This window comes from Saccostrea echinata, unplaced genomic scaffold (genome assembly GCF_033153115.1).
Source record: "Saccostrea echinata isolate AGI-Se365-2 ecotype Australia unplaced genomic scaffold, CSIRO_AGI_Sech_v1 ptg000003l, whole genome shotgun sequence".
Classification (NCBI taxonomy): Eukaryota; Metazoa; Mollusca; class Bivalvia; order Ostreida; family Ostreidae; genus Saccostrea; species Saccostrea echinata.
This window is the reverse complement of record NW_026889752.1, coordinates 9,642,770-9,703,717: the sequence shown is the minus strand read 5'-3', so window position 1 is coordinate 9,703,717 and position 60,948 is coordinate 9,642,770. Positions and strand designations below refer to the sequence as shown.

General features: G+C 33.5%; 3 protein-coding genes and 1 pseudogene across 3 annotated transcripts; 2 read left to right on the top strand and 2 right to left on the bottom strand.

Annotated features, from left to right (window-relative positions):
* The first annotated feature begins 14,688 nt into the window (after nt 1–14,688).
* On the top strand, nt 14,689–17,439 carry LOC133178444 (toll-like receptor 13). The gene has a single exon (XM_061313142.1). It carries the CDS (start codon nt 14,689–14,691, stop codon nt 17,371–17,373), a length of 2,685 nt encoding a protein of 894 aa, XP_061169126.1. The 3' UTR covers nt 17,374–17,439.
* Nucleotides 17,440–19,288: 1,849 nt separating this feature from the next.
* LOC133178443 (complement C1q tumor necrosis factor-related protein 3-like) lies at nt 19,289–21,025 on the bottom strand (annotated as a pseudogene).
* A 10,035-nt stretch (nt 21,026–31,060) lies between these two features.
* On the bottom strand, nt 31,061–31,888 carry LOC133178855 (complement C1q tumor necrosis factor-related protein 3-like). The gene is made up of 2 exons (XM_061313529.1): nt 31,716–31,888; nt 31,061–31,482 (listed from the first exon to the last, which is right to left on the bottom strand). The coding sequence occupies exons 1-2, from the start codon at nt 31,867–31,869 to the stop codon at nt 31,097–31,099; spliced, it is 540 nt and encodes a 179-aa protein (XP_061169513.1). The 5' UTR covers nt 31,870–31,888; the 3' UTR covers nt 31,061–31,096.
* A 4,304-nt stretch (nt 31,889–36,192) lies between these two features.
* On the top strand, nt 36,193–42,201 carry LOC133178854 (protein FAM221A-like). Its single transcript, XM_061313528.1, has 8 exons — nt 36,193–36,329; nt 36,825–36,903; nt 37,779–37,873; nt 38,209–38,399; nt 38,887–39,096; nt 40,756–40,881; nt 41,377–41,474; nt 41,823–42,201. The coding sequence occupies exons 1-8, from the start codon at nt 36,253–36,255 to the stop codon at nt 41,919–41,921; spliced, it is 975 nt and encodes a 324-aa protein (XP_061169512.1). The 5' UTR covers nt 36,193–36,252; the 3' UTR covers nt 41,922–42,201.
* The last annotated feature ends 18,747 nt before the right edge of the window (nt 42,202–60,948 follow it).

Here is a 60,948-nt window from a genome sequence, read left to right as displayed (position 1 = left end):
CGTCATCCAATTTTTTGACTATTATGGGAATACCGCCATTTGGTTTGGGGTAAAATACCAAGACCAAATTTACCTAACTCTAGGAAAGTTTTGTTTATAGATTTTCTGTTTTGTATCCTTAACTTTTTTTTACAGAAGTACGGCCTAAATCGTTTCCACCACAATGCAGAAGGATGGCACTCGGTTATGGACCAAATCTATTTAAGTATTTTAATTTATTTATAACTTGCATGAATATTAGACCACATTAGACCTGCCACCAGAATGCTACATTTACCCTATCAAGATTGAAACTGAAACCACCAGGCCTATATATAGCTTTTGTTTTTACCCACTTTATGATTGAGGAGCCCTTCAACCAAATGATTTCCTTATCTACTTAATAAATGATCTTTGAACAAATTAAAACTTTGGTAAAGGAATACATAATTTGTTATAGCAGGATCTCCATCTTACCGGCTTTTGAATGACATCAGAAGAAAACCCTTAAAAACTAGCTCCTATTCGAAGGGAATGAGTTTTGTATTGCTTTGTATGTTGTTTGTTTTTGACAAAATAGCAGTAAATTGGTATCTAGTCAAGGAATATGAACCAAAATGACAGAAAAGTGAACCAGAACAACTGGAATTGGGAGGGACACTAAGAAAAACATCCATGTGACAAAATGGGCATTTGACGTCCCCCACCCTACAAATGTTGCCCATCTGGTCAGTCTTGGAATATGTAATGGTTTTGTTTATTGAGTCCTGTGCTCTGCCTTATTTATTATCATCCCTTTGAATAACCCTTGCTGGTAAATTTGGGTGGATAACTCACTTGCCTACTCTCAACAGCCCATGAAAAGCTAATGAAAATGTAGATGAAAACAAAGCCAGCTTAAAAGCATTTCTACAAATACTCGGCAAATCGGGAATATTTTTGTTAAAATGTATTTTGTTTTTGGTAGCCTTCCTGTCTGCAGTATGCTTTACATGTTTTATGCCCAGTGAAAGTTTGACGGTCAAAAATTCAGAGGTAGTGTCATGAAGACCCTGCAATTTGCATTGATATGATAATGCAGATGATTGGACATGTAGTGGAATAGGCCAAACCTATGATAGATAAATGTAAAAATAAACTGAACTATTATAGCTAGATTTCGTTGCCAGTTTTGATTGAGGTGGTTTATAGTACAAAATGTGTATTCTGTGAAACTGAAGCATCTAATAACTTGTTAAATTCAAACTGGAGATGGGGTTGTAAAGGAAGAAGACCCTAGCAGTGGTACTGGATTTGCCTCTGGCGCTTCCCGATAAAGTCTGTCCCACCGTTGGCGAGAAATGGCATCAGCTTTTATATTTAGTTTTCTTTTGGAATATATACTGTGCGGAATAAGATGTTATATTTTATACATTTAAAAAACAAATGGACGAACCAAGGACATAACCAACTATGATATTGAGGATTGCTTATTCAATATCGCTACAAGGGCTCGATAATCTTTATGAAGTATGATCTTTTTATTCGCGAGCTTGTTATCCCATAATAGAGTACAAATACTACTGTTACCAGTTCTAAAAATGTCATGTCACCTAATGTGTCCTCAAATCATAATTAAGGCGTTTTCATCTGAACACCAACAGTCCATGCCTGTGTCTTTTATCTTTCATCTCCATGATCTAGTGTTCTATGAGGCTCTTGATTAATATCAAGGATTAAAAACGGTTTAATAATTTATTTAATTTAATTAATTTATTCATTTAATTAATAATTGAAATTTTTGTAGACAGTATTTTTTTACGTAAGGACCTACATAAGAAGTTTAAAATTCTAATTTACCTACATAGTTTTCATATCACCACGCTTTGATAACACAATGTTTTTGAAACTTTCTTTATATTAAATGTCTTCAATGTCACTATTTACCTTTCCTTACCAAAAATCGGTTCATCGTAACAGTGTTTTTTTTTTAATCTTCAATATTTTGTTTCAATGGCCTTGTCAGCAAATACAGTCTATTATTACGTCGAAAAATTGATTTTTTCATACAAAATGTTATTATTTTCACTAAATTGTCTACGGATTTTTTCGTTCGTCCAATCATGACCGTGTTTGCTCTGCTTCAAATCTGTATTGTTACAATGGACATTTGAGATTTACTACTGTACGTTATTTTCATACATGTATTTTATTCCACATTTTGAGATGAATAATTGGTTTGTGTTTTACGAAATTAGTATTTTCCATGCCAGACTCCATTAGAATGGGAATACACTATTTTTTACTTTTTACATCCAGAAAATTGTGTTTTGAATGTAAATATCAATAACGCAATGTTGAGAAAAAAGGGAAAATGGGAATATTTTCTTATAGAAATTACATGTATCTTAAATGTAATGAAGCAGGGGAAAGTAGATTTAAATTCAATGAAAGAGGAGTGATGCATATAAAATTTGATATGGATAATGAAGCAATCATAAGATTCTTTAAATTTCCCTATTTAAAGAGGAAGAATATTATAATTTTAAGTCGAAAATCAATACTATTATTTGGAAATATTCATGAAGTACTCATACGAAATTAAAAACAATATTTTTTATTAATTGCAAACAATTGTTAGTTCGAGGAAAAGGGAAGTTGTGTAATAAGTATGTTAAAGTTTTTGTCAACAGAGTAATTTAATTTCAAAGAGACAGAAATGACCAAATAAACCAGAACATGATGTTCTATTAGTCTTAGCTTTATACTGTGTGATTTGTTTTATTATTTCGATTAAGCTAAAAAGTAATATAAAGAAAGAAGGAGACATAGTTCATTGACATATACTTGAAAGATAGGCTTTAAAAATTCTCCCAACATTTTCTTTACGAAGTAAAAATCTGAATCTGAACGAGTCTATAGAATGTATTGGTTATCAGATAATTCAGGTGACCGTCAAGGCCTATGGACCTCTTGTTTTATGTAGCCTTCGGGTTTCACAGTTCTGTGCCATAATATGAAATCTCACTGAAAGCCCGAAGTTTGCGAACTGTTTGTTTCTGATATCATATATGTTTTACAGACAGTCTGTTTCAAAGAAATCTTATTTTCAGTGCAAGGCTATCTGATATGTGACGTTATATATATTACAAGTATGATTTTAAATTTTGGACAAAGACGTATTTCTTCGATTTTTTTTTTTTTTTAATAAATATAGTACTATCAGATGTATAAGTACAATGCCACACAGTTCAATGTTGGAGATTTCAATAATTTATTTCTTTTTAGATAAAAACGTCGACACAAGTATTCACCAAAAATGATTTTTTTTATATTGTATGACGCTCTAAATGCATATTTACTTCCTTTTCATTTTTGATTGACGAGCATGTGTTCCTAAGAACTGAACCTAAGTCAAGTAGTATGAAGTATGTTATGCATAAGGAAGTCAAATTTAAATTATGAAGTAAGGATGCAAACTACAACTGTCTCTATTCTAATAAAGACGATTATATCAATCAGCGCAACAAACCTTATTTTATACAAGGTAAATATGAAATGAATTATGCATTTTCTTCTTTTTTTTCATGTAAATTAAATTATTTAAAAAAAAATACCTATTATAAGCATTTCATTGGTATTTGTCACCTACTTAAAGATTATAAAACATCAAGTTTGGTATTATCAAATTGGAATTTGAACAATTAATGAGAATAAGACTTACAAATTATTTAGTTTGTTTGTTTGTTTGTTGTTTAACGTCCCTCTCGAGAATTTTTCACTCATATGGAGACGCCAACACTTGCCGGTGGTAAATTTTTTAGAGATGAAATTTATATCCTCGACTTTTGCTAAGTGCATCTCATGTCAAAACCGGCAATTCAGCAGGTTTTTAAATATCAAGAAAGTAGGCATACAGTCCCTGAAACGTTCTACTTTCCCACTTGAACGGTGAGCGAAAGCTGAACGAACGGTGAACAAACGCTGAACGAACGCAGAGCGAACTGTGAGTGAACGATATGTGAACGCTGAACGCAACTTGGTGAACGATGTGTGAACGCTGAAAGGTGAGCGAACGCAGAACGCGAACGGAGCGCAAACGCGAACGCAAAGTGAACGCTGAACGAACAGTGAACGCAAGATGAACGATTTATTCGGAATGCCTCTGATCTTTTCCTTGCATTGGAACTATTCTATTGAATTCTAATATCAAATGCCAAAAAAATAAATAAATAAATGAATAGATAAATAAATAAATTGTTTCCAAACTATGTAGAATGAATGATAACATTATTTTAGTTGAAAAATAAATATGTTTATTCTTATTGATATATAAAAAAACCCATTACAGATAAGAGGAAACTTCTGACTTATAGATCTATAACTACATGTAATTACAACGGTTGTAACATCCATTCATATATTTTCGTACCAAGGTGATTCCGTGTAAAATAATGAAAACAAAAATTAACAACGTTAATTTATGTGTCATTTCTATTTTTTTAATGATGATTTATTGAGCAGACTTCTACATGTACCTGTAGACATTTCCCCGTGATTATACTCGGACAAGATAATACAAAGAGGCATATCCATATTATTTGTTTAATATAGATTAAAATTTCAGAACTTGACAGTAAAGTAATATGCTGTCTTGTTTTTTATCAAACAGACAATTGAGAGAGAGAGAGAGATTCCGTTTTAGCCCCCCCCCCCCTTTCAGGCTTCACCAAATGTTTGTGCTTATTTCTAAAAATATCAGGCAATGAAAAGTAACTTCTTTTTTTTATCAACAAATCCATTTGTTTGACAGTCATACTCGGTTTTTTTTTTGTTTTTTTTGTTTTGTTTTTTGTTTTTTTTGTTTTGTTTTGTTTTCCTGCTTCAAGTTTACATGAAGTCCACATGCTTGTCCTGTCAATCAAAATCATTCGACACTGTGCAGGTGTGAAAATCTCGTCACAACGAAGACGAAGTGCTAGTATTTCCAACAAGTTTTAACATTTTTTTTATCATTTCTAGATTTGATTCCAACGCTTATAAAATAAATAGATAAATAAAATACATTGGGCATTAACACTTTAATTTGAAACATACTTTCTGCCAATTTAAAATACCATCGCCGACACGTGTATATTTTGAACTACTAATGTTTAATGACTTTTTTAGATGCATGTTTGTTTTGAGACGGAATTTTTTTGTGCTAAAAAACACATTAACTTCCTTTGAAATGTTAATTAAAATGTACTGGAAATACTGATTAGGTAACCGATGTAGGGGGAAAAGGGGGGGGGGGGGGCTCTTTACCATGTCGAATGGCAAACATATAATGTTACGGTGTTTTTTTTTTCTTTATAACTATAGATTTTACATATTTAAAGCTGAACACGCTTCGTAAAAAGAATGTGTCCGCCATTTTCGATCGGACTCTCGCTATATCTCAGGTCCCCTATATAAAGGGCCTGACTTAGTCACTGTTCAGTGTAATCGGTCGACACAGGTGTAGACAGACGTATACTATACAGCACTCGGTAGCGACAAAAATAACTAATACTTCGTCTAATGCAGGAAAGTAAGATGCCAAAGAAACTTACAATAGTTGTACAGGTCAGTGCAGGATACAAACAAACACAGATACATGTAACTGCAATAAAATGTAAACAAAAGTATTGCAAGATAACTAGCACGAACATGGGTCGCCATTCCACGCCGATACCCGTGACAATAAAGCAGTCAGGTGTAACGAATACGAAGAGTATACCTTGGTGTTGATATCGTAGATAATAATATCAAAAATGGCGTATGTCTATTTACGAGTCGTGTTCAGCTTTAAGTTGAGAAAATTCTGTAGTGTATTACATTGTAAATAAATATTTTTAACCACACTATCAATTAATTCGCTCCAAAGATATCCAATTAACAGGATATCCGCAGTACTATGTATCATTCTCAGAACTAGTTATATCATGTATTTCTGTAGTAATCAAAACAAAAGGTGTTAGAAATAAATATTTTTTATAATTTTGTTGCAGTTTGTAAATAAACTGACTTGGATAATTATCTCTCCATTAACGATTTATCGTCTTTAACATAACAACAAATGTTGCAGTGCTTGAAGTATCTATATATTGCCCGTACTTAAATTTAATTTTTGAGCATCGTTCTGCATACATTGTAGGTACATAATTACAAAAGCATTTATTTTCTAAAGTAAATTAATAAATAACCTTATAGGTAAGTAAGAATAATTAAAAAAATAATAATTTAGAATATTGTGGACAACATTTTTTTCCCATGAGATAATAATTCTTTAAACACGATATGTTAATTATTAAATTTAAAAAAAAAAAAAAAAAAAAAAACCTGTGAATCCTTACTTACAAAAAGATTAAGTCCTTTCACATCGGAGTTCCGAATGACACTCAATACTGAACGATAAGTGAACGCTGAACGCAAGGTGAACGCAAAGTGAACGAACGGAGAGCGAACGCTGAACGCTTTGTGAACGGTGAACGCGAGCGCACGGTGAACGCTGAACGCAAAACTGTAAACGGAGAGCGAACGCTGAACGTACGGTGAACGAACAGTGAACGCACGCTGAACGAACGGTGAGCGAACGGAAAAATGGGAAAGTAGAACGTTTCAGGGACTGTATTACCTTTTTATTTATCTTACACTTCCCTTTGATTTTAAAGATAACATTCAGTTTCAGATAGATTTAGTTTGTATTTAAATACACAAAACTCAAACCTATTTTAAAGCAATTACATTTAGAGTCTACATGTTGTTGCCGTCGGCAATGTGTTTTAAGTCAGTTTGTAGAAAATTTTCTAAATTGAGAAGATCGTCGTAAGCTCATCCTAACTTCAGGAGAACATAAATATTGTCTTAAGTACATTCGAAGTTTATAAAATGCCTTTTCGGGCGAGAAAATTGGGGGGAGGGGGTTGTGCCCAATAAATTTGCCAAAATATGCTACACAAAAGCTAACAAACAAGACTTACGATTTTGCTCCCGAATGATAACGCTGTTGACACATTTTCTTCTTGATATGTATTTTTGCTTTCTTTTGGTATTACTAGTATATTGCCAACAACCAAAATGAATTTGAATTACCATTTCTATATTTCATAAAAATCCTTACAAACAAAGATACATAGCGGGTTCCAGTAAATTTTCTACCAAGCCTCTTTCTTTACTCCTCACTAAGATATTAACAGTAGTGAAGGAGAAACTTCAAGGGTACTGTGCAACAATATATTCGAGAAGTGGTGTCAATCAGATGTGGATAGTAAAAATTCCAAGGAATTTTTGGAACATTTGAAATCACAAAATTTTACCAATATCAACAACATAAACACTTACGACCTCTCAACTTTAAATACACCTATTCACCACGATAAATTGAAGTCCAGGCTCTTTGAAATCATAGACAGCTGCTTTGTGCAATAAAAATGGAACTGGAAAATTAACTGGTAAATTACCTTGTCATTGGTCATTTGCAAAATTCTTTTGTTAAAAACATTCTGAGTGTGCAGACAAGTACTTTGAAGTTGATATTAAAAAGATGCTTGAGTTTCTGATTGACAATTTCTAATGTGGTTTTTGGAAGCCAGGTCTTCCAACAATCTGTTGGAATTTCCATGGGTACCAATTACAATCCGTTGTTAGCAGACCTATTTTGGTGTTCATATGAAGCAGAATTTATTCAAAATCTTATACATGAGAAAAAGAAATTTCTTGCTGTGGCCTTCAACTCACCATTTAGATATATCCACGACGTATTATCAATTAACAATAGTTATTTTCATTCAAATGTCAACACGACATGTCCCAGTGAGCTTGAAATAAAAGATTCCACAGAGTCTAAAACATCTGTTTCATATTTGGATTTTTTTGCTAGAAAAATACGTTAATGCGTAATCTAACAACAAAGCTTTATGATAAACGTGATGACTTTAACTTTTCAATCGTCAACTTCCCTTACTTATGCAGCATGTATCCTTATCACCTGCATATGGGGTGTATATCTCTCAGTTGATTCACTACGCAAGAGCATGTTCTACGTATAAACAATAAACAATAAGTCATTAACCTAAAAATTGATGAAACAAGAATATCAACAGACTCGTTTAAAGTCATAATTCCTAAGTTCTATATATGGTCGATACAATGACCTTGTCAGCAAATACAGTCTATCATTAAGTTAGATGCTGACTGACGTTTTTCATACTATTTGTTAGGCTATTATTTACACGCTGAATTGTCGACGGATTTTTCCGTTATTTACCGGTGACAAGGAGCACATGGCGGGTGTGACCGGTCGGCAGGGGATGCTTACTCTTCCATGGCACCTGATCCCACTTTTGATGTTTTTGGAGTCCGTGTTTGTTCTGCTCCCGATTTGTATTGTTTTAATGGACTTTGAGATTGAATACTGTTCGTTATCTTCATATTTCATTGTGCATGCATAGGTAAATGTGAAGAAACTTTGATTTTCTTATAAATTAGTATGTCGTTTATTAAGATATTCATAAGCTACAATATGAGATATGTCCTAATATTAGTTGATCTAAGGATCTTTCTCACTTTTTAGGAACATTCTTACGTCAACTTATATTAGAAATGTTTCATGAGCATGCGTACTGGTTTGTGCACCCCTGTTAAACAATCGATTTAGGATTCGTGGAGATCATCAAAATAACTAAGCTCTGACGTTTAACGCAGATACTAGCATGACAAGGAAGCGACTTGATGGAAAACTTTTGACTTGATGTTATTCATAACTTCATGTAGTGTGTAAAAACATTCTAATTTATAATAAATTAATTATAGATCATGCTAAGTTATATTTTTAATGTAAAGTTCGATTGACAGGATACTCGAAATTTATGGATTGTAAACATATCTTACATGTAGATCTCTTTTATGCTTCATAACAATTTGAAAAGAACCAACCCTCTTTGAAAAATGCCGTGCATCTAAATATAATTCTGTTAATAAAAAGAAGAATTTAGTCAGAAAAGAAAAAAAAAAAACACTTGCTGTGGCCTTCAACTCGACAATCAGGTATATAAATGACGTTTTATCAATTAATAATAGCCATTCACATGTCGACACAATATATCCCAGTAAATTTCAAATAGAAGAAACCACAGAGTCTGACATATCTGTTTCATGAATATCTGGATGTGAAATTGACCATAGATTATCTGGACCTATTGACAGTTATACCTATGACAAACCAGATAACTTCACTTTTTATGCCCCCGGATCGAAAGATCCCGGGGGTATATTGTTTTTGTCCTGTCTGTCTGTTTGTCTGTTTGTTTGTCTGTTTGTCTGTTTGTCTGTCTGTCTGTTGTCAACTTTAACCTTGCCCATAACTTTTGATTGGTTGGAGCTATGACTTTCATATTTCACATGTGTATTCCTTGTGACAAGACCTTTCTTTGGGTACCATATCATATTTGACCTTTGACCTTGACCTTGGAGTTTGACCCACTTTTGCAAAATTTTATGAGACTTTAACCTTGGCCATAACTTCTGAACAGTTGGAGTTTGGGGTTTCAAACTTCACATGTGTATTCTTTGTGACAAGGCCTTTTTTTGGATACCAACCACATTGACCTTTTGACCTTGACCTTGGACTTTGACCTACTTTTGAAAAACTTTAACCTTGGCCATAACTTTTGAACAGTTGGTGCTTAGGGTTTCAAACTTCATATGTGTATTCCTTGTGACAAGACCTTCCTCTGGATATCAACCACTTTGACCCTTTTGACCTTGACCTAGGAGTTTGACCTACTTTTGAAAAACTTTAACCTTGGCCATAACTTTTGAATGGTTGGAGCTAGGACTTTCATATTTCACATATGTAATCCTTGTGACAAGACCTTCCTTTAAATACCAACCACTTTGACCTTTTGACCTTGACCTAGGAGTTTGACCTACTTTTGAAAAACTTTAACCTTGGCCATAACTTTTGAATGGTTGATGCTAGGGCTTTCATACTTCACATATGTAATCCTTGTGACAAGACCTTCCTTTGGATACCAACCACTTTGACCCTTTGACCTTGAACTAGGAGTTTGACCTATTTTTGAAAAACTTTAACCTTGGCCATAACTTTTGAATGGTTGGTGCTAGGGCTTTCATACTTCACGTATGTAATCCTTGTGACGAGATCTTCCTTTGGATACCAACCACTTTGACCTTGACCTTGACGTTTGACTTTTATTTAAAAAAACTTTAACCTTCACCAAAACTTTTGAACAGTTGTATCTAGGTCTTTCAAATTCCACAGGTGTTTTCCTCGAGACAAGATTTTTCTTTGGGTATCAACATTTTTTATCTTTTGGCCTGGATTTTGACTTGCATTTGAGAAACTTTAACCTTCGACATAAGCTGCCATACAGGGGCATAGTGTTTCACAAACACATCTTGTTATTCATGTAGTAATATTCGGCTTTCATCTGCATATGGTGTTTACGTCTCCCAACTTACTCGATACTCAAGAGCATTCTCAGTCGCCCGCGTGGCGCAGTGGTTAGAGCGTCTGCTCTAGAGTCGCGGCGTAAGGAGTTTATCCTTACGTCGCGGGTGCGAATCCCACTGTGGGACGTGGAGACCGGTCCTTCGGATGAGACCGTATAAACCGAGGTCCCGTGTGGCAGTAGGTGCTGGCACGAAAAAGATCCCTCACTGCTCAATGGCCGTAAGTGCCGAGTATAGGACAATATTTGCAGCTCTCCACCGGCAAGTGGTGGTGTCTCCATATGAGGGAAAAATTCTCCAGAGGGACGTTAAACAATATACAAGCAAGCAAAAACAAGAGCATTCTCTGAGAACGGTCAAATTTTAAACTGGGGCAAGCTACTGACAGATAGGTTGATGTTACGGGATTTCAACAACCTCCTTTAAAGTCAGAATTCATAAAGTCTATGGTCGTTATATTGACCTTGTTAGCAAAAATAACTTACAGAATCTTTTCAGACTTTTTGGACTATATTGAAGATGGTCTCTAAATCGAAGCAAGAGAATACCATCTTTAAATAAAGCATTTTCTTTCCAATAAAAATGAATGCGTAATATAAAAGTTTAAGATAACGAGCAGCGATTAATCTCACAAATCCAAAAAAGAATAGAAATCCTGAACAAGACAAAATCACAGATCCTGGAAACATCAGAGGTATGGTCATATACATGGGAGGAATAAGCATCCTCTGTCGACTAGTCACACCCGCCACGAGCCAACGACAACCCAGCTATAGGTTATAGTTGCAAACACAACCAATATAACGACTGTAGAATTTTGGAAAAGCTTACCTTCAACGATGTTATTTAAAATGCGTGTAATATCAACTTATTTGCCAGTAGGTTGCCTCGGATTTACAACTGATCGTCCTCAGAGCAAGCTTTTGCGTTTCAAATGAATAACCTCCCCTAATTATGTCAAGTAGCACTGATATTTAAAACAATCCACGTATGTAGTTAAATCTTGTATGCTTAAATTAGAATTAGTTAACACTTATAAACAAACCTAAACGTAAAAATATGCTGAAATCTCGAAATACAGAGATAATTTATCCATTGACATTTCTTCACTTCTATTTTAAAACTGTCTTGCAATGAAATAAGTTCATTTTTCGAGTATTTACAGTGTATTATCTCTCCCTGGTTTCGAGAGATACGCGGATTACACGACCATTGGTATAATGTCGGTGTAAAGACACAAGAATGACCCATGTAGAAAGATGACCCCAACAGTCGTTTAGGAAAATGCAATTTTTTGTACAATAAAGGGTCCTAAGGACATGTTTTTTCGATGTGCACCCATAAGGAGGATTCTTCTCATATTTCTTATGTTTAAAAATTAATGAAATTTTCATAGATTCAAGAAGACTTTATTATTAAGTGATGGTATCAATTAGATTAAATTTGACCGTTTTATTTTAAAAGCAAGGTCAGGTCAAGGTCATGATCTTTTTCCTTGACTTTAAGAATAAAAAATATTGCCAATCATGCCATGCCTACTTCTATTTCAAAAGAATAAATGTTTGTCTTTTTGCCTTAAAAGATATTAACATATAGGGTCTTTTAGATGATACTACCAAACTGACATAAATAATTTAACTAAAATAGATATTGGATAATCCGAGTTTATTTCGTTTTTCCTAGATTTTTAGGACATATTAGTTATTTTTATATGCTTCGTGTATTTTTCTTATTTTCACATATGGTAAAGTAATCATATAAAGATACAAATTGATATAAAAGCAAAAATCATATGTAATTGATATATTTTAAAACTTCAGTCCATTATTATTAATTTTACTTACATTTGAAATTTTCTAAAAGTCTGATTGTTTAAAATTTTTAAGTAAATTCATTGTTCTATAGTAATTTTGAGAAGCAGAAAAGAAGATATTTTCATACGCCACCGTTCCGCCAAAAATATAGTCCCTGCTAGATTTCAAACTCAGTTTATCAATTCTATTTAAAGTTGTACAATTGCGATGAGGAAAGAAAAATATGATATTTTAAATCCCTTACACCTAAATATATAAGACATACAAGCAAATATACTTTGAATATTTCCTTTAGTCAGAAACCAGAGAAGAATCCCTCCTTAAGAAAAATTATCCCAAATGAAAAAAGGACCCCTTTCCAACAAAGTGATACCGAGTTCGACAGGTGATTGGGTCTCAAAGACTTAAGGTCATTCTTCTTTAGGGGTCATTATTCGTCTTTCCACCAGCCCTCGGGGCACTCTCATCTGTAAAAATAAGCCTCTCTTTCACCCCTGATTTACCAACTTGTAAAAACTCTTGACTTTAAAACCCACAATCACGAAAGGAAAACAGTGGTGTACATGTGGTATATATACAAGGGATAGCAATTCGATACATTCAAGAAATAAAAACAATGGCTGTGTAAAAACTGTTTTTTCATACAAATGAAAAGACTCAAATAAAAAGTGAAAAGGCTTACAATAAATAAAATTAAAGCATGGATAGTATTAGAATACTACTCAAAATTATCTGTACATGTTGGTCAGATGCAGTCTAAACATGCATAAAAATAAATTCGTTTTATACCACTGACTTTTTTCTAATTGATTCGGTTTTAATTTCCTTATTTGCACTCTTCTACATGCCAATGGACATTTGAAGGGGATTTCAACTACGCAAAAGTGCATCCTTATTAATTTACAATCATGATCATGAGACCATTCTTATTTCAATATTCAATTTAAAATTACAAAAAAGTTCATCTCGGTAATGTATATATTTCTAAAATTCATATTAAATTTTCTAGCGTCCACTTTTTGTTTATGTTGAATTAAAAAATCAATAGTTACCATACTTTAAATAATAAATAAATATTTGCCTGAGTAAGTAGAATTAATTTGGAACTTTCTTTTTTCAAAATAATATCTTATATCTTTTAAACCATTTTTAAGGATTTTGATAATTTAAAGAAAAAATGAACAATTTTACATATGATTCTGTTTATCTCTCTCTAGCATTTTAAAAAGTACAACCTACACATTTTTTGTTATTATTGATTATTTCCTGGTATATTCAGTAGATAGTGATGCAGTTTTTCAGATTTAAACTTTGATATTGTGAGTGTGGTAACACCTTAATTTTTAAGAGTTCACTCTCAAACCTGCCTTGGAAAAAAAAGTGATCTTTTCCATTTACTAGTACTGCTATGATCTGGTGAATATAAAGGTTCAGATATTCACACTTAATCTTAAAAAAAAAAACGAGGTTTTCATATTTTCAAAGTGCAAATACACAGAGATAAAAATCTGTTTGTCCCTGAGTAAGGCGCTTATTTTACTTTAAAAAAAAAAAAAAAAAAAAAAAAAAGGTGGTACATTGTATGTTAGTTTGACTAAAAATGTGTAATTTTTCTACATATTTTTCTAATCCTATTCATTGAACGAAACTAGCCTAGAAAAATCGCCTTACTTTGAAAGGAGAATTTTGATTAATGTACTTCTCATAATAGATAAACTTTGCTTGAACTATCCATCCATTTTCAAATTGAACAGACCGGACACGGTTGCCTAGTGGTAGGACGCTCGCTTCGTGATCAGGAAGCCTGGGTTTGATTCTCGTCCTCCGCTACCCTTCAAATCCCAGATGTAAACATAGGTAGTGGCTGTTCCTTCGCCAAGTGGCCGTCATAAGAAGTGAAAGTCAAGGGGCTCTATGATATGACCTTAACAACGTAGGTCTCGTGTCATGGTAGGCATTGGAACGATAAAGAACCCTCACTGCTCAATGCAGTAAGTGCCGATTAAAGGTCTAAATTTGAAGCCCTTCACAGGTATACTGTGACGTCTCTGTATGAGTGAAAATGTCCTAAATGGGAAGTTATGCAAAATACTATTAATAAGTCGATCATATTGAAAAAAAAAATTGGAAAAGAATCATAGAAATAATATTTCATAGCATGATTTGCTCAGTTATGCTTAAATTGATACAAAATGATATAAACCTATAATTCAGGTCTTTATAAATACCAAAAATACATCTTTATTCTTTTAAGTTATATATTTTTAGAATTGATACTTTATTTTTTTTTTCGATTCAAAATTAAGAACTGATAATGATTAAGTGCTTTTTTCAGGTAGGACAAATTAACATATTTATTTTGGATAATTAAAATCCATGATACACAAAAATAAATCTTTTTTCAGTGAATTTTGGAAAAATGAGATTGAGGATGTTTTTCATGTTTCTTCCCATATACCTACACCTTTTCAAACCAGTATCACCAACTGTCACTTCTTGTGGCCTTGGAATGTGTTTGTGTGATGATAAAACGAACTCATCTTTATGCAAACCACCAAAAAAGAAGCAACCATTGCGTTTCTTCCCTAAACTTCCAGACTACATATCAGATGTATCTTTCAGGTATTTTACACGTCACAGATTATCAACAGACGATCTTGAAAATCTGACAAGTCTCCCTTTACAAGCATTACGGCTTCAACATTTGAATTTAGAAAAGATGGAGTCAGGACTTTTCCGGAATTTCAAGTCTCTGGCTACAATAGAAATAGCTCACAATAAAAAACTTTCACCTCGAGTTCTACGAGATTCGTTCAAAAATATGACATCATCATTACAGATTCTCCTTCTGACCTCTAATAATTGGAAGAAAATCGAACCTGACTTATTTAGATATGTTTCACACACAAGCCTGAGAACATTAGTTTTAGCCCGAAATCAGCTGTTGAACTTCACCTCTGCAGTAATTCGAGGCCTTAATTTGACGACTTTAGATTTATCATTTTCCAGCTTCAAAGACTTGAGAATTTTTTGCCAGAATGAAACAAATGGGTTCCCAAATTTAAAACGCCTACAGCTGCAGTCAACAAAACTGAGGAATATTCCAAATTTCACGTTTGACTGTCTACCGGACCTTCAAATATTTAATGTACAAAACAATAAACTTGACAAATTTCCGACGTTTTGCTTAGACACTCAAAATGTTACCAACAGACTGGAGGAATTATATCTTGAAAACACTGGTATTATAGGAAATATACAGGAAGAACTTTTCCAATGCCTAAAAAATCTTAAAAAGTTGTACATAAGCAGGAATAAAATTACTAATATTCCGAATTTTTGCAATCCAGATGGAGAAAGCAACGTTCCAGGTCTTGAAGATTTTCGACTTCAATTTTCGTTTTTATCAAGACTACGCAATAACTCTTTTAAGTGTCTTCCAGCTCTTCGCATCCTAGATCTTAGGAATAATATTATGAGAGATATTCCAAACTTTTGTGGAGTAAAACACCACAGTTTTACCCCAAATTTAGCGAATCTCTATCTCTCTAATACAAGCATAATAACACTAAGGGGCTATCGATTTCAATGTTTACCACGTCTGAAAAAATTAGACCTCCGTTTCAACTACTTTACAGAAATGCCATTGTTTTGCAATGAATCAAGGCAAAGTCTACATCCAAATTTGAGGGAGTTGGACCTGTCAAATACAAAATTGAAATACCTATTTAAACACAGCTTTGCTTGTCTCCAAACTCTTCAAATCTTGGATCTTAGTAATACTGAAATATATCAACTTTCGGATAACATATTTAGTCCACTTAAATCTCTAAAGTGGTTTCAAATAGGATACGCAAAAAGTCTGAAAAGAATTTCCAAGTATGCATTTAACATATCCAGCCTTCTTACTATGAAGTTTATCTATAATGATTTTGATTTCGAGGGTAACAAAAAATACTCTCCGACGGATATGTTCAAATGGTGCCCAAATGTGACGACACTATATCTTACTGGAAACCATTTTCCAACAGGGCCACTAGGAAACACGTTACTTAAGCCTTTACATAAATTAGTAACTTTGTCCCTGGAAGAGAATAGAATGGACACCATTCATGAAGACACCTTCAAATCTATGAAATCCTTGAAAAGAATTTCCTTAAAGCAAAACAAACTCATTGGATGGAAAGACACCGTTTTTGAAAACCTCACAAACTTAATTCGGTTAAATCTTGAATTGAACAGGATTGCTGTATTTAACAAAACATCAGTACCTCCATACATTATGAATAATCTAGAGGCTTTTAGTCTTGCATTCAATCCTTTTGACTGTGGTTGTGACATGATTTGGTTTAGGGATTGGTTACGGAATACAAATGTAACCCTTCTGAATTTCCCACAGAGATACACATGTCAAACACCCGGTAACATGCTTCGTAAGTCAATATTATCACTTACTCTTACAGAAGAAGATTGCAAAGAGAAAAAGCCATGGCTTATTCCACTGATATCAATGTCAGTTTTTGCTTTTGTTTTAGTGTCGAGTTCCATTATTATTGCCGTGCAGTTGCCAAGTATAAAAAATCTAGTTTATTATTATCGTTTAAAACGAATGGGTTACGTCAAGCTTCTGAATGAACAGGAATTCAAGTATGATGCTTTTGTCGTATACTGTGAAGCTGATGAAAGCTGGGTTTTCCAAAAACTGGTTCCAAAACTAGAATCTGAGGAGATTAGATTGTGCATCCCTGATAGAGAATTCGAAGTTGGGGCTGATAGGTGCGGCCAAATAGAGGATGCGTTTAAAAATAGTAGGAAAGTACTGGTAGTTTTGTCAAATGAGTTTGCTAAGAATGAGTGGTGTCTTTGGCAGGTTAATCTTGTGGAGGAAAGGCTGAGGCAAAAAGGCGAGACTTCAGTCGTGTTTTTGCTTTATAAAAGCATTAATAGCAACAATATGATTTCATCTCTTCATCGAACACTTAAAAAGCGATCAGTTGTTACCTGGTACGAAGGTGGTGCCCGTGAAACAGTATTTTGGAAGGTTGTAGTCCTAGCGTTGGAGTCACCACTGGGGGAACCACCAGTATCAGTTGTTAATGGGTAAAACAAACCAAAAATGCAATCTGCAACCTTCCTAAAACATATAATGAGAAACATTAAACTTGTTCATCGTAATTGTATATAGTATTGTCTAGAAAAAAATCATATGATGCGCTAAAATGTGTTCTTTGTCACGTGTATAAAAACAGAAAAAATATGCATGACCTTTTGCTGAATGTTTGTGAATTAAACTCTAAGCTAAATCACGCGACATTTTAAGATCAATTATCTAATGAAAACGAATTCACTTAAAAGAATTAGATGATTTGGATGATTGTTTTCCAACAGTATTCATAAAACAAGACACACTGAAAAAAAAAAGTCAGAGCTCTTAGTATCAAAATTGCAACTGACGATGCCATGTGTATAAAAACAGAAAAAGATCATGATTATTGCAGCCGTTGAAATAATATTGCATTCCATAATAAATAATTGTGAGACGACATTGTATTATATATTGTATATTGAGTGCTTTGTTATTATGATGTCAGTATTTTTACGATATAATTTCGTATTTATTTGTTGTGGAAGACTCATCAATGCATTTTTTTTGTTTCATTTGAAAGCATGTGTCATAAAAAATGAATTAAGATTTATAGAGGTTTCTTATTTTACGTCTGAAAACTAGCATATTCACTCTATTGAATGCGTAATGTTTTAAGCGCATCTGAATAAATGAACAAATAAATTTCATGGTTAAATAATAACCTGAAATAGCCTGATGTAGCATAAAATGTCTTTTGTAAAACTTTTTGCTCTGCAAATTTCGTATAATAGTACAAAATTTCTAATTCTTTTATCAGGAGGAGGTATACTTTCAAGGAACAAATACTGAAAGAGTAGTAGAAATAATATTTAATACAGATTTTAGATATTTTTCCCCCTCGGCTACTGCAATAGATATGAAAACAAAGTATAAGCAGTATAACTAAAATTACAAAAGGCACAAATTAAGCTAGATATAAAAGAGCTAGGTCGGGGATCCAGCCACACAAACAACTGAAATTCAATGCACTATATATGACTTTTGCTGAATGTTTGTGAATTAAAAATCTAAGCTGAATCACACGTCATTTCAAGATCCAAAGAAAATGAATTCACTTAAAATTAAGAATTAGATGATTTGGATGATTGCTTTCCAACAATATTCATAAAACAAGACATATTGAAAAAAAAAATGTCAGAGCTTTTGGTATCCAAATTGCAAATGACAATGAAAACATGTGAGGTTCAATACTGCAACTGTAAATATATTTTTGTCAAATAAAGTACATTGTAACTCATTACTTTACGTTCAGATGATTTTTTTTAATGATATCAGTCAATTAATGCTCATGGAGAATATATGCGCTATTGAATGCTATGTGTGACTTTGTAAATTGAGCCCTAATGAATTTGGAATGTTTATCGTTTAACAGTTTGAGTTTTAAGTTATTTTTCTGTTTATAAATCAGTCCACAAGACTTAATTTCATAACGATATGCACTTGTTTATGTTATTTTATACAATTTGTTAAAATTCAATAAATGATTCTAAACTATTTTGAGTAGTATTATTAGCTCATGGTCTGGCAAATAAAGAATAACGATTGTGACCTCCCTATCTATAAGCTGGTGGCATGTCAATAATATAGACTGCCGATTATGATTGTAAATAAATATAATAATACCGATGTTAGTTGGTCTATTAATCCAAATCCTAGTAAAATTTAGCTACTGACAAGAAGAGCGAGACGGTTTTAATTAAAACAATATAAAAAGGTTGTTACAGTTTGACCTATAAAAAAAATTACCATATTTGCCATTATTTGAGGCAAATATAAAAGAACAACAAAAGATTGACGTTAAATTGATTTTTTATTTTGAGAAAAGCTATATAAGTAAGAAAAAATGTTTAATTTTGAAAGCAATCACCTCTATTTTTACTGCAAACCTGAAAATTATTTACATCTAGTTGTTTAAAATTACTTAATCACAGAATCTATAAAAAGGAATTCAATTAAATTTTCATTTAAGTGATGATGCAATAAATAGTGATGTCGTGTAAAACGTTAAAGTCTGAATCCAGCAAAGGATGAGCTTTTATAATCATCAATAGCAGAGTCGTCTTGGACACATTCGATCCAGACTTTTTCGCCGACCGCCAGTTTTACGACAGTCGTACGTGTACAGGAGTCATTATTTGCCTTCTTGGAATTACATTCGTTAATAGCTCTTTTCTTTCCATTAACAATTAAAGCCGTAGAGGAAAAACGTGTTTCTGTTGACACTATACTCCAAACGAAAACGTAAACTCCACTTCCGGGAGCAGTGAAGACACCACTGCTTGCATCATATCCATTGCCATTGTTTTCACCCAAAGTGGAGAAAATTACTCTTTCACCACTGTTCATATTTCTCAGTGAAGAGTTCAGGCTGGCTTCGAATGCAATTATTTCTAGAAAAGAAAATGCATGTTGAATATTTAGCTAATTACTATAGTATCCTATACACAAGGCTAGAATAACATTCCATTTTAGTGAATAGAATTTATTGTACTATCGCAGTTTTGGACCATTTGTTAATATACATTTATAGCATGATAGTGAGTGAGATATGAAGATTTCTTCACCCAAGGAGAATATTGTTTTTCATTGGTGAATAAATCTTCATATCTTCCTCACTATCATTCGACATATTGTTTATTACATATATATCGAATCAAGCAAAATCAAAATATCAATTTAATAAAATGGTCGTTTGATAAAAGCAATAAATATTAAGCGAAATATAGTGCGTTTCATGAAACATATCCTACGTGAAAATACAAAATACAGTGTGATTTACACACAAATAACATTCTCAAAAAAAATTACATTTTTTAAAAATATTTAAATGCACTACTTATGTAGCCTCTTTGTGACGCACAATAGAATGAGTTCTTCCGTAAAACACTAAATCTGAAGGGGATGGACACGAAGGTCGCGTGATCTTCTCAGTCATTCAGATTCTGGTTTACTAATGATTATTTATTCAAAGTTATGTCTATAAAAATGTTTTATTTCTTATAAAGAAATTAATCAAATTGTAGATTGCTTGTTTTCCTTGTATATGTTTTCAGTACATGCATTGAATTACCAATTAAAGGTCAGACGATACGTTTCTCAAATATCTGTTTTGTATATCTTCGAATTATGTGGAAAATATTCAAAATTTTAATTACCTTCTGATTTATAAACTGGTTTCTAATTGTCTTTTAAAAAATGAAACACCAAAAAATGTGATATTGGCTAATTAAGTTTTTTCCAAAAGGATTTTATAGGAAAAACATCCTCTGGTATCTTGCACAAATGACTGGTAAGGTACCTCAATTTTTTGCGAGTAAACATGTTAAAGTATCAATACTTCAATGACAAAATCTTAGAAAAAATTATATATTATTGAGGAACGTATCGTCTGTCCTTAAATTGAAGGACTACATTTTGCAAAAACTACCTTTTTCTGTCAACGTGTTTCCCTTCTGCTCTTTGAAAAATCCTAGTGTGAAGCAAGTCTGAATCGCTGAGAGGTAATAATCTTGTAAGTATTCCAGTTATTTGTTCTTTGTATTACACTGTCTCCGACAGCTTCCTGTGTCCCCAGCAACATCAGTAATAAAGCAATTGGAATTATATGCATCCTACAAAAACCAAGTTGACCATAACATGTACTCACTATGAATACTTATATGGATTTTTTTTTGTTTCCCGCTTTCACTGAAAGTGGGGGATTTTTTAAAAATTGGGTTTGTCTATCGGTACATCGGTCTGTCAGTCCGTCTGTCCTTCTGTAAATATGTAACACTTCCGTTTCCGGACGATATCTCAAAACGTTCTTGTGCTCCTAGAAACGGAATTTTATATCAAAATTCCCTGTGGCATAAATTAATCCTCATTGATTTTGAGGTCAGACGTGTAAAGGTCAAGGTCAGAAAGTTATACAAAAGGAAACATAGTTTCCAGATGACGTTTAGTTTTCTTCGAGGGTTTTTTTTTTTTCAATGAAATTTGACATCATAACTATCAATGTTTTAAAGAAAACCCCCTTGATCTGAGGTCAAAAGATCAATGGTCATGGTCAGAAATTTATACATTCCCTCTGTGTGTTACATTTTCGTTCCCGGACGATATCTCGAAAATCTTTTCTGATAAAATTGTATTTTACATGTACAACTCCCTTTGGCCAAATTAAAGAAGACTCATATTGATTCTAAGGTCAATAGGTCAAAGGTTAAGGTCAGAAACTCATATTATGCAAATAATAACTTCCAGGTGATCAATTTAGTTCTCTAATCTTTTTCCATGAAATTTAACTTCATTATTCCCTTTGACTAAAAGAAGAACCCTTTTGGTATTAAGGTTAAAACATAAGCGTCAAAATTTCACATCTTGCATAAAATGGTTTCTTGATGATCACTTGAGTTCTCTTTAAGGTTTTGCAATGACATTTTATACTACTAGTAAACATGACTTAAAGAAGATCCCTATAGATTTTGATGTCAAAAGGTATATCGCATACATAGGTTTCAGATAATAACTTTAGTTCTTTATTAGCTTTTGCAATAAAACACGTCAGGCCTCTGAGTGACATCTAAAAAATTAGGCGCCAGCTGACCCCTTATAAAAAAAAAATAGTCGTCAATGCAAATGTTAAGTCGCCAAGCAATTTTTTCTTAGGCGCCAATTTTAAAAGCTAGTATTAATCAATATACGGACTCATGGGGGTAGTAAAGGGTATAGTGGGATATCCAGTGCCCCTTCCACTTTTGAAAGTGGAGGGAGAAGATTATCTTAAGGTCATGCATTTCTTCGACTTAAAAAAGACCTCTACTGACTTAAGTCCAAAACTCATGGTCGACCTTTTTCTTTTCCTTCTGAATTTCTTTCAAGTTTTCCGCCCTTTTCTTTTTTCCTTAAGCGGGGAGACAAATTTCCCTAAATTAGCTTGTTTCTAGTACCTACTAGTATCAAGTACGATAATCTTAAAGTGTCATATTAAAATTCTGTTTCAGTTGTCTATCAGTTTATAAGATATCCATACTTGTGAAAATGCTTGTCATTTGACATCATGAATATAACAAAATTTCTTCGTAAGATATTCCCTGAAAATAAAGTACACATACAGCTTTTTTTATTGATTAAGGAAATCAATGACCTCAGTTTGAGATTATGATTATAACTGTACATGTCTAAGCAAAGTTAATTGAAAACAATTAATTGCATTTTTATCACTCCGAGAATTTTTTTTAAACAGAACACAGTATTCGACCTCTTCCCAGTTTGTACTCAAATGTGTCAGTTTTGGAACATTATGGCTAAAACAAAAATTCAACAAAGGAAAAAAAATTAGGTTTTATAATTTGAGATAACATTCAATTTTACAATTCTTGCAGCACGCCGTTCAACTTACTTTGGAATTTCTTTTCTTAAGTTTCCATAGTTTGAATACACCTGCCTGTTACATTCTCTGAATTCCAAAGAAAAACTTTGTTGCCCTTGAATCAAGCATAAATGCAGACCAGACAATTATAGTTTTCTGCCCAAGCACGAAACACGTGATCCAAGCAGTCACGTGACATGCTCCGTAGTGAACGATTCACAGCAGCCCAAAGACTTTCCCGGGTCTTATATTTATTACTATGCAGGTTATTTTTTATAACCAGATTAGTCCATTTGTCACAAATTGCCAAATCTCGGCATTTGGATGGGTGTGTTGTGTATCCAGTATGGATCTTGTATGGATTGGATTCTCTATTATATCATATCTGATCTGTTAATAGTCCAAAGTATCTGAAAATTTAAGGGATTAAGAATTAACTTATTGTTGAAATGTACGACTATTTTTTCTAACTCTTTCATTACTAATTGCTCAAATAAGGACACGTCTCATTCCCAACTTACTTTCACTGGGTACTCAGAGAGAACATAAGTTTTAACCATTTTCCTTCCTTCACTCAAACAATTAATCAAATCACTAATTAAACTTTTGGCAAGTCCTTTGTCTTCAGAAACCTTGTACAAATTATTACATATTATTGCAAAGTATTTTCCAATATTCACTTAAAACTTTACAGCCGTTTCTTGCTCGAATAGGACTGAGTTAACCATTTTTTTCATAGGCCATGTATATATTGACATCGTTTTCACATTGTTGCATCTTAAACATGAAGTGAAATATTTTGTGACACGTACGCACTATTTACAGATCATGTTTATTACTATAAATATTCCAAATTTGATGCTGATCTGAATTGTGGTTATGCAGACACAGAGATAGTTCGCGAATTTTCTGGTCACCTTTCGGACACGTATCTCAACTTGATTTCTTTGAGTTACCTTTAGTAACCTTTTCATGCTATAGATGTTAATTGTAGGGTTTTGAAAATCAATATCCTGTAGAATCATTTTTAATTCGTGGGCGTTCGATGTTCGTGGGTAAGCACACTTTTGCTGGTGTTATTTCGTAGGTAACTCGTGTGTACAGAGAATTCAGTGAACGAAGGTGTTGACGAAAGTTTGGTTCGTGAGGATGTACATGTACATTCGTGGGAATGGTTGCCCATGAAATCCACGAACATTAGTCCCCCATAAACAATGATGTTTCGACAATAATGAATTTTGCAACAATTTTTTACATCACATTCTTTATTTAACTGCTTTACACCCATTTAAATGGTATATGGTAAAATAATCCGAAATTCAATATATATTCATATTCAGTTATTCATGTACAGGTCAAATTGCAAAATATATTCAATATGTGTTTGTTATAAAAGCAAGCAACAAATACATTGGATTACATGGGGATACCTGTAAACTTAGAAAAGAAAAGAAACGAAAGAAAAACAAAAGCAGAAGAAAAACAAGAAGAAAAGAAAAAGAAAAGAAAAGAGAAAATAGAGAGAAGGAAACGAACCGAAACGATAAGAGAACAGTAGTGTACAGGTTGCATGTCAATGATAAAAAGATGTTACAACTTTACGTTTATGAGAAATTACTTAATTTTGGGAGCAGATCTTGAAAATTATCAATCTATATAAGAAGATAAGAACCGATGAACTCTCCGCATACCGCAACCCTGAAATTACTCGTCGTTGAAAATTATTTAATTGATAAATGAAGCTACATGTAACATCTCATGGAAAAAAAGAATTCAAATTTTCTTTTGACAATTTACTGATTATACAAAACATTTGGATACTTCTTTAAGATATTAAAGCCTGAATCCGGCAAAGGAAGAGCTTTTATAATCATCCATAGCAGAGTCGTCTTGGACACATTCGATCCAGACTTTTTCGCCGACCGCCAGTTTTACGACAGTCGTACGTGTACAGGAGTCATTATTTGCCTTCTTGGAATTACATTCGTTAATAGCTCTTTTCTTTCCATTAACAATTAAAGCCGTAGAGGAAAAACGTGTTTCTTTGACACTATACTCCAAACGAAAACGTAAACTCCACTTCCGGGAGCAGTGAAGACACCACTGCTTGCATCATATCCGTTGCCATTGTTTTCACCCAAAGTGGAGAAAATTACTTTTTCACCACTGTTCATATTTCTCAGTGAAGAGTTCAGGCTGGCTTCGAATGCAATTATTTCTAGAAAAGAAAATGCATGTTGAATATTTAGCTAATTACTATAGTATCCTATACACAAGGCTAGAATAACATTCCATTTTAGTGAATAGAATTTATTGTACTATCGCAGTTTTGGACCATTTGTTAATATACATTTATAGCATGATAGTGAGTGAGATATGAAGATTTCTTCACCCAAGGAGAATATTGTTTTTCATTGGTGAATAAATCTTCATATCTTCCTCACTATCATTCGACATATTGTTTATTACATATATATCGAATCAAGCTAAAATCAAAATATCAATTTAATAAAATGGTCGTTTGATGAAAGCAATAAATATTAAGCGAAATATAGTGCGTTTCATGAAACATATCCTACGTGAAAATACAAAATACAGTGTGATTTACACACAAATAACATTCTCCAACAAAAAAAAAATTACATTTTTTTTTAAATATTTAAATGCACTGCTTATGTAGCCTCTTTGTGACGCACAATAGAGTGAGTTCTTCCGTAAAACACTAAATCTGAAGGGGATGGACACGAAGGTCGCGTGATCTTCTCAGTCATTCAGATTCTGGTTTACTAATGATTATTTATTCAAAGTCATGTCTACAAAAATGTTTTATTTCTTATAAAGAAATTAATCAAATTGTAGATTGCTTGTTTTCCTTGTATATGTTTTCAGTACATGCATTGAATTACCAATTTAATTTGAAGGACTACATTTTGCAAAAACTACCTTTTTCTGTCAAAGTGTTTCCCTTCTGCTCTTTGAAAAATCCTAGTATGAAACAAGTCTGAATCTCTGAGAGGTAATCATCCTGAAAGTATTCCATTTACTTGTTCTTTGTATTACACTGTCTCCGACAGCTTCCTGTGTCCCCAGCAACATCAGTATTAAAGCAATTGGAATTATATGCATCCTACAAAAACCAAGTTGACCATAACATGTACTCAATATGAATACTTATATGGATTTTTTTGTTTCCCGCTTTCACTGAAAGTTGGAGATATTTTAAAAATTGGGTCTATCCATCTGTACATCGGTCTCTCAGTCCGTCTGTCCTTCTGTCTATATGTAACACTTCCGTTTCCGGACGATATCTCAAAACGTTCTTGTGCTCTTAAAAATGGAATTTTATATCAAAACTCCCTGTGGCATAAATTAACCCTCATTGATTTTGAGGTCAGTAGTGTAAGGGTCAAGGTCAGAAATATATACATAAGGAAACATAGTTTCCAGATGACGTTTAGTTTTCTTCGAGTTTTTTAATGAAATTTTGACATCATAACTATCAATGATTTAAAGAAAACCCCCATTGATTTGAGGTCAAAAGATCAATGGTCATGGTCAGAAATTATACATTCCCTCAGTGTGTTACACTTTCGTTTTCGGACATCTCAAAAATTTTCGAGCTTTTCCGATAAAATTGTATTTTACATGTACAACTCCCTTTGGCCAAATTAAAGAAGACTCATATTGATTCTGAGGTCAATAAGTCAAAGGTTAAGGTCAGAAACTCATGTTCTGCAAATAATGACTTCCAGGTGATCAATTTAGCTCTCTAATCTTTTTCCATGAAATCTAACTTCATTATTTCCTATGACTAAAAGAAGAACCCTTTTGGTATTAAGGTTAAAACGTAAGGGCAAATTTTCACATCTTGCATAAAATGGTTTCTTGATGATCACTTGAGTTCTCTTAAGGTTTTGCAATGTTATTTTATACTACTAGTAAACATGACTTAAAGAAGATCCCTATAGATTTTGAGGTCAAAAGGAATATCGCATACAAAGCTTTCAGATAATAACTTTAGTTCTTTATTATCTTTTGCAATAAAACATGTCAGACCTCTGAGTGACCTCTTAAAATTTAGGCGCCAGCTGCCCCCTAATAAAAAAAATAGTCGTCAATGCAATGTTAAGTCGCCAGGCAAATTTTCTTTGGTGCCAATTTTAAAAGCTAGTATTAGTCAATATACGGACACGTGGGGGTTGTAAAGGGTATAGTGGGATATTCAGTGCCCCTTCCACTTTTGAAAGTGGAGCGACAAGATTATCTTAAGGTCAGGCATTTCTTTGACTTAAAAAAAACCTCTATTGACTTAAGACCAAACTCAAGGTCGACCTTTTTTTCTTCTCCTTCTGAATTTCTTTCAGGTTTTCCACCATTTCTTTTTTTCCTTAAGCGGGGAGACAAATTTTACTAAATTAGCTTGTTTCTAGTACCTACTAGTATCAAGTACGATAATCAAAAGGTGTCAAATTAATATTTGGTTTCAGTTGTCTATCGGTTTATAAAATATCCATAATTGCGAAAAATGCTTGTCAATTAACATCATGAATATAACAAAATTGCTTTCTTCGGAAGTTATTCCCTGAAAATAATGTACACATATAGCTTTTTAATTGGTTAAGGAAATCAATGACCTCAGTTTGAGAATATAATTACAACTGTACATGTCTAAGCAAAGTTAATTGAAATCAATTAATTGCATTTTTATCACTCCAAGAATTTTTTTTTAAACAGAACACAGTATTCGACCTCTTCCCAGTTTGTACTCAAATGTGTCAGTTTTGGAACACTATGGCTAAAACAAAAATTCAACAAAGGAAAAAAAATTACAGGTTTTATAATTTGAGATAACATTCAATTCTACAATTCTTGCAGCACGCCGTTCAACTTACTTTGGAAATTCTTTCTTAAGTTTGAATACACCTGCCTGTTACATTCTCTGAATTCCAGACAAAAACTTTGTTCAAAACACACTTTGCCCTTGGATCAAGCATACATGCAGACAAGACAACTAGTTTTGAAATAAGCAAAGTTAATCTTCCACAGCGTAATTTACTATTACTTTGAATCAAGAAAACATTATAAGTTGATACATTCTTTCATGGAAACAATAAAGACTAGGACAGCTAAAAGTGTTGTTCTAGCGGTTTTATACTTTTCAGCTTCAAAAAATATCACAGATTCGTAATATTAAGAATCATTTCTGATTTCAATAGAAACATTTACTCTCTTCCCAGAGAATTTTTTGAAACAATTACAAGCACTCCTGATTAAAAACTCTTGTCATATAACAATATATGAATTAAGTCCAGACGTCCTGTTTTGAAAACATTTTGATATTTAAATAAGCTTCACTTACCTGAAAAACAACAAATTACTCTGTCTTTTGCAGGGTAATGGACGTGTATGTTGATTCACGTAACACAATTATCAAGTTGATAATTTTTATTAATATATTATATACATATGTACTCACTAATTGTTTGTTGTGGTTTTGTAGAGTTCTGATTCATGCACACATGATATCATACTTACAGCAGGGTGACACTGGTTTGAACATATTTTATTGTCATGATGTTACAACAACAAGATGGAAAAACAAGTTCTTAAGCCTCAGATGAAATATATGGAGACAACGAACAGTATTCAAGCTCAAAAGTCCATTAAACAATACAAAATAGGAGCAGAGCAAACACGGACCTCCAAAACATCAGAGGTGGGATCAGGTGCCATGGAGGAGTGAGCATCCCCAGCCGACCGGTCATCCTCTCCATTGTGACTATTGATGACACAAAATAATTTCAAAACTTTAGGACAATGAAATATATGAAGATAACGAACAGTATTAAGGCTCAAAAGTCCAATGAAATGGTCAATAAGATGATCTTCCTCCTCAAAGCAGTCACATATCAGTAAACAAAAAAAATATGCATGTGCAAAAATATGATTTGATGTAATGTGTACAAATAAATCGAGATAAGTTATAAACTCGAAATTTAAAAGACTAGATCTGTTTATGAACAATTGCTTGCACAATAAAAATACAACCTTTCATTATTCATTTATTTATTTATTTTTATTTTATTTTATTTTATTTTATTTTATTTGTAATACATTTAAGAGTCAAAATGTGAGTGTCTTCTACATGTAAATTACCTATTCTTAAAATAGCATTAAATATATTATTTTTGGAGAAGTGTTTTCTCACGAGAAAAAAGTACTCGTCTTCTCTTTTTCACAAGAGCACAAAAGACAGTCAGTTACATTACAACTAAATATATCTTAATTCAAGAAATTGCAAAAACATATAATGGTTAACTATAGTTTACCATAGATAAATGTAGTTTACTGGCTGTAGTATCAGAGTTTTTACTTCAGTTAATTAAAGTTTTTACTATGGTTAATTATTATTAAAGTTAACAATAGTTAACTCGAGTTAACTATAATAAGTTTTTGCTAGGGAAAGTCAGAAAGTCAGGGAAAAAAATGATATTTGCCTTCAAGTTGATGCTACATACGAGGGGTTATCAAAAAGTTCGTAAACTAATTGAATTACGTCAATAAATGAAATCAAAATGAGTGTCAGTGCTTATTATTTTTTAACGTAGGCCCACATACGCACATACGCCAGCCTTCTGCCCAAGCACGAAACACGTGATCCAGGCAGTCACGTGACATACTCCGTAGTGAACGGTTCACAGCAGCGCAAAGACTGGGGTCTTATATTTCTTACTATGCAGGTTGTTTTTTATAACAAGAACAGCCCTTTGTCACAAATTGGGAAAATCTCGGCATTTGGATAGGTGTGTTGTATAGCCAGTATGGATCTTGTATGGATTGGATTCTCTATTATATCATATCTGATCTGTTAATAGTCCAAAGTAACTGAAAATTTAAGGGATTAAGAATTAACTTATTGTTGAAATGTACGACTATTTTTTCTAACTCTGTCGTTACTAATTGCTCAAATAAGGACACGTCTCATTCCAAACTTACTTTCACTGGGCACCCAGAGCGAACATAATTTTTAACCATCTTCCTTCCTTCACTCAAACACAATGAATCAAATTACTAATTAAACTTTTGGCAAGTCCTTTGTCTTCAGAAACCTTGTACAAATTATTATATATTATTGCAAAGGATTTTCCAATATTCACTTAAAACTATACAGCCGTTTCTTGCTCGAATAGGACTGAGTCAACCATTTTTGTCACAGGCCATGTACATATTGACATCGTTTTCACATTGTTACGTCTTAAACATGAAGTGAAATATTTTGTGACACGTACGCACTATTTACAGATCATGTTTATTACTATAAATATTCCAAATTTGATGCTGATCTGAATTGTGGTTATGCAGACACAGAGATAGTTCGCGAATTTTCTGATCACCTTTCGGACACGTATCTCAACTTGATTTCTTTGAGTTACCTTTTCATGCTATAGATGTTAATTGTAGGGTTTTGAAAATCAGTATCCTGTGGAATCATTTTTAATTCGTTGGCGTTCGATGTTCGTGGGTAAGCACACTTTTGCTGGTGTTATTTCGTAGGTAACTGGTGTGTACAAAGAATTCAGTGAACCAATGTGTTGACAAAAGTTTGGTTCGTGGGGATGTACATGTACATTCGTGGGAATGGTTGCCCATGAAATCCACGAACATTAGTCCCCCATAAACAATGATGTGTCGACAATAATGAATTATATATGCAACAATTTTTTTTTTACATTGCATTCTGCATTTAACTGATTGATACCCATTAAATGGTTAATGATGAAGCTATCCGAAATTCAATATATATTCATATTCAATTATTCATATACAGGTCAAATTGCAAAATATATTCAATATATGTTTGTTATAAAAGCAAGCAACAAATACATTGGATTACATGGGGGTACCTGTAAACTGGGAAAAGAAAAGAAACGAAAGGAAAACAAAAGCAGAAGAAAAAAGAGAAGAAAAAAAGAAACGAGAAAAGAGAAAAAAAGAAACGAACCGAAACGAAAGGAAAACTGTACTTTACAGGTTGCATGTCAATGGTAAAAAGATGTTACAACTTTACTTTTATAAGAAATTACCTAATTTTGGGAGCAAATCTTGAGAATAATCATGATAACGTTAACGTCTGACCTTCAATTTGATAAAATCTATATAAGAAAAGAAGCGATGAACTCTCCGCATACCGCAACCCTGAAATTGCTAGTCGTTGAAAATTATTTAATTGATAAATGAAGCTACTTGTAACATCTCATGGAAAAAAAGAATTCAAATTTTCTTTTGACAATTTACTGATTATACAAAACATCTGGATACTTCTTTAAAACATTAAAGCCTAAATCCGGCAAAAGATGAGCTTTTATAATCATCAATAGCAGAGCCGTCTTGGACACATTCGATCCAGACTTTTTCGCCGACCGCCAGTTTTACGACAGTCGTACGTGTACAGGAGTCATTATTTGCCTTCTTGGAATTACACTGGTTAACAGCCCTTTGCTTTCCATTAACAATTAAAGCCGTAGATGAAAAACGTGTTTCTGTTGACACTATACTCCAAACGAAAATATATACACCACTTCCGGGAGCAGTGAAGACACCAGAGCTTGCGTCATATCCGTTGCCATTGTTTTCACCCAAAGTGGAGAAAACTACTCTCTGGCCACTTTTCATGTTCCTCAGTGAAGAACTAAGGCTGGCTTCGAATGCAACTGTTTCTAGAAAAGAGAAACATGTATAATATTATGTTAATAATCCTATACAAAAGGTTCCACTTTTTCCATTTTTTTTTTAACTTCTAAAAAGGAATTGGGTAATAGCAGTTCTGGACCATGCGTTATCATTTTTATTTTTTAGCAAAACATAATTCGAATTTACGATTGCTTTCCATGTACATGCTTTCAGTACAAGCAAATAAACAAATTTGATACTCAAAATGTTCGAAAACTACCTTTCGCTTTCAATGTGTCTGGCCTTTGCTCTTTGACAAATCCTAGTGTGAAGCAAGTCTGAATCGCTGACAGGTAATCATCTCTGAACAGGTTCCAGTTACTGTTTCTTTGAACTGCATTGTTTCCTTCAACTTCCGGTATCCCCAGCAACATCAGCAATAAAGCAATGGCAATCATTCTACTAAAACCAATTTTATATGGGATATAGCTTACCCTTTCGTTAAAAAGGACGCTTTCAGAAGAATCAACGGATACTTTTTGATAAATTTCCATAAGAAAATGAAGTCATGGTGGAAAAGGGCGCTCATGCAGGGAGAGGGAAGATTAGTGTATTTAATACTGCTTCCATCAGAATATCAGTGATATTAATATACCTAAGGTAAATGTTCATCTTCATGCATTTGTTATTTTAGATCATAAAATGTTTCAATTTTATCGTGCAGACGAAGGCTCCTTCAGTCGCCCGCGTGGCGCAGTGGTTGGAGCGTCTGCTCTAGAGTCGCAGAGTAAGGAGTTGATCCTTACTTCGCGGGTTCGAATCCCACTGTGGGACGTGGAGACCAGTCCTTCGGATGAGACCGTATAAACTGAGGTCCCGTGTCGCAGTAGGTGGTGGCACGAAAAAGATCCCTCACTGCTCAGTGGCCCTGAGTGCCGAGTAAAGGTAGACAATTTGCAGCTCTCCACCGGCAAGTGGTGGCGTCTCCATATGAGTGAAAAATTCTCGAGAGGGACGTAAAACAACAAACAAACAAACGAATACCCCTTCAAATGTAGACATGTCTGACATGTTTTTTTGCCATTTATTAGGTCATTGCTTTTATAAACTAAATTTGACTTCGGAGTACTCCGTATACCTGGTCAATACATAGGGTACATGGCGGGTGTGACCAGTCAACAGGGGATGCTTACTCCTCCTAGACATGTAATCCCACCTCTGGTGGTTCCAGTGGTCCGTGTTTTTGCCCTATTCACGATTCATTTTGTTTGCTGGATTAATGAGATTGATCACTCTTATCCATCACTGGGCCTTTTCGGATGCTATTATTTTTAGCTATCAATTGAAATATCATCGCTAAAATTTGAATATTAATATATGTAATTCCTTTTAACTTTAAAAAAAATATTTTGCTCTTATTTAACTTCTGTCTATATTGCTTATATTTCAGATGCTCCTTAACCAGAGGATCGATTGATTGATTGTTGTTTTACGTCCTGTTCGAGAATTTTTCACTCATATAGAGACGTCACCATATACCGGTGAAGGACTTCAAATTTAGACCTTTACTCCGCACTCAGAACCATTGAGCAGTGAGGGTTCTTTATCCTACCGTGACTCGTGACTTTTCTGAATGATCATGAGTTACCAGATTTTAGATTCTGGAGCAGATTCATTCTAAAGTAACTATAACATGTATAAGTCGAATAATGATCAAACTTGTATTGAAGATACATTTATTGATGTACACTTCTGGACTTGCTTCGAAAGCTCAATCTGAATTATATTTTCGAATGAGTGACCAGGTTAATGTTTTGGAGCAGGTCAGCTACCAAGAAACTATAAGGTGTTCCTGAACAAAACTTGCGTGGATGATTCATCATGGGATGTACACTATCAGACTTCGGATGCTGGATTTAAACAAAATTTGTTGGATGCATGAATAACCAGGTTATATTCTTTAAAGCAGGTTCGTTCCAGTGTAACTTCAAGCCCTATCTGGACCAACTTGCATCGATTTTGCATCCAGGATGCACACTATCAGATTTGCTTCGGATGCTGGATTTCGGGATGTGTGACCACATTAAAATTTAAGGAGCAGGTTCATTTCAGTAAAACTTTAAGCCCTACATAGACCAAACTTGCATGGACGGTGCATCAATGGGTGCACACTCTCACACTTGCTTCGGATGTTGGATTTACAAATATAACTCGGTGCCAAAAAATCAATAATATAATCTATTAATTTTTTGTATTTTTAAATTCAATTTTTTTTTTTTGGGGGGGGGGGAGGGGGGGGCAAATTATTGCAGTCTATCTATTCTGAAATTTTTTCAATTTTCTTTTGAATACAAAATCATTCCACCCATTTGATTAATATCTAGTTAAAATAGAAATATACTATGATTGAGTGATTAATTGGTTGTTGTTTTACGTCCCGTTCGAGAATTTTTCACGCAGATAGAGACGTCACCATATACCGGTGAAGGGCTTCAAATTTAGACCTTTACTCGGCACTTAGGGCCTTTGAGCAGTGAGGGATCTTTATCGTGCCAAAGCCTGTCGTTACACGGGGTCTCGGTTTTTAAGGTGTCATATGAAGGACCCGCAACTTTCACTTCAAAGTGCCGAGCACCTGGCAAAGGAACAGTTTCTACCACTTGGGTCAGTCGCAGCCGAGATTCGAACTCACGGCCTTCCGATCACAGAGCGAGTGCTCTACCGACTGAGAAATATACTATGATGTTACTGTCTAGAAATTAGGAGTTCGATAAGGATGATTAAACTATAAGATTATAGACAGATTTGTTGAATTAGCGATGATCTGAAAGTGTACTAGTGTACCCAAAACATAAAGTATATCCGTTATTTTTAAAACTTCGAACACATCACCTGTATTGATGTAAACAGAGTGTCCGGCAAAAAATATAAGACATATATTTTTACGCACCCTGTATCAGCACCATTTATTTCACCCTTTATCACACACTTCATTACACCTTTCCTGAATATCTCTATTTTTCATTCGGAGTACTTTGGATCTTTTTCTATTTGTTTATGAAGTTTATTTAAAAGTGTAATTTTATTTTCATCAGATATTTTATGTTATTAAAAAAAATTCGTTTAATTTATAATTATTTCATTTCTTATCGCTGAATGCATTGCCTTTGGAAAAAAAAATAAATAAATGAGAAACGAAAATTTAAACAGAACACAATCAATTATTAAAATTTCAGTAATTAATTTACAAGCTTATAAAAACAACAATACATGACAAAATCTGCATCACCCCTATATAAACCCTCGACCAATATCAGCCCTCTGACCTTCAGCCCTCGGGCTGATATTGGAGCCTCGGGTTGATATGGGGTATGATGTAGATTTTGCCATGTATTATTCTCCATGTATTATCTTTATCTCTATATAATACACCCGTGTAACTTGTAAAAATGCCAATTTATTCGCGAATTCTGCCCAATAGACATGTGAATGCTCATTTATGAAGTTTAGTTATATACATGTATCTTTGGGTTATATTTAACATTAAGCATCTCATTATAGGCAGTTCTTACCTTATAAGGTTAATTTCAAGCTGTACAATTTGCCTTTTGCAGAGTATTATATATAGTGTTTCAGGTTACTACTCAATGTCAAAGTTAACAATTTTCATTAATTTATGATATTTCCACAAAATGTTGCCGTTGTTTCTGATTCATGTAGCACGCGATATCAAACTTAAAACAAGCTGACACTATTTGTTTATAAGATTACAAATCTCTCTCTCTCTCTCTGTCTCTCTCTCTCTCTCTCTCTCTTACCTTAATATACCTATGTGTAACATCATGACCATATCTTGATAAAAGAGGAATTATGAAAATCTCTTCTAGGAAAGTTGATTTGTGTATACAAATAAACCATAATTTTCTACTTAAATCTTTCTTAATTGGAGCATGTACAGTGTACGTGCACAAAGATTCGATATGCACTGGTTATAGATTATCACGAACACATAATGATTTTGTGTGTTAATTTTGCTCTCCATCTAACAAAAAGTTATTGTAAGTCTCAGAGATGGGTCCCGAATCATAGCTCAGCGAATGCACAAATTGAGAAGCCTCAAGGAGATTTGGCTATATGTACATGTATGTAAATATGCACCATATAAACATGATAAAGTCGATATAAATTCAATTCGTTGAAATAAAAAAAAAAATCCAGAAAAAAACTACTTCATTTGATAATTTTTATTGTCTGCTTAACAAAAATGGTACGACGTATTTGCATCTTCTTCAAGTCATATTCATAATATAAAACAATGTTTAATCATATAAGCGCTTACCGGGGTAAGTGGTTTCACGATGGTGCATTTCTGTGTCTGCCTAAATACAGTCATATATCTGTATAATTAAGATCATATGATATCTTCAAAAATGCAAATTTCAGTTATTTTTGATTTTGATTTTAATGATATATTTAGACAGACATTTAAATTAAAGCACAATACACAAAATACATCATCCTGCAACATGAAAACCAAGCGCCTACAGATGTATGTGTATAATTAATTACGAAATGTTTTGTAATATTAACAATTGCTACAAATGAAATAAATGCATTTTATCGTTTTGAAAGGTGTGTTAATAATATATCATACAAATAAAAAAGATATTCAATGATCTAAATTGCGTTGTTCTTTTCGGAAATTATCATTCTGTCCGAAACCAGTTCTAAGATTTATTAGGACATTTTTTATTGTTGTTTACATGTATCTAGGCCTAGCGAGAATCTTTGACTAGATTCATCATATATTTATACACATGGCAGCTAGACAATATCATCTTAAGTTTGGACCTTCGGCTGCCGCTTCTGTCGACGCCTATGCTGAGTATAAAAGGTCAGAATTTTCTTTTGAAAAAAACTTAAATGTAAACAACATTGGTTCCAGAATTTCCTCTGACCATATAGATATGAATGTATTTATTCACTAATCAAGGACCCTCAAGGGGCATGTACAATTAAAACCAATATAACCATAACTAGTAATTTCTTCATTAGGATGGAAACTGACCTTATCCTCACTTGCAAAAGTTTTCAACTAACAATTAAACAAGTGGTATATATGGTTAAATTAATGAAATATAAGCATCACAAGCAATATAAAGAAAAACCAAACTGCTTTAGACTTCACTGGATACACTGTAGACTTTGTAATGAATATCTATAATGTAAAATAATTCCGAAGCTGCAGCAGAAAATTAAATCTTTACAGGAAATGTAGTACAGTCAACAACTGAAACCAAGTAAACTTTCATATTTTTATCATGTCATTGAAACTCGTACTAATGAACGTAGAGCTATAGTAAATGTTCATGTTTGTATTTATTTTTAGGATAGTTGGGGATGACGATGGAGGCGTGTTATTCACACCTGAACAGTATGAAGCATACAAAAAGAGGGTTATTCCAATGGTGAGACGTTTTCTTATTCCATTTTCATTGGTGTACACATGTAACAATTAACACACATTTTTGTGTATACATATATTTAATTGTAACAGTTATACAACACATACAAGGAGGAATTCTTTTTGTACCAGTTGTATGACAAGATAGATAAAAAATGGGACTCACAGACTTGTTTAGAATTAACCTATATTAAGGAGAAAAATTTGTAATATTGGCACTTTGCTGAATACAAGAAAAATTAACTGGAACATGTACTATTTTAGGATATATAAATATGTATGTTATATTCCTTCTACTTTGTGTCATCCTTGGAACACCGGAGGTTCTGAGTCCACTCACGACAAACTTCATGCAGTTTTTTTTTTTTTTTGGGGGGGGTGGGGGGGGACTTGCTTCTCTCCCAGAGAAGCACCAATCAAATTTGAGCTTTCATAAAATAGAAAGAAAAATAAAAAGTAAGCAGATGACACATACCTTAGTGCATGTGCTATAGTGTGTTAATCACTGAAAGACTTCTTAAATCATGTTAATGTGATTGGTTGAGAGTTAAGACAAAAAATCAGGATTTGCAATATTTTAGAGAGACACCAGCCCATAAAAAATGAATGAAGTTTGTAAGGGGTCCCACGGCCATATGGGGAGTCATGACCCCTGACATTGTGAGGATGATTTTGTGTTGATTTATGCATGTGCATCATGTACGTTGTATAAGAAAACCTGTCAGTGTATAAAATTCATATATCCATTGCAAGGACATTTAATTCTTAAGCATCTTTGAGAATATAGTGAGGCAGTTGTTTGTTTTCTTTTTTATCAATTTTTTTTCAACTTTCAAAGATTTTATCAACCTCTCAAGTGCTTTTTTTCCCTAATGTCAGAGAATGAAGAACAGAATTTTCACCTGCTGGATTAACCCAGAAGGTATGGACTGTAAACTGGTGGGACCAGAAACACTCTGCTTTTGCAATCACAGGTAAATAATTATCATTTATAATTAATGTAATTTTCTATAACATAATTTGCAATCACAGATAATTAAAAGATTTGAATACCATATATTAGAAAAACAGCGAGAATTATCATTATTCTGCAATGCAATTTTTTTTATTAAATTAAATGCAAAATGTAATAAAAACAAATGAAATATATACACATATTAACTAAATATACATTGTATACATGTGCATGATAATTAATATACATTTAATGTATAGTATAAGATGGATATGCATATGTACAATTTTAGATAATTACTAGTTCAGTTCAACATAATACCATAGTACACTCTAGATGTTAAATGCTTTTCAGATATAGACAACATAAGACAGATTTTGAAGTCCTCCCACAAAACCGACCTATCCTGTTACCCTGTAAGGTCAAAGGTTGTGGCTGTTACTCCTATGAATATGTCCCACTGAATGGAAGTCAGTCCATCAGATGTACATGCAAACACTTCACTGAGGAACACACAGCCAAAGCCCCACACAAGTGTAAAAATGGCAAGTAATACATGTAAAATAACACTATTGTTAGATACAGCTAGTAATGACACTACAAAATTATGAACGTTATTTGTTTATTAAATGTATTATTCCACGTATGAATGTTTAGGTCAAACATTGTTAAAGTTAGGCTTTATGCTGGACAATCATTCGTTTACATGTTGAATCTCATCATTGAAAAATAAATACAGTTGAACTTCGGTATCTCGAACACTGATATCTTGAATGCCATGGATATGTCGAAGTAAATTGGAAGTCCCAATCCCTTATTCTTCAAGTGTCTTATCCCAGATATCTCAAATCCTTGGATATCTCGACGTTTTTCTCGGTCCCATTGGGTTAGAGATAAGGAAGTTTGACTGTATTAATTGATTGATAGATACAGTATAATCAACATAGTTGGTCATCAATGCCTTTTTGTTGAGAGTTTATGCATTTCTTTGAGAGTTTATGCTTTTCTTTGAGAGTTTATGCTTTTCTTCAGGTAAGTGTGGTTGTACAAGATTCCACAGTTCTTTTACATGTGGATGTGGAAATCCCTACTCAGTCCACGAGATGCTGATAGAGACCAAGGATGAGAGGATAGCGAGGGGTCACCCTGTGGGTCAGGATGTACCCTACCAAGCCATGGGAGGGATCACTGGGTTCTCCTCCCTCATGGATGGATATATGAGGCTGGATCCAAGTGGCATAGGTACATGTAGCATGGTTCATTTTGTGTACTAATTCATTTATTATTATTATATGTAATGATCAGTTTTAATGTATGTATTGGTACATTTACTGCTCTAGAAATACTTGTGCATGTTATTTATTTCTAAATGAGTAATATCAATGGACAGATGGTAGAGGTTTGCAATATTATCAATACAGTGAAACTTGTCTAATCCAGATGTTGTGTATTCCAAAATCTTGCCTTATACAATTTAAACTTTAAGTCCCTTTCTGTAAAGTGATCTGTTTTTAAAAATCTTGTCTATAATCTGAACTATTGTCTAATCTGGCTAATTTCCTTGAAACCAGTGGTGTCCAGATTAGACAAGTTTTACTGTATTTTGCAATAATAGCAGTTTTTAAGGTCAGTACTGAGATTCAGCTACTTGAGAAAGAACAAGTGCACTTATGGGCCCCGGTAAAATGTGAAAAAATGAAGAATCAAATTAAGCATAATTTTCCATCCCAGATCATTAATTGATATCTAAACTATAAGATTCAACAAATTTTATCGCTGATATTCATGAATATACAAAGAGCAAAGCCATACAATGTGGTAGGGGTCAGCCGACATTTGTGATTTTCTATAGTAAATTGAGGACGGTCATTCATTTCAAAGCTTTTGTTTACTGTCAGCCTAACGTTGTACAAACTTGTGCTATTGACAAAAAACGCATTATATATTTTTGAAACTTGTGTGAAAGTAGGAAATTTGTACAAGATTAGGCTTGTACTTAAAATATTAAAAATGTATGAAAAGTTCAATGTTTTTCCTATAGCAAGCGAGAGCTATTTACCTGTGTGACCTATGTAGAACCCACTTGTGGAATAAATTATTTGAAATACCGGTAGTCACGTGAGTTCTACCCAGGTGAACATTCCTCAGTGATGCTCATTATAAAAGATAGCCACGTTTTGTATCATTATATCTAAGCCATGCCGCATAGAGAAGTTTGTATGTATTTGGTTTTAGGAACACGGAAGGGTTAGGAGAGTTTAGTGTCATTAAAATGTCATCATACATAAAAGTGTCAAACATTTTTAACATTCATGCAAGACAATGGTACCGGTATTGAAAGCCACCTAAATACACCTTTTTTATTTTAAAATTTAAAGGAACTATTGTTAATACTTATTGTATTATTTCAAATGCAAGCGCGCAAATTTCTTAGTTTGATCACTATGGATACAGGCATCTATACAACTTCATTCGATTTTTTTCTCATGTAAAATAGCACAAGAAGTATCATTCGGCAAACGCGCCTGTCAATGATCCACCATCAGATTGTTCAAGTGTCCGATTTAAATGTCTCCTCCCCTTGATTTAAATAAACGAAACTCAAAATAGGTTCGGTACGACTTTTCTGGATTTGGGGTATCTATAGGCATTTAAAAAACTTCATTTGTTTCAAATCCATGCTGATTAAGGTGATGTTTTAACGTGATTTTAATTAGAAATATCCACTTGTGTTCAACTATTACCAAAAGAGAACAATTTGGTAATATATTCTAAAGTAATACAGCACTGAAAAGGGCCCATAAAGCATTGCTTAAGTGCACTTGTCCTTTAAGATCTTTTATTAGATCCTAAAAATAAGGTGAAAAATGAAGATTTTTACTTCATTTAAATCATTGATAGGAGCCCCCTCTAAGGAGTTTTTGGAACAGCCAATCACAGCCTCTGACCATCCTTTCCTGAGAGCAAATGTCCAGTCCATTAAACACCATAAAATGATGCAAAGAGCTGTAAAAGGTACATCTACATGTATTATACACATCACTTATTAAATAACAATGCCAGGAAAAATACATGTACTTTCAAAATATTTTCTGTAACAATTTTGAGCATTTATGTGTAAGGAAATTCCCTACCTTTGTTTAAAAATGAATTATTACTAGGTTGTTTCTTATTGTTGAAGTTTTTAAAAGAGCTGATTGAAGTGAATTGAAGTCATGATATTGTAAACAGAAAGAAGAGAACAGTGTACATAATTTTGGAAACACAAAAAAAATAAAGTTGCATTAAAAACCTCAAATATATATATACTATTAGGTTGATATAAGTTTGAAGGTTCATTCATCATTATTATTTTAACAATATACTTCATCTTTGCTAGCCATGGGTATCTGACGTGCTACTCTCCTCACAATCCTTTTTGAAGCTGAGTAGCCAATCAGAAACCCTTGGCAAGGGAAGATAATATACTTAAGACCTTTAACTACCTTATTGTATGCATATCCATCCCAGGTCGACCTGCAGGCAATGAGGTTGATGAGGACTTGGCAGAAAGAATGTCAGCCATGAAAAAACCTGGAGAGACAGACATGGACTATTATGAGAGGAGATACCAAGAGAGGGTACTAATATATAGTAGCATACCTATGTCTTAAGTACTTACTGCATAATTATACCATATTTTATAGATTGTTTGACATTCTGTGATGTGATTAGATAGATCTGTTATGCTAAAGATCTAGGATTTATATTTTCAATTGCATTTTTTAGTTTTGGCTGAAGGACAAAATCGTGCAAAAGTTATAAACAGCAGAAGTTACCTGTTATACACTATACATATAATGTCTTAGCTGATTTTATGAAATTTAAGGCATTTTTTTGTTAATAAAGAAAATCAAGAGTTGGTAGCTTAAATCAAATTGCTTAAACTCAGAGTATTTGCAATATTTTTGGATAAACTTTCCTTCTAGCAAAAAGCAGAACGTGAGCAGAGCAGAGCTAGAATCCAGGCAACAAGGCAACTGGCAATTGGCAAACGTAATCCACCACCGAAACCTGCAAAAAAGTGATTGGCAACTGAAATTATGTACAATAAGTGACATGGAAGACCTTTCTGGAAAGCATAGCTGTGATACTGATAAAATATTAACTCATAATGCCTCAGCACCTATTAAATGTTGAAAGTCATCCAGCACCTTATTTTGTTTAATGAGTTACTGCTTTCAATTTAGCCAGGATTTTTCAAGTTTCCAGTCTAAACTGAGCCAATTCAACACTTAGTTTTTTTAAGCTTATATGTGTGTTTATAAGCAAAGAAGGCTCTTTTAGCAGACACAATATTACATGTAGTTTTGGGGCTTTTGTAAGTCACTTTAGTCACTCATGTGACCTTTTGCTATCTGTTTTTGTCCATTGTATTGCATCATGTGTCATTTGATGATTGTAAACTTTTAAACATTTTTAGCTTCTTCTCTGGAACCACTGAACTAATTTTAACCTATTTTATAGCATCTATGGGCAGAAAGGAATGCAGATTGTGAATTTCATGGTCCCTGTCCCCTTGGGGCATGAAAGGTGGGGCTAAAATCATCAAAATTAATGCAATTAAAAATCTTCTTTACTTCAGGATATCAAGCAGTGAAACTGTTGACATGATTGTAAGGATCATGAAGCCCTCTACCAAATTGTGAAATTCCTGGCCCCCTGGGTCAGGAGTTCTTGAGTTAAGGTTGAGCTCTATTGATCACGTAGTGAAAATGCATAAATTCTTCAAAAATCTTCTTCTCTGTTCCTGCAGTGGGTAATTCACAAACAAAGTGTATGGTTATGATGAAGAAAGTTGTCTTTTCCAAAATTTTGAAATTCCTGGCCCCTGGGTCAGGGGTCTTGTCTGTGAAAATCTTTCCTGCTCCTGGTCCTAGCAGATAAACTAAGTGCATGGTTATGATGAGCAAGGGTGCTTCTTCCAAAATTGCGAAACTCATGACCCCTGGATCAGGGGCTCTGCCATTGATCTTGTATTGAAATTTGTACTTGTATTTGAGAGAAATTATTCCCCTTTGTTATACAATAAAGATAATTAATCACTGTAATAATGGAATTGTTTACTCAACTGAATAAAAAAATTATGCAAGAATTTTTTTTATGCATAATACAGTAAGTACTTTTATATTTTTTTAATGCACAGGTAGGCTTGTAAATAATAGACAGAAAAGTGAGACAAAAATGCCCTATATTTGTACATTAAATGTTATTCAAAGACCAAGAGATGCCAAGGAGAGGGATAGTGCAGGGTTTACTATGTGTTAAATGTTTATGTGCACATGCACTATTATGTTGTTTAATCTGGTGATAGTTTAAGGGAGTGTATTAGCACTGGAAAGTAAAGACAAGTAAATAGATCTATTTTATGAGCTGTTGCTAAGTACTGGACTAAAAATTTTGTTGATCCCCGATTGGCCTATTTTTCTTGTTTTTGGGCAACATATCGTCATCTATAATTTATTTTCTTTATTTTAATCATACCTCTATGGATCCTTTACAGTGTTGTATTATACTCAGGTAACCATTAAGGGCATTGGGCCTCTTGTTTAAATGTGAGAATTTATATTACAATATTTTCATTGTATCTAAATTGAAACATGTGAAATATCTCTTCTTTAAATGTCTGTACAACAAATTTATACATGTTAATGAAGATCTTTAATAATTTCTGAAAAGTGCGTGGGAGCATATTTTAAGGATTTATTTTTAGTTCAACATCATTCATGAGATTATTTGTAATCCCGTCTACACCTTGCCTGCATGTACCGTACACAAGAGAATATTTAATTAGCTCTGTAGTTTTGTTTATACTTTGAAATCACTTTCCATGATAAGGGTTATTTCAGGAAAGAAATTTAGCAAAGACACCTTGTAAGGCATATTTTGTTGATATTCTGATGAAAAGCAACATAGATCGCTTATCAAGAATCAACCAAAAAGAATCACAATACTTAGTGTGTTTAAAATAGTTATTGGAAGTTTAGTGCCAAAGTATTGATTTTTTTTAAACTGATTTATTTTTGTTGCACTCTTTTGTTTTATATGATTATTGTTCGTTTACACTTTATTTATTTAAAATATGAAAAAAAAGAAAAGAAATAAAGTTGTTTTAGTTAGAAAAAATATGTCTGTGATTTTTTTTCTTCATCTAATTTGATGTTGACACACACCTCTGCAATAAAAATCCTAGAGATTAACGGACATGCAACTATGACTCAGTTTTATTTTGTATAAAATATGTGAAGCCTAGTTGCAAATGAACCCACAATACATTTCTTGTGTATAAGTTTAACTTACATGAGCACAGAATAATATATAATATTGGTATAAGTTTCTTCATTGAAAACTGAAAATATGATTTGATTTTATTGAAAGTCAAATTAGTCTTGTACATTATGCTTAAATCCTAAAGAAAAAAAATTAATATATGTATTTGTATACATGATTATAATATTTCTTGTTGAAATTTTATTGAGTATCTCTAATTGTTTATCAAAAAACTACAAATTGGAACATAAAAACATCAAAATGATTCACAATATTACATGTACATGTAATTTCTGCAGTGAGAGGTTTGAGATTTGGACCTTTTAAGAAAATTCTCATTTCAGCGTTTACAATTTTTGCATTTCTGTCTGAACTACACTTTATTTATTTTATGCCCCCTTAATCAAAGATTTGGGGGCATATAGTTTTTGCCTTGTCCGTCTGTCTGTTTGTCCGCAAAAACTTTAACCTTGTTTATAACTTTTGGCTGGTTGGAGCTATGACTTTTATATTTCACATGTGTATTCTTTGTGACAAGACCTTTCTTTGGGTACCATCACATTTGACCTTTTGACCTTGACCTTGGAGTTTGACCCACTTTTGCAAAATTTTATGAGACTTTAACCTTGGCAATAACTTTTGAACAGTTGGTGCTTGGGCTTTCATACTTGGCATGTGTAATTCTTGTGACAAGATCTTTCTTTGGATACCAACAACTTTGACCCGTTGACCTTGACCTTTGAGTTTGACCTATTTTTAAAAAAACTATAAGCTTGGCCATAACTTTTGACCAGTTGGTGCTATGGCTTTCATACTTCACATGTGTATTCCTCGTGTCAAGACCTTTCGTTGGATACCAACAACTTTGACCTTTTGACCTTGACCTAGGAGTTTCACCTACTTTAATTTTGAAAAATTTTAACTTTGCCAATAACTTTTGATTGGTTGGAGCTATGGCTTTCATATTTCACACGTGTATTCCTTGTGACAAGACCTTTCTTAACTACCAACATCATATTTGACTTTTTGACCTTGACCTTGGAGTTTGACCCACTTCTGCAAAATTTTATGAGACTTTAACCTTAGCCATAACTTTTGAACAATTGGTGCTTGGGCTTTCAAACTTTACATGTGTATTTATTGTGATAAGACCTTTCTTTGGATACCAACAACTTTGACCCTTTAACCTTGACCTTGGAGTTTGACCTACTTTTGAAAAAAACTTTAACCTTGGCCATAACTTTTGAACAGTTAGAGCTAGGGCTTTCCTACTTCATATGTGTATGCCTTTTGAAAAAACCTTCCCTTGGATACCAACAATTTTGACCTTGGAGTTTTACCTACTTTAATTTTGAAAAGCCTCAACCTTGCCATAACTTTTTAACAGTTAGTGCCAGGGTTTTCATACTTCATATGTGTATTCCTTGTGAAAAGACCTTCCTTGGATACCAACATCTTTGACCCTTTGACCATGACCCTTGAGTTTGACCTACTTTTGAAAAACTTTAACCTTGACCATAACTTTTAAACAGTTGAGGCAAGGGTTTTCATACTTCACAGGTGCATTGTGACAAGATTTTCCTTTGGATACCAACAACTTTTACCCTTTGACCTTGACCTTGGAGTTAGACCTACTTTGAAAAAACTTCAACCTTGGCCATAACATTTGAACGTTTGGTTCTAGGGCTTTCACATTTCATGAACATGTATATCACTTGTGACAAGACCTTCCCTTGGGTACCATTTGACCTTGACTTTGACGTTTTACTTACTTTTAAAAAACTTTGACCTTTGCCATAACTTTTCAACAGTTGGTGCTAGGGCTTTCATATTTCACAAGTATATTCCTTGAGACAAGACCTTTCTTTGGGTACCAACATTTTTTATCTCTTGACCTGGAGTTTGACTTGCATTTGAGAAACTTTAACCTTCGCCATAAGCTGCCATATGGGGGCATCAGTGTTTCACAAACACATCTTGTTTCGATTAATTTTCAAAGAACTGCAAATCCCAATTAATTTGAACAGCACCAGAAATCTACTGAAAAAACGTGCATGAAGCTTTCTACCTTTTTCCCCTTTTTTATGAAGAGTGGATTATTTGAAGTTATAGATAAGAAGTCCTTCATACATTTAAATTTTATTTCTGGAAAAACATACTATCTTGAGCGTTGTAATTTTTTTTTATTAAAAAAGTAATTTTGCACTAGCTGCGCATTTCCCAGATTTAAACAAAAATAGATTATGACGAAAGAGCCAGTCCCGTCATTGCTGCAATTTTAAATTGCCTTGCACTATAGTGCTAAAATGTGGAGGTAAAATGTAAAAGATTAAGAGTTTGATTTCTTTCCAAACAAAGGCCAAGATAAATACTCAATCTTTGAAATACTCCCTTAAACTAACATAATTTACAACTGCTCTAAGTGAAAAAAGTATTAATATGGAAACCACCGTGATACTCACCATGTACAAAGATACACACTTCCGCCCGACACAGGGTTGAACTCGAAATCTGTGGAACCAATCTCTTAGCATGCAGTCCAGGAACAGAGTGGATAAATCTCTAGGCAGTACAGGAAGAGAGTGGATGCTACTCTACCATCTATATGTATGCAAGTTTAAAAAAAAAATACTTTAGAACTCCTAAATGACCCAAGTGAAGAAATGCTAACAACAGAGAAATTCACAAGACAAGAGTACGTCTGTGATTCAACTCACGGCTTGCGGAACCAAGTTTCAAAAACAGAAGGAACTGCGTTCTAGACCACTCGACCAAACTCATCAAGTTAAAAAATCTTGCTTTTGACCATGTGGAGTAGGGCGGTTCCTTGGGGCAGAAGTGAGTATCCTTATAACGTGAATTTCTCTCTGTTTTCTTATTTATTTCTTCACTTAAGGCATTTATGTTAGTTTAAGAGTTATTGTAAATGAAATGTGTTTTAAAAATAATTTCATAGTTTCCATTGCAATGTGTACCGGTCACGATCCTCAAATAAAACTAATGTCCAATTAACTATCTCACTTCCATTCTCAATGACCGTGCAGTGAAGGGCGGCGCCGTGAGAACTCCATCGGTATTGAAAGCAAGTTTTATGACTTGCCTAGATGGCCGAGTAATTTTTTCAAATGTTTTTAGCGCCATTTCATTGCATGACGTTACCTCTCAGTTTGTATGTTTATTGTGACGTCATAATACGTTCAATCGTTCAATGTTGAGTTGCTATGCATTCAAATAAACACGACTGATGAAGGCCGGTAACACAGTCGAAATATTTCAAAAAGTGTTTGAAAGTTTTTATTATTTTATTTTATATATAATTTTATACATACATACATACATACATACATATATATATATATATATATATATATATATATATATATATATATATATATATATATATATATATATATATATATATATATATACACATATGGCATTTATTTCATTTGTCATTAACCCTTTTGCTGCCGTACATATTTCCAGTTCAAATTACGTACAGTGCCGTGACAGTTTTCTATTACGTTGAAACTATGATGTAACGTAACTGTGACGTCACAATGTAGGTAACTTAGGTATAAATGGGTTTTTCGCGTCAGCAGAAAATCGTTAAAATAGAGACATTATAAAAGAACAAATTCTACAACGACAGGCCTCTCCGAAAAAAAAAACATTTACAGAACAAACAAAATTTATGATCAAATAATGTTTTTAGTAGATTAGGTAGGGGTTATATTTTTTTTTTTTAAATAAGAACAATATGTAACGTCACGTACCCGTGGATCAAGTATATACTGCATAATATAATGATCGCAACACGAGTAAAATTAAAAGTATAAAAGTGCAGTGTAATTGAAACACAGTGTTTCATAAATAACTACTTAATAAGTTTTTGGGATCTACATGTACCAGTGAAAGTGTTCTTAAACATGGAAATTCTATCGGACTTGAAAAAGGTTAATTTCGGTTCGTACACCTAATACATATTTTTTGAACGTAGACCTTTGATATTATCACATGCACCGGGCCCGTAGCAATAGTTTTAAAAGTCGGGGGGGGGGGGGATCTTCACGAAAAATCTGACAAGCTAAAAAAAAAAACATTGTTCCGAACGCAAAAATCCTATTTCGTATGTGTCTGTGTGTGTGTGGGGGGGGGGGGGGGGGTCTTACTTTTTTGGTGCACATTCAATAAACCTATTGAACTCACCAGTGCTTGACCTTACAGCAAAAAAGTATGTGGGGGCAGCATCACATTAAGGATATGATATTAAAAAATAGTGTGCCCCCCCCCCTCCCCGCGCGTTATACGGGCCTGTGCACACTCACACCTTTCCCTGAATCACTTGTATTGTTTTAGATTTTATTATTTTATATTTGTTCAAACGTTTATATGTTGATCTTTTCCTTTCACATTTTGTAATCGTGTTATAAATAATAACCTGATATACACCGACTAAGACGTACGTTACTTCCAACAGTAAGTTTTCTTCGTCCTTACCACCCTTGAACGGTAACTCGTATGCAATCTGTGGATTGTTTGAGTCAATCAAATGAAAAGACTTTGATTTATTAAAACTTATTTTGTCCTTTATTGTGATTTTATTACAACATTTTTCTACAGTGTTTATGACTTGAATCACAGGCATTTGTTTCTGTAATAATTTTTTGACCCGTAGAGTAATAATGCTATTTTTATGCTATGGGTTAAAGAAAATATCAAAGAAACAAGTGCCTGTGCTTTGAATTTGGTGCTAGATATATAAACACCTTCAAGGCCCTTAAAAAATTAAGAAGCATTTCATTTGTTAAAACTAAATATTCCGTCAACATGTAACTTACAATGTGCATGTATTTGGTGCTAGATATATAAACACCTTCAAGGTCCTTAAAAAATTAAGAAGCATTTCATTTGTTAAACCTAAATATTCCGTCAACATGTAACTTACAATGTGCATGTAAATGTAAGTAGTAATTGAACTTAAAAAGTATAAAAGTTTTCATATGTTATTCAGAGTACATGCTGAACATTTGCCGATCGGCATCACTTAATGTGCGATCCTACAACTGAAATAACATGGTAGATAAATAACGGACAAGGTTACAACTGTATATATAAGTATATTATGATTTTTCAAAATTACAACGGAGAGGTTGTGGATTGTGGACTTTTGAGCAAAGGGAAACGCTAATTGACATATCTAACTCATTAGAAATGCCACGCATAGCTGTTAGAAAATAAAGTAATATATTACTACTATAGTTTAAGTTACGTTGAGAGGAAATCAAGATATTAGGGGTTTTGCCGGGGGGATGGGGTGGTACTTGCCCAAATTTCGACCGACAAGATATTTTGCCTACCCTCTGATTGTAAATACCTATACCACAATTCTTGCATTAATTTTATAATCTGACACAAGAAGCATGCGCAAAAGTAATACCCCCCCCCCCGCCAGTTAAAATCAATAATTCATGCCTAAAAGAAACCTGTATTGGTCATTTGAACAAACAGAATTGATGGAATTAATTGGATGGGAACATATAAACAAGCAGAGGTTCTATGTCACAGTCGTTTCTTGCAGAAATAAGAGCCGTAATTGCTCAATGGACATAAGCAGTCTTCTCCGGCAATTGGCAATGTCATGCACTGACTACATGTATTCGAGAATTGAAGGTTTAATTGTAAAGTTCCTTGTATCTTTGCCGAATTTCTTTGATAACTGTAGATTCCTAAGTATACGCGAGGAATAAATTATCGCGTAATTAGCGAATAGCACCACTCGCCAAATAAAACTACTCGCATTTATTTTTATGGTGCTTTAATGTATGTAAAATCTCTAGATAAATCACTCATTCGCGAATTATTGTTCTCGCGATTTGACGTTATTGGGCCATTTCACGATATTAAGTACTCGCGTAAAATAAGGAATCTAAGACATCTGTGACATGAAATTACTTAATTTCAAATCAGAATGCATTGTTCACATTTTCTAAAGATCAAGACAAATGAAATACCCGTTTAAAATTCCTTTCTTTCAGATAATTTTTAAGTAATAGAATGGTAAAATTATTGATTGTTTTCTTTTACAAGAGGCAAAAATGGCGCGAAGCTCAGAATGATGACGGAACGTCATAATCAGTTTTACCTGTGACGTAATGATTTAACAGTAGGCCCAAAATAGGCCCATGGCACTTAACGTAGTTTTTGAAAATAGGCCCAAAATAGGCCCGCGGCACAAAGAATGTTAAGTTATTAATAATGTGAATATTAGTATTTATAGATATCAAGCTAATTCAGGATAATTAAGTCCCCGCTTCAAGTTCAAGTTCAGACGAAGGAAAAAAAACAGAGGTCGGCCTTAATGACCTTTCAGTCTTGAAGTCAGTAGTATTTCCAACTGTCGTGAAGTAGGTATGTTATAGATTTTCAGTTTTTTCTATGTAATTTCTAAACCAAATTCAACCAGTTTTAATATTTAGCATCTATGGATGAAGGAGAATAGAAATTTTGAATTTCATGGCTCTGCTCTTATGGGGCCTGAGGACTTGGAGTAACACCTTAAAAATCTGGGCAATCTTCAAAATCGTCTTTACTCCTCTGGACAACTAGAATGCAAACTACAAATTTTCTGCCAATTTTGTGTCCCCTGGATCAAAGGATCAGGCCATAGGGTGGGGCTAAATCTAACAGGTATTGAAAAAAATATTTTTACTATCATTTACTTGACTCACGATCATCTATCAGACAAACTGTTTGCAGGATTGTGATAAGCAGACACCTTCTACTTCATGTCCCCTGGATGGGAGGGACTTAGTCTGTCATTCCTTAGAAAGAAATTCATGACCTTACGTTTCACTGCAAAGAGAAAAAAACCAAAGTCACCATCTAAAAACTATGTATGCAGTATATGAATTTGTCCTTGGTCTTTGACCTTTTGACCTTCAATACGATAGGGTTTGTTTTAGGTCACATGGGAGTAATGATATCAAATTTCATCGAAAAAGCTGAAGAAGAGCTAACATTATGATCTGGAAATAAATTTTCAATCTTGGCAATATATAAATTTCGATTAAACCTTGGACCCTCTGAGCTCAAAATCACAAGTAATCTTTTTCAAGACATTGAGAGTAATGATATAAAATTTCATTGAAAAGCTAATGATAAAGAAAATTAAAATCATCTTTGAACCATTTTTTGCAATATATGAATTTCTGACCTTGACCTTGTAGCCTCAAAATAAAGAGGGTTACTTTTAAGGCCATAGAGAGTTTTGATATAATAATCCAGTGCAAAAATTCAAAGGGTTTTTGAGATGTCGTCCGGAAACGAAAGTGTTACACAAAGATAGAATGTATGACTTTCTGACATGGGCCTCGATTTTTAAGGTCTCATCCGAGGGACACGCATTTTGCAAAGTGCCAAACGCTTGGCGAAGGAACAGTTGCGACCTATTCTTTATGGACTTACGTTTGTCACGTCTGGTGCCGTGCCCACAACCCTCCGTTCACAAACTTTGGCCTTCTCAACTCAAAAATCAAAAGGATTCTTCTTTAGGCCACAGAGTTATGATATAAAATTTAAGTGCAAAAGTTCATTTGAAGAATTTTTGAGATATCATCCGAAAACAAAAGTGTTACACACAGCCAAAATGACAGACAAACAGACAGACAGACCCAAATCAATACTACCTTTTTCAGCTAAAGCGGGGGACAAAAATATGCAGGTCTTTCAACACGTTCAATTTCTATTAATAGAATAATCATGTATCTTTAGACAATTGCACTAAAATAATAATTTTAAATCCATTTGGACATTTTAAAATATTTTTTAAAAAACTAAATCTTAGATATATATATTTATTTATTTTAAAATATCATTTTCAAAAATGATTTGCTAAAAAGTCACATTGGGAGGAATTTTACATGTACCTTTCCTATAAACTCAACACCAAATAATCCCCGAGGAATGCTCCCCTTCTTTCCTATGCTAAGTATGATAAAACAATAATTAAAAACCAAATAGCTACCACCTTAAATTTCACCTGAACTTCGATTGAAAACGCACTGATTTTCCTTCAAATTAGAGATGTTGTTTAGAACACATAACGTGCAATTTCCATAGTGTCTCATTGTAAGTCACAAGTAACCTCCTGTGTTAAGAATTTCTAGAAATTTCTAGAACAGAACTTGCTAGAATTGTGTTTAAGCATAAATACGTATACAGACTCACGAGTGCACGTATATTGGATATTCATTAGGGAATTGGAATTCACTGATTGGTTATATCACACTTCGACAGCACTATGGATGATTTTACCATTGTACTCAGTGTTGAAACCAAACACAGATACCGTTTTTCGAAGTATCAATGTACGTGAGTTTTATATATTTTTTTCATTCATATATGTTATTTTAAATAAATTGTTAAATGTATTTAATGATGTTTGCTGGCCTTTCGGGTTATTCTGACACGAAGGGGATCGGGGGTTCCTACGGAATCATGAATATTTGAATTTTTGCAGTTTAAACTTCTTCACCCGAAATTTGCTGAAAAAAGTGGGCAAAAATCAACATTGTATAATTTCTGTCACAGACTTTCTTAAAATGCCCGTTGTTGAGGTTTTTAATCCTTTGAACCGATTGCATTAGGTTTACATCTGGGTTAGGATGGTAAGTTTTCTAAATAAGAAACTTATAGATTTTTCAATTTTTAAAACATATGATTTAGCAGAGGAAATGGATTAACCTGATAAACCTGATAAAATTTCAGAATTTCTCAATTACAGTAAAAACATTAAATGAAAGTTGATGAAGAAAGAAAAAAGAAAAAAGACAAATATTGCGCATACTACTAAATTGAATCTGCAAAATATAAAAGGCATATTAAATCAGTGGTACAGATCTAAGAAACTTGATTAAATTTTTTTCCTAATCTCCATCTAACAATGTATACATGTATGAAAAACGTCGGTCAACATTTGGCTTCACGATAGATTGTTTTTGCTGATAAGGTCGTTTAAATTGACCATAGACATGATAGAATTTGCGAAATGTTGACTTTAAGGACAGCTGATACAAACAAACTTTTATAAAAAATCTTGAAAGTTACAACTTAACAGCTTATAAAAATTAAAGTCTATGCGGATAAACGTTAGACTTAATTAAGTCTTACGTTTATCCGCATAGACTTTAATTTTTCATTCAAAATTCACAATAATGGGATTTAAACTGACAAAAAATTGTATAGATTAATAAGAATGGTTGCAGAAAGGTAGAATTTTGAACATCATAGAATGTTTGAAATTTCTAAATATTTTAGAAATTTATTATTCGCATAATTTACAACCAAATTAAGTCCAAAATATATACCAATTCAGGCATCCATTTCTTTGTTTGTATCATCTGTCCTTAAAAGAGACTGTAAAATTGCTATTCTAGTTTCACCAACTTTTTTGTCAATAGCTTGCTTCGTTTTAGATATTGTTTGTACGTAGAGCATGTTCTTGCGTATCGAATCAACTCGGATACGTAAACTCCATATGCAGTTGATAAAGGTATATTGCTACATGAATATGGGAATTTGACGATAGAAAAGTCGAGGAAGTCATAAAATTTATAATAAAGTTTTGTTGTTAGGTTACGTGTTCCATTAACGTCTTTTTCTAGTAAAATACCGAAATATAAAGCAGATGTGTCACACCCTGTGGTATCGTTTATCTCGAGTTAAAAGAGATATATCGAATCAACGTAGGAATGAAAATGAATATTGTTAATTGATAAATGTTGTCGACTTACCCAATGAAATTTGAAGATAACGGACAGTAATCAAGCTCAAAAGTCCATTTGAACAATAACAATTTAAAGCAGAGCAAACAGGGACCTCTAAAAGTATCAGAGGTGGGATCAGGTGCCATTGAGGAGCAACCATCCCTTCTCATCCGGTCAAACCCGCCGTAATGCTCTTTGTCATGATCGGGCAAACGAAAAAAATCCTTTGGCAATTCAGTTTTAAAATAATGGCCTAACAATTTGTATGATAAACATGAGTCAAGTTTGATGATAAATTGTATTTGCTGATAAGGTCATTGAATCACCATAGAATTTGCAAAATGTTGACTTTAAACAAGACTGTTGATATTCTTATTTCATTAACTTTTTTCGTCAATAGCTTGCCTCGTTTTAGAAATTGTCTGTATGTAGAGCATGTTCTTGCGTATCGAATCAACTGGGAGACATAAGCTCCATATGCAGGTAGATAATGGTATATTGCTACATAAATAAGGGAAGTTGACGACAGAAAGATGAAGTCTTCGCGTTTATCATAATGTTTTGTTGTTAGGTTACCATTAACATGAAATATATGGAGATAATGAACAGTATTCAAGCTCAAAAGTCCAATAAACAATACAAAATAGGAGCAGAGCAAACACAGACCTCCAAACCTCAGAGGCGGGATCAGGTGCCACGGAGGAGCGAGCATCCCCCGCCGACCGGCCACCCCTCCCCCCACCCCCACCCCCCCCCCACCCCCCCCACCCCCCCGCCACGACCGGGAAACAATGGAAAAACCCACCGACAACCCAGTGCGCAAACAATGGTCCAACAACCAGCACGAAAAGCGTCTGTCAGCATTCGACTCAATGATAAATTGTATTTGCCGACAAGGCCACTGTATCGACCATAGAACTTACGAAACGACGACCCCAAACGAGACAGCCGACACCCCCGCTTCACCAACCTGTTTGTCAACAATCTACCTCATTTTAGAAATTGCACACACGCAGAACATGCCCCCGCGCATCGAATCAACTGAGAGACACATACCCCGTATGCAGGTGATGAAGGTATATTGCCACACAAGCAAGGGAAGCTGACGACTGAAAAGTTAAAGTAATCACGTCTATCATAAAGTTTGGTAGCCAGATCACCATTAACGTCCTCCCCAAGTAAAATATCCAAATATGAAACAGGTGCGCCAGACTCGGTGGTATTCTCCACCTCAAGCCCACCAGGATATACCGTATCGCCACAAGAATGGAAATAGCCACCGTCAACTGACAACACGCCGTCGACATATCTAAATGTCGAGCCGAAGGCCACAGCATCTAAATATGAAATAGAATGTGTCAGATCCTTTGGTATCTTTTATTTCGACTTCAAAGGGATAATATCGAATCAACGTACGAATGAAAATGAATATTTTTAATCGATAAATCTTCGTATACTAGTATATATCTATATGTCTACTTGATGACCACAGCAAGAAACTGTTTCTTTTCATGTAGTTTTTGAATAAATTCTGCTTCATACGAATACAAAAATAGATCTGCTAATAACGGGACGCAATTAGTATCATGGGAATTCCGACAGATTGTTGGATCACTTGATCTCCAAAAACTTCATAGATATGATGACAATCAGAAGCTCAAGCATCTTTTTAATATCAACTTAGAGTACTTGTGTGTGCAATCAGAATGTTTTTTAACAAAATAATTTTGCAAATGACCACTGACAAGGTAAGTTAGTTTACGAGTTCCATTTTTATTGAAAAAGCAGAACATTTCAAGGAGTTTGTTCATTAAGATTTAAAAACTCAATGAAGATGACAACGAGTAGATAAGGGAACCAGTATTATGTGAACAATTACTCCATTCCAAGAGGTCACACCTCTTAAGATTATTAAGGCAAAAACCATAGTAGAGACCCTTACCAAATTTTTAAGTTTTGTTGGGGACACTTATTGCCATTAAGTCAGAATTCAAGGTTAAAAATTTGTCAGATCATGCATTAATTATTAAGCAGTAGGAATCCACTGCTTGCTTTCCTGAGTCCCAAGGGGCGCATGTGCCATTTGCTTCAGGAAAAGCTGTTCGAAGTTTCTTGGGTTCAATCCCTTTGAACTGGTGTTTGATCACATGGTCAGAAGTCCTTTGAAATTGTTGCAGGAAAAGTGGTTGACTATCTACAGTGTAGCAATATACTCTTTTAGATTTTGTGTCTAACATCAAAGAAAGCCTTTACAATGCTTAGAAATTAGCACAAGAAAGTTTCCAGAGATCTCAAACCAAAGGATATAAAAATAAGTGTATGATGTGTCAAATATGCCATGAACAGAGTTTGAAGCCAGTAATAACGATTCTTTTTTGTCCCTTACTGGTCTAAGACAAAGTCGTATTTAATCCCCCGTGATTGATGACTTTATTGTCAGAATTAACAGTGCAAAATTTGTCAATAAATTTGACCTGCTGAAGGTTACCTGCTAGGTCCTTATCTGAAAGAGCAAAATGAATTTAAAAAATGAAAATTTGACACGACAAATGACCAATAACACAGTGGTGCCATTTGTCATGAAAAAGCGCACCAGCTATATTTCAGAGGAATGATTCACTTCTTTCTTCATGACCTCAAAGGATTTGAGGCCTACATCGATAGCTTCACCATCAACATCTACAGCAACATATTGAAAGAACCTTTTTGAATCATTTGTGCATCTTTCAACATCCTGATTAAAACGAACTTGCCTGTGAACCATGCCAAGCGCGATCTTTAACATGCTTTAGAGAGTTTATGTAAAAAAGTAGGTCATTTTCTCGTAGAATTGTTTTCTTATTATACGTCGAATTGCTTCTTATTTTTCAAAGTAACATACAAAATCTCAACAAAATTATTCTAACAATTAAATATAATGTCTTGCTGTTTTGTTAGCACTACTACATATCAATGTTTACTGTATTTAATTTGAATGTAATTGAACATCCAATCATTGTTTAAACAGGTTTTAACCTTTTAACCCTTTTACGTTTATTGCATAATATGTCAAATAAAAATCAAAGATGTATTATGAAGTTCATTGATAAAAGAATACTATATTGTTTTGGAGCATATCATACTCAAACACAATTTTATCGTATTAACTATTGCACCATGTCAATAGTATCCTAAATATGAATCCTTACAAACAGAGATACATTGCCGGGCCCAGCATATGCTCTGCCAAGCCTCTTTCTTTACTTCTCTACAAAAATATTAACCGCTGTAAAGGAGAAATATCAGACTTACTGTGCATATTCTAGAAGTGGCGTAAATCAGATGTGGATTCTCAAAAACTCCAAAGAACTTTGGGAAAATTTCAGATCACCAAATATTTCTAAAGTCGTTAACATCAACACGTTCAATTTTTCTACACTTGTTATAACCATTTTTCACGATAAATTAAAAACTGTTGTTTTTTTTTATCATAGACAACAGCTTCTTCTTAAAAAAAATGGAATTTTGAAGTTTTTGTTTCTTGTGATTGGTCATCAACAAAATTACTGTGTTAGAAATCACTGATTCTACACACAAGTACTCTGATTTTAAAATAATACTGGAGCTCCTCATTGACAACATTTATGTAGTCTTCGGAGACCAAGTTTTCCAACAAACTGTTGGAATTTTAAAGGGCAATAACTGTGCTCCTTTATTAGCCGACTTGTTTTTATATTCCTTTGAAGCAAAATCTATTCAAAAACTACTACATGAGAAGAAAAAACTTGCTGTTGCCTTCAACTCAACATTCAGATAGACGGCGTTTTATCAGTTAACACTAATTACTTCCATTCAAATGTCCACTCGATTTATCCTAGTTGTCACATCTGTTTCATATTTGGATGTTTATAGACGATAAGGACCAACTAACAACTAAATTGTTTGACAAACGAGATGACTTCAGCTTTTCCATCGTCAAGTTTCTAATTTATGTAGTATAATATTTTGCTATCATCTGCATATAGTGTTTTACGTATCCTGACTTATTCGATACTCAAGTGCATGCTCCGAGTACGAACAATTTTTAAACCGAGGCAGGCTACTGACATATAAGTTATTGATACAGGGATTTCGACAACCTCGTTCATAGTCATAATTTCGTAAATTCTATGGTGGTTTTTATGAATTTGTTAACAAATAAAGTCTATCATTGGGTCGTATTTTGGCTGACGTGTTTCATACAAATTCTTAGACCTTTTTATGCTAAATTTGATTATGGAATGTTCTGTCTACCTGATCAATACCTAGGACTCAAGTCCGAACACCCGGTCAAGAGGGGAAACTTACTCCCCTTAGGCAGCTGATCCCACCTCTGGAATTTCCAGGGGTCCGTGATTTATATCCTGTTCACAGTTGTATTATTTGTTGATTTTAAGAGATCTATCACTATTCGTCGTCTTCTCCTTTTTCGTGTTTTAGATGGTCTTTGACTTAATTTAATGTAGATGTATATATATTGATCGTTATTTTTAACAATTTAAGCTTTGAATTGTTAAGGAGAATATGGGATGCAGTACATATTCATCAGATTTTTTTCATCATGAATGACTTCAAATATATTCTTGGTAAACGTGTATGACTTGAGCTTTCCATTGAACATCACATCTGTGTTTAAGATTGCGAGATGTTTCTAGATCTGAACATGCTAGAATTGCATTTAAGCATAAATAGACCGTAAAAATTGTGGTTAGCTCAGACTAGTTTGAAAATCTCTACGTGCTAAAATGGATAATCTACTGACCCTAACAAAAAAAATACTATAGTTTACTATAGTTAACTATAGTAAACGAAAGTGTCAAAGTTATCACTGTAGTAAATCAAAGTGATCACTTTAGTGTCATAGTGATCACGATCGTAAATCAAAGTTTTCAAAGTGATCACTATAGTGTCATAGTTATCACTACAGTAAATCAACGTTTTCACCATAGTAATCAAAGTTTTCATAGTTATCACTTTAGTAAATCAAAGTGTAAAATTTATCACTATAGTAAATCAAAGTGTCAAAGTTAACACTATAGAAAATCAAAGTTTTCATAGTGTCAAAGTCATCACTATACATGTAGTTAACTATAGTTGACTATAGTAAATAATAGTTAACTATAGTTTTTTTTGTTGTTGGGGGGGGGGGGGGGGGCTGAACTTTACAGATTCATTAGCATCGCATATCCTACGCATTCATTTGAAGGTACATGACGTGCTGGACTTCTTTATTTACTAAGCACTGAAAGATTCATGTACATCTATCATACTGTTTTGTTCTGAAAAAACTTCTTTTTAATGCATTTATTTTGAGATGCAAACATTAATACATTAGGACTGCGTACAAATTTACGTTTCTTTATGTCTAAAAAAATTAATTTCCGAAAAAGAGGTATACATCTTCACTTTAAAGGAAAGTAAATTGAATGACGTTTCGGATAAATCACTGGCTACTGAGTATTTACCTTTACTTTAAGGGAAAATTGAATTCGTTTATGAGCTAGGTCACTAGCTCATTGTATGAGCCATTAGTTAGGCCAAAAGATTACACTCTGGTCACTTCCTTTCTTTAAAGAATACTTCTTTTTTTTGGGTTGTTTGTTTGTTTGTTTGTTTGTTTGTTTGTTTGTTTGTTTGTTTTTGTTTTTTTTTTTTTTTTGTTATATTTTCATAATAATTTCTTAAATAAAAGGTTCCACTTCACCATGATTTCAGTGCTTTTTTAATGTTCATAACATTTGAACATGTGTATGTGAGTCATAATTTTACAATTTTATAAATATGCAAAGAAATTAATCCAATATATTTGAGTCCAGGTACAATAAAACAAAAATGACATTTACTTGGACGTATCCTGTCCCTATTTTTGTGACATTTCATTTTTTATTATCATTTTCAGGTTTTTTTTTCCTAACTTAATACTTAATATTAAATTTACCCGCTAGATTTTTGTAGGATTCTATCCGCTACTTTTCGTGTAAATAATCATAAAATAATTATGTGTTCCTTTTTGGGGATTCAAATGAAAATTATTTCATTTTCATCCGTACATTCTTTTTAATTTTAGGTATTTATAAAATTTGATTTCGTCAGAATACAAAGGCATAAAGCGATTGAAAAAATAAAGAGTTTGTATGATAATTATATGTATCTAAAACAATAGTATATATATCTAAAGCAAATTAAAAATTAAATTTTCTTGTGACTTTGTTTTATTAAAAATAGAGTCAACTTGTAGAAAACAATGCATGCGTCAAAAATCACCTGGACTTTATTGGCATGGAGTACCACCTTGATGCTTGCAATGTTTAAACAAATATCAAGCTTTTTTCTAATGAGTATTTTACATTGTTCATAAAAAATTATTATAGTTAAACACGAGATAAACTTTTACTGGCTGAATTCGCTTTCATCATCAAAATGGTTTGTAATATTCCTTACTGAAACTATATCTGTACTGTGAAAATCTGAGCTTGGATTTCTTTCCACCGCGGAACCACTTGTCGATGACGTTAAATGATCCTGATGTGGTGTTACTAAAATCTGTGTTGACTTCGCCACTGTATACGACGTCTGTGCTACAAGTCCTGTGTGAGGGGTTATTTTAGAACTTTTTCTTATTACTTGAACGTATTCTCTCTTTATTCTCGATCTTAATTGCGGCACTGGTCTTACAAAGGTGTACAGTATTGGGTTCAAAATATTTGTCAACATTGCTATCATTACAGTAAGAAAGTGTGCAACTCTTCCATTTCTATCGTCTTCTGATTCAAAAATTGGCACCCAAGACACAATTACTAGGGGCATCCAGCAAAATAAGAAGGACAGAGTGATGCACACTGTTATTTTCGTAACTCTTCTAAATCTTTGCATCTTTGCTAAATTAAGAAGGAGCTCTGTTCTACTTCCGGTTACCTGAATTCTTATTTTTATCCTCTTTATAGCAACTGTATAAACTGATTTGTAACACCAGATCACCGTTATGGAAGAAAACACGAAG

What these genes read in the sequence shown, in the direction of transcription:
- LOC133178444 (XM_061313142.1), top strand. Translation starts at nt 14,689, where the DNA reads ATGAGATTGAGGATGTTTTTCATGTTTCTTCCCATATACCTACACCTT.
- LOC133178855 (XM_061313529.1), bottom strand. Translation starts at nt 31,869, where the DNA reads ATGTTGCTGGGGATACCGGAAGTTGAAGGAAACAATGCAGTTCAAAGA. An exon ending in AGACACATTGAAAGCGAAAG is followed by an intron (nt 31,483 to 31,715) that starts GTAGTTTTCGAA and finishes TCTCTTTTCTAG; the next exon opens with AAACAGTTGCATTCGAAGCC.
- LOC133178854 (XM_061313528.1), top strand. Translation starts at nt 36,253, where the DNA reads ATGGCAGCTAGACAATATCATCTTAAGTTTGGACCTTCGGCTGCCGCT. An exon ending in AAAAGAGGGTTATTCCAATG is followed by an intron (nt 36,904 to 37,778) that starts GTGAGACGTTTT and finishes CCCTAATGTCAG; the next exon opens with AGAATGAAGAACAGAATTTT. An exon ending in GCTGGATCCAAGTGGCATAG is followed by an intron (nt 39,097 to 40,755) that starts GTACATGTAGCA and finishes AATCATTGATAG; the next exon opens with GAGCCCCCTCTAAGGAGTTT.